Source organism: Leguminivora glycinivorella, chromosome 20 (genome assembly GCF_023078275.1).
Source record: "Leguminivora glycinivorella isolate SPB_JAAS2020 chromosome 20, LegGlyc_1.1, whole genome shotgun sequence".
Lineage (NCBI taxonomy): Eukaryota > Metazoa > Arthropoda > Insecta > Lepidoptera > Tortricidae > Leguminivora > Leguminivora glycinivorella.
The window spans coordinates 3,531,358-3,603,446 of NC_062990.1; the positions used below are offsets into that span (position 1 = coordinate 3,531,358).

The 72,089-nt window shown below is 36.7% G+C and overlaps 4 protein-coding genes across 8 annotated transcripts in view; 2 read left to right on the top strand and 2 right to left on the bottom strand.

Moving 5' to 3' along the window:
* Positions 1-16,550: 16,550 nt before the first annotated feature.
* Positions 16,551-29,598, bottom strand: LOC125237022. Of its 3 annotated transcripts, XM_048143944.1 has the most exons (3): positions 17,587-17,727; positions 17,301-17,379; positions 16,551-16,982 (listed from the first exon to the last, which is right to left on the bottom strand). In XM_048143944.1, the coding sequence occupies exons 2-3, from the start codon at positions 17,304-17,306 to the stop codon at positions 16,617-16,619; spliced, it is 372 nt and encodes a 123-aa protein (XP_047999901.1). In that variant the 5' UTR covers positions 17,307-17,379; positions 17,587-17,727; the 3' UTR covers positions 16,551-16,616. The 3 variants fall into 3 exon arrangements, with proteins under 3 accessions (XP_047999901.1, XP_047999902.1, XP_047999900.1); XM_048143945.1 differs by lacking the exons at positions 17,301-17,379; positions 17,587-17,727 and adding an exon at positions 29,445-29,598; XM_048143943.1 differs by lacking the exon at positions 17,587-17,727 and having other exon boundaries at positions 17,301-17,424.
* Positions 17,722-20,494, top strand: LOC125237024 (zinc finger protein 865-like). Of its 2 annotated transcripts, XR_007178273.1 has the most exons (4): positions 17,722-17,855; positions 18,224-18,373; positions 18,498-18,750; positions 19,512-20,494. XR_007178273.1 is itself a non-coding variant. In XM_048143946.1 (3 exons), coding segments are annotated over exons 1-3 (312 nt in total). In that variant the 5' UTR covers positions 17,722-17,853; the 3' UTR covers positions 18,658-19,470. The 2 variants fall into 2 exon arrangements, 1 of the variants encoding a protein (XP_047999903.1); XM_048143946.1 differs by lacking the exon at positions 19,512-20,494 and having other exon boundaries at positions 18,498-19,470.
* Positions 29,599-34,951: 5,353 nt separating the features above from the next.
* Positions 34,952-42,322, bottom strand: LOC125236991. The gene is made up of 5 exons (XM_048143903.1): positions 42,191-42,322; positions 40,823-40,885; positions 37,971-38,096; positions 37,345-37,371; positions 34,952-35,024 (listed from the first exon to the last, which is right to left on the bottom strand). The coding sequence occupies exons 1-5, from the start codon at positions 42,250-42,252 to the stop codon at positions 34,952-34,954; spliced, it is 351 nt and encodes a 116-aa protein (XP_047999860.1). The 5' UTR covers positions 42,253-42,322.
* A 28,724-nt stretch (positions 42,323-71,046) lies between these two features.
* LOC125237186 overlaps positions 71,047-72,089 on the top strand; it is a 4,959-nt gene continuing 3,916 nt past the window's right edge. The window contains exon 1 of one of the 2 annotated variants that reach the window (XM_048144178.1): positions 71,047-71,130. The gene's annotated coding sequence lies outside the window, so the exon portion shown is untranslated. Of the gene's footprint in view, positions 71,132-72,089 lie in introns of both variants that reach the window. The other variant, XM_048144177.1, reaches the window with a different exon arrangement.

Consider the following 72,089-nt stretch of genomic DNA (forward strand, 5'->3'; position numbering starts at 1 on the left):
TATGCAGTGCACGAAATAAAGCACCACATAAAATATGGACAGTAGTCATGTTTAAACATAATCATAGACTAAATATAAGATTATAACATACCATCCCATATATTAAAATGCGACCGCCTAAGAACGCGCACACTACACCACACATAGATGGCGCCACGAAAAAAATGTCTTATAGCTTTTGATTATACTTGTAAATGGCGTTGTGTCACTTTTGACATAGATTTATAGCTCGAAAGTGACACTTAATGCCAATCTACAAATAATCGATGGCAACAAGGCATTTTTATGGCGCCATCTATGTGTGGTGTAGTGTATGCGCGTTCTTAGGCGGTCGCATTTTAATGTATGGGATGGTATGATCTTCTTATATTTAATCTATGACATAATCTATATTTAATAAGTCACAGAGAAATATATAAAGTAAACGAATCGGGGTGGAAAAGGGGTGTAAGGGGTTCCATACAACATCTCACGGAACCCAAGCCAACCTCACCTGCCCGTGGTACACCCTGCCAAATAGCAAACGAGGCATAACTGGCGACCCACCAACCCGCACTGGACCAGCGTGGTGGGATTAAGGTCCAAACCTCATCGTCGCGCGTACTATTGTGAATCTTATTGACAAAATCCTAAGGTGGCTAAGTTAACTAAAATTGTTTTATACCTAGCAAAAAATGACGCAAAATTTATGAAAGCACATGTACCTACTTAAACGTTATTAGCTAGCTAAAAACGTAAAAAGTAAATAAAGCTGGCATTGCTTGTACACAATTGTAATTGTTGAATTACAAAAAGACGCGTTGTACTATAATATATTTAATTTAAGTTTTAGTTAAGTTATTTTTTTTAAAGCGAGTGTGCACTCGTTATACTTACTACCTAACATTTTATTTATGTTTTAGTTATATTTCTCTAAAGTGAAATGTATAATTTCTTTGAGAAAATAAAGATCTATAAACCTAAACCTCCCCATGACAGACAACTCCCCGAATAGGCCCCGAGTGCTCGGCGGCGCTGGGGATTCTAGCATCCCCAGAGCCAGGGGTGCTAAGAATCCCCGAGCGAGGACACCCATTTCAAACCAAACGACCCTGGCATGCAAAACGGATACGGAAACGCTTAACGTACTGACCTACAATGTTAGGACCCTTTTAAAGGACGAGCGATTGATAGAGCTAGAGAACGCTCTTGAAAGTATTAAATGGGATATTGTGGGCTTGTCAGAGGTTAGAAGGCCGGACGAAGAAACTGTAGAACGGAATAATTCTATATTCTACCACTTTGGAGATACTGGTGGACAACGTGGAGTCGGTTTTCTGGTAGCGAAAAAGTGGAAGAACCACATTTTAGAATTCTGCAGTTACTCTGACAGGATTGCGGTTCTCAAATTCAAATTAACGTCAACGAAAACCCTAACGGTGATCCAGGTCTACGCCCCTACTTCTTCGCGTAGTGACGAAGAAGTCGAAGTATTTTACGATCTTTTGAATAAAGCTTACGACGAGAAACGAGGATCTTGGAACATAGTTCTAGGGGATTTCAACGCGAAACTTGGCCCAAGGCAAGAGCTGGACAACACTGAAATATTAGGACCATACGGGTTAGGAGACCGAAATATTCGTGGCACTCGTCTAATTCAGTTCGCTTTTGGCCAAAGTTTAAAAATCTGTAACACGTTCTTCCCCAAAAAACCCCAACGACGATGGACCTGGGCATCACCGGGTGGCCAATTTAACAACGAAATAGATTATGCTCTCGCAAGCACAAATGACATAGTAAGTAACGTAGGTACTCTAAATAGAATCAAATTTAGTTCTGACCACAGACCCCTTCGGGCTAAACTAACATTCAATTTTAAGATACACCGCAAAATACAATTTTCGAAACAATTTAAAAAACTGGATAGAGTAGCATTAACTGCTAATCACGATGAATTTAATCTAGAACTTACAAACAGATTTAGCATTCTCAATTTAGACTCAGATGATACAGAGACCCAATATAACAACATCTTAGATGCGATACATTCAGCGAGTAACAAAATTAAAGTAAAACAAAGCAAACGCACCATTTTATCTAGTAAAACCCTACATCTTTTAGAAAAACGAACTCGAACAAAAATAAATACATTAGAGTATCGAACATTAGATAAAGAAACCAAAAGGAGCATCCGCTGTGATGTCCGAAACCACAACACAAATCTAGTAAAAGCAGCACTAACCAACAACAGGTCCCTCAGAACAGCTAAAAACGGAATAACAAAAGGCAAATCTTGGATCACAGCCCTTAAAGACACAAGTGGTAAGAAATACAACGACAGAACCAAAATAATAGATATATGTACACAATTTTACACGTCTTTATATTCAGACCCGCACAAATCATACACCACCGAGGAAGTGCTTCTCACCGACACCGTCTGTCCAATCACAACTGACGAGGTAACTAAAGCCTTATCTTCTCTTAAATTTGACAGAAGTCCTGGAGCAGATGGTGTTAGCTCAGAAGCACTCGTTTTTGGCAAGTCCAGTCTTCTCCTTCCCCTTACAAAACTATTCAATGCCATATTAAAAACAAGTAAGATTCCACCTAAGCTACTTCATTCTAACATAGTACTGTTACACAAAAAAGGCGATAAAGGCGACATCGGTAACTATAGACCTATTAGCCTAGTATCCCATGTCTATAAGACATTTATAAAAGTTATTGAGTGTCGTATCGCTGGACAACTTGATCGACACCAACCCCCAAACCAAGCTGGCTTCCGCCCAGGATTCTCCACCACCGACCACCTACAGACCCTCAACCAGATCATAGAGAAAGTTACAGAATACAAAATTCCCTTATACTTAGCATTTGTCGATTATTCCAAAGCTTTTGACAGTGTTACACATTCCGCCATAATAAATGCTCTCAAAAACCAAGGAATCAATTCAAACTATATAAATTTAATTAAATCCATATATAACAATAGTACAGCTGACGTTAAGTTGCAGTCATCCGGTCCATTGTTCAAAATACAGCGAGGTGTCAAGCAAGGTGACCCACTGTCTCCAAAACTATTTACAAGCACCCTAGAGGAGATCTTTAAGAGTCTGGCAGTTTCTTGGCAGGATAGAGGAGTGGTCGTCGACGACAGGAAGTTATCGAACCTCCGTTTCGCCGACGACATCGTTCTTTTTGCCCATTCCGCCTCAGAACTTCAGGTTATGCTCCAAGACCTGAGCAACGCGAGCCTTCAAGTTGGACTTCAAATGAATAGAACTAAAACCCAAGTGATGACCAACAGCAAGAAACGTAGTCCAGTTACAGTGGACGGGCAGCCCATACACTACGTTGACGAGTACATCTACCTGGGCCAGTTAGTCTCTTTCAGCAATAGGCAAGACAAAGAAATTGAGCGCCGTGTCGAAAATGCCTGGAAGAGCTACTGGTCCATGAAAGAACTAATGAAGGGTAACCTTCCATTGTCACTGAAGCGAAAACTCGTCGACACGTGTATCCTGCCCGTCCTGACTTACGGTGCTCAAACGTGGTCACTTACAGAGAGTCAGAAGTCCAAATTGAAGGTTTGCCAACGGGCTATTGAGCGTAGTATTCTAGGTGTGAAGAGGACCGATCGTATCCGGAACACCACGCTGCGTTCAAAAACCCGCATTGCCGACGTCGGCGAGAGGACTGCCAGGCTCAAATGGGACTGGGCTGGTCACGTCTGCCGCATGCATCCTCACAGATGGGCTAGTGTAGCCACCAAGTGGATGCCACAAATAGAGCGCGGACGCGGCAGGCCCAGAAGAAGATGGAGGGATGACCTAGACACCTTCCTTACCAACTGGCCGGAAGAGGCACTAAACCGGGAGTCATGGAGGTTAAGGGGAGAGGCCTTTGCCCAGCAGTGGGACACCATTATAGGCTAGATAAAAAAAAAAATTAAAGATAATTTTTCATACAAAATAAATATTAGCTTCAATGTACGCCATTATTGTTGTCATTGACGTTGTCTGTCACACTTTAGACTTAACAGAATTCGCAATACATTACCTCTTAGAAAAAACTTTCAAGGGTGATAAAAATCAAAATACAAGTTATTTTTAAAAGTCGCCGAACAATTGTTGATCAGTATAAGGAGAATAGCCTAGAGTTCAATTCTTCGCCTTTGTTACAGGCCCCACTCTGTACATACATACATTTACATAGCAAATTTTAAAATAAAAACACTGGTCTAGTTACCTAGCCTTGCGTGTTTCACGTTATTTTAGATACCGAATAACTATAATTATTAACGGAACTATTTTCACACTGCACTATTTTAGTCGCCAAAGCCTGAAATGAAACAAGACTCATTCTATAGCGACGGTCGTATTCAAACTATGATATAAAGATTTCACAGCGATACGGTCAATAATGTCAGTGAATATGACGTGTTTTTAACCCCCGACGCAAAAAATGACGGGGTGTTATAAGTTTGACGTGTCTGTTTGTCTGTCTGTCTGTCTGTCAGACTGTTTGTCTGCCTGTGTGTGTCTGTGTGTGGCATCGTAGCTCCCGAACGGATGAACCGATTATTTAGTTTTTTTTTGTCTAAAAGCTGAGATAGTCGGGAGTGTTCTTAGCCAGGTTTTATTAAACAAATACTTATAGTATCACAAATACCTCAGTATCACATTGTTTTATCATATTTTTAGTGTTATTCGATGCTTTATATATTATGTCAAATATATAACCGGCCAGTATCTTTAGATAGCTTCGGGTTTGTTAAGGAACTGATTATTTTAGGCCCCGGGGGCCCCGGCCCACTTGCGCCAACCACTTAACTCAGGGTTAGTGGACTGTCAGCTGCCAAATTCCATATAAAATGGTGGGTTAACCCTCCATTTTCGTTGGTGCAAGTGGCCCTTAGACACACATATCGGCATCGCTGTGAAATCTTAATAATATTGTTCGAATACGTCCGTGAAAGTAATTACAAGTTGTAGGAAAAGGTAAAAAAGAGCCAAGTCGTTCGTTCCTAGGTTTCAATGCGGTTTCAAATTGGGATGATTACTGTAATTTTGTTCTGGCGGGGGAAAGTTATTCCGTAAGTTGTAGATTTTGACAAATAAGTGAAGGTGACTAATTACACACTGTATACACTGAGATGAATACTGTCTACGCGTGTGGTGTCGCGTTAGGAATTTCACTGCCCGTTTCCTCCCGTGGGATTTGTAGAAGTCGACTGTGAGATATGAGGTTCATTGTCTGTCCTGTCAAAATTTAAATTATAATTATAAGAGTGGCACTGAAACATTAACAGTTTCATGTGCTATGCCTGTCCCTTTTGGGAAGGCGTGAGTTTAAAAGTACACCTTAAGATGATACAGGAGGGGTCCATTTTTCATACAAACCCTCTAGACTATTTCCTTTCTGGTTTTTGAATATAGAGCAATGATTTTTTCAACACAAATTATTATGTTTTTTATCTGTGTCGGACCGTTTTGTTTTTTTTTTATATTTTTATTTTTTAAGACGCTAGAGCCAACGAAAAACTTCCAAAAACGGTTTTTTCCATCATGGCGCAAAAAAAGGTGTGATACTCAAGATGGGTAACAATTAGCCAAAAAAACTAAACGGTCCAACACATACTATTTCATTGTTATTCAGATTCCCAAATTTCGTTCCGATTGATTAAGCTTTGAAGGAGGAAACAGTCGAGAGCGGAACCTCGATTTTAAAGATTTTTTTCGCAACATCTTTTAACTGACTTGTTCTTAATGGACATTTTTTTCGATAAATCTAGTTGATAACACTAGTATATTTAACTAAAAGTCCCAAATTGAAAAGCCTCCCCTTTCCATTTTAGAATTTTCGCTTCTGTATCGTCTTAAGGGCGTGCATCGAAAATAAAGGGGTTGAATCGTTGCAGTGGTTAGCCACGGAAACCAAAATTGAAAACGATGAACTACTGGGCTATGATATAAAAATGCGGACGCATATCTAATAAAACAATATCCAGTTTTATTACGTACTTTATTATTAACTATTCTTCTCCCCCGAAGATTTATCTCCGATATCCCAATATCGCAAATTGCGGCTAACACCTGACTCAATAAAAATCAGGGAAATTTCCACTACTGTGAGTTTTTAACGTTGTATATTCTGTACTTTTAGGTGTTAAAAAAGTTATTTTTTACAACATTCTGTATCAAAGAAAATATCATATTTGCGATGATGGAATTCATCGATCAGTCATTTTTCTTGTTTTGTTTCACAATTATATCGAACATTTATAACGTTTACACCCTTTTTATAAACATTCACTAAAGTTATCAAGCCGATAAAGTTCGTTTGTCCCTTTCCATCACACCAATACTTCAGAAAAGGACAAACTAATTTTATCGGCTTGATAAATTTAGTGAATGTTTATGAATAAGGGGGTAAATGTTTAAAAGTCAGCTGACAGTCAATCACTAGTTATTATTATTCTCTTTATTTCTATTAAGTCTTAGGCTAATATAAAAGTAAAATACAAAACCACTTACAAGACAATAAAAAAATATATAAACATATTATAAAAAACCTAACCTAGGGCTGCAGAGAGAGGAACCGTCGGACTATCCGCGCCGTGTCCAAAATCACCGCCTTCTGCATCCGACCCTTGATCCAGCCACCTAGCGAGAGTCTCGAGACTCTTCGCTATGAGACCGTTCGCTGAAACGACTATCGGGACAATGATCGTCGAATCAACATCATTATTATTATTGTTTGTTTGTCCGTTTCAAAACTCTCGGGTCTTTCGAGCCCGGACATTTATAAGGCGTGCGTGGGGATATAGATCCAACACGTAGAGGCCGTTTGGAGATATTTGATGTCATATTATTATTATTTATTAATAATAAACAAAACACTTAATACATTTTTTTTATACCACGTCGGTGGCAAACAGGTATACGGCCCGCCTGATGGAAAGCGGTCACCGTAACCTATGGACGCCTGCAAATCAAGGGGTGTCACGTGCGCGTTGTCGACCCATTTACAATTAATGCGCCAAACGAAACGGGAATAAGCCGTTTACTGGTTGATATGACCTATTACCAAAATGTAGACTATATTGTAGAAAACTTATTATATTTTGTATGAAGATAAAATGTATGAAACTCAAATGTAATTAGACTATCGGTCCGATATCGTAAAGATTACGATGCACTAGGAGAATACAGATTTCTTAATTTACTCGTAGTTCATCTTCATATCGCTCCTAAGCATATTTTTCAGTGACGATTTCGAGTAATATATTCGAGAACCATAGTAAAAGCTCGAACTCAATAAAAACGCGAGAAAATTACAGCCAAGTCCGTATAAATCATTTTCTATTAGATTCGATACCAGACGAACCCGTGTCAGCCGAACATATTACAATTTATCGCACGGCGAGGGAAACCTATTGGTTGCGTGTTTACATGTGTTTTTGAAACGATCTTTGTGTAGAGGATTATAACGATTTTTTAATACAGTTGCTCAAAAAGTGCCCGTTTTTTGGCTGTTTAGCGTGCGAGAAGTTGTATTTTACGCACTCGTGCGTAAAAAGTATGCGTTCCATTTTACGACTACATACGAAACTATAAACATACTATTAAGTGATTAATGTTTAAAACATTGATATTTCATATGTAATTGTTTACATTTAGTTATACTAAACATCATTTATAAAATGGTTTATACTTTGAAAAAGTGACTCATAATGAGTCGTGTAAACAGAACGTGAAATGGAACGAAACGCGTCGTCTGTCATTTTAAGTAGTGCCGTCTTACCAACTTAACGCAAGCACGTTCAAAAACCTTAATATGATACGCGATTTGTCATATTTTTTTTGCAATACTACAAGGCATAAATGGTCGATTAAATTAAAATGTAGGTATATATTAAACAGTCGTCCCAAATCGTAAATGTTTATGTTTTTATGGCACACAATGAAATAAATAAATTGTGTTGGATGGATAGCAAAATCGAAAATATGAACGCAAGTTTAAAAGCTTCAAAGATAGGTACGTCAATGTCTATGCGAAAATTGGGAGTTCGGATTGTTTATCGTTTTATTTCGTTGTAGTAGTGTTTTTTCGCAACTGTATTAATAAACTTCGTTCGTCACACGTGCGAGAATGTCATTGATAGTAATGACATACTTCTCGCACTTATAACGAAATGTACTATTTTGCAGTAAATGGGCCATTTTTTTAAAGTTGTCCATCCACTTTTTTTTTATTTGGAAATTTTTATGTGATTTCCACTCAGAATCGCGAGCTCTTTCAATTCTAATAGGAGAAAGTGTCCCAAAGTTTTTTCCCCATTCCGTAACCATTTTTTTTTATACATTTTGTATGGCGGTAACGGAATGGAAGGTCTGAAAAATGTATGGAATTTTTTTTCTCCTATCAGGATCGAAAGGGCTTGCGATTCTGAGTATGAATCGCGTAAAAATACCCATGTTGCAAAAAAGAGAGGTGGACAACTTTGAAAAAAATGGCCCAAATATTAGGACATTATTACACAGATTGAATGAGTCTTACATGGTCCTACGGTAAGATGAAGAAGTCTTGTGTTGTGGGTACTTAAACAACGATATACGTAATATAACATAAAACATCATATATTACGTATATCGTTGTTTAAGTACCCACGTAACATAAAACAACATACAATCACGCCTGTATCCCATGAAGGGGTAGGCAGAGCACATGAAACTACTCAAGTTTCAGTGCCACTCTTGGCAAATAAGGGGTTGAAAGAAAACGAAACTGTGACATTGTAGTGACAGGTTGCCAGCCTCTCGCCTACGCCACAATTTAACCCATATCCCACAGTCGCCTTCTACGACACCCACGGGAAGGGACGTAATATATACAAATACTTATATTCTTTTTAATCCTAGCGTTTTCCCGGCCTAGCGCCAGGGTCTGTTTTCCTGCTCAGTTTTCTCCACTTGGCCCGGTCATCATCATCCTCCTTGCGTTATTCCGGCATTTGCCACGGCTCATGGCAGTCTGGGGTCCGGTTCGACCACTAATCCCAAGAGGCCAAGGCCAAGGCCATCGGCTTCCTTAGGTGTGAGATACAAATACTTATACAACGTGTTTCCGGCATCACTCAAAACCTCAGACACCCCAACTGATTTTTATTTTTTTAAATTCATCTAGAGTATTCATCTTTTAATCTGATCGTTACTTTTTTTTTTATTGAATTTTTAATTTTCTGTACAGCTCTACTTGACTTTTAGCTCTATACTCAATAAAATAATTGCTAACTACCATCATAAACCATAAGACTATTTATTTGTGTACGTTACTGGAACGACATAAGGTTTACCAATAGACATGCAGCTAAGATGTCACTGTAAAACACTTTAAAGCTTTGTCACAGTAAACTTCAAATTGGACAGGTAATCGCAGTAAGCAAATTTAAACCCAATATTCAAAATGACAAGGTTGTAATTAGGTACGAGTTCAATTTGTTATGACTTATGATAAACATTAAGATTAAACTGACAAACAACGTCAAACTAGTAGCGGAAAAAATAATCGTCCAAGTAACCAGCCAGTATTAATACCCCTAAATACTGAAAAAGGTAAACAACCTCTAGCAATGAGATATACACAATGTTGTATTACGAGTACAATAGAATGGGCACGTAAAAAATAACTAATAATACTAATTTAAATAAAAATATTACCCCCATCAAGATATAGCTCAATCGATTCTACTCTCGATTCTGAACAAACTGTTTTCAGGTTTTTAGTCTTAAGTGAAACACGGTGTATAAACAGAAAATATTCATGACTCCGGAACATAATTATGCATATATATTGTGCTTGTCCCACAAATGAATACCCTTACCGGGATTCGAATACAGGACCATATTAAGCTTAGCAGACATAGTCACTTTTGTGTATTCATTCTTCTATATAAATCATAACATACTTATTAATGTTTACAATATTTTAATTGAATGACAAGCATGACAATTATGACATGACATGTACGTTTCTTTCTTTACCGGCCGTAGTGGTTTCATGGTACGAAATAGGTATAACTTGGGTATAACCACAACACACTTTTCACATTATCCGATCCGATATCGGATGTCGGAAAAAATTCAATGGAAAAAATCCAATATGGCACCTGTAATGTATGGCATATCGGTCCGACATCCGATATCGGATCGGATAATGTGAAAACGCACTAACAGTCACTAAACCACTAGGCGACCTGTCATATTTATCATAGGTACGTATTGTAAATCTGTATACGTAAAATACACGTGCGAAAATGTAAATTTTAACTTTTATTAGAAGAATATTGTCGATGAGTAAGATAAAAAATTCAACAGGTGTTGTATTAGGGAAATTAACCTCTGTAGTTGCATCCATAAGCAACAGTGACTGCTTACCGTATGCTTGTTTGTACCCACAAACTAGCTTTTACCCGCGGCTTCGCTCACTTTAGAAAGAGACGAAAAGTAGCCTATGTCACTCTCCGTCCCTTCAACTATCTCCACTTAAAAAATCACGTCAATTAATCGTTCCGTTTTGCCGTGAAAGACGGACAAACAAACAGACACACATACTTTCCCATTATAATATTAAGTATGGATTAGTATGGATGTATATGGATAAACACCGCTCAATTATATCTACACAAACTGTAACTAAACTGAAAGTAAACTACCTGGTGATTTGTAAAGTAATTAAACTTAGCAAAAGCCCCCGATTAAGGAGAAAAGAGACGACCTACCGAAATTGGTTTCATATACAAATAGGATTTCCGTTCCCTCTCAGGGTTTTGTAGTTTTTCATATGTGTCCATTTCATAAGTTTATGTGACAAGTTCAGATTACGGCTTTAAAACTGTCCTATATTTATTTTATACAATATTTGTTATGTAACATACTTATAATTATTTATTTTTCCCCTCACTAGCTCGGAAACACGTGTTTTGTCCTTTAATACCAGCGGGTAAAAACGCATTTTATCCACTTTAGTGGGTAAAGTAATTTGACCTTGAATAACGTCAAATTAACTGCTTTAAAATTGATAAAAGTAAATCTAGTAATAAAGATGATTTACCACCTGTGGAACTACTGGAAACAGTGATAAACGCATTTTTTGCGTTGTAGTTTCCGCGCTGTAGTGAGGGGAAAAGTTTTGTGTTACACTCGGGTGCAAATGTATTTTACTTCTCGTGTGTTAAAAAACTCGCAAGTTCAGGATTCTATTTTCGAACCACTCGCTTCGCTCGTGGTTCAACTATAGAATCCTTTTACTTGCTCGTTTTTCAATTCCACACTCGGCGTTAAAATACAACTTTGCCCCATTGTATAACAAATAACTAAAAAAACATGTTTACATGACCTTACAGTATAACCAACACTACTTGTGTACTTGTAACATACTTAACAATGAGTTTTTCGGAATTTATGTGCGAAATTTCATTTGATATTTGCCAGTCGATTTTCGGTGAAGGAAAACATCGTGAGGGAACCGGACTAATTCCAATAAGGTCTAGTTTACCCTTCGGATTGGAAGGTCAGATGGCAGTCGCTTTCGTAAAAACTAGTGCCTACGCCAAATCTTGGCATTAGTTGTCAAAGCGGACCCCAGGCTTCCATGAGCCGTGGCAAATGCCGGGATAATGCAAGGAGGATGAATAGGATGATGGTTTGTTGTGTAACATACTATTATTACACATGACTTATATTTAGGTATGTCTTACATGCTAGCAACGTCTATAGATGTCGCCACATACGCCACTACACCTTTAATGTTATGCCTCACTTGAAAGCGTTAATGCTAATTGATACCTCTTGTAATAATTTGCAATTTAAAAAAGATACATTTTTATTATAATTGACAACACTTCATATTTTTGAGTACTACTTTTTATTGTTTGGTTCGAAAGAACTCAATATTAAAAGATACACGTATTTTTTTTTCCAAAAAACTGCAATGTTAATGCGAAGATCACTTTATATTACTACTTCGAGCAGAAAGAGCGCAAGTTACAAACGTCAAGACTCAACTAGATGACGTCACATGTGTTGTTTCATACACCTAAGAAAACGACAAAATCAAAAAAAAAGTTTTAACAGTCAGCTTAAACAGTCCGATATGTCTGACTGTCAAGTGTCACTGTCAACCAATATTGAATAACTACGAGCCATAGACTAAGGCTTAGTCTAGCTTAGTCACTAAGCCATGAAATTTTAATATCTTTGCTACGAACGGTGATAAAGTGTCACTGTCAAACTCAAGTGTCATCCCAACTAGAAGATTTTTTGGTTATAGTGGCAGCTCTGAATCAGCTATGTGACGTCACTTCCTCTTTAAACTATTTTTTAAGAATTTTTACGAAAAATATGGCAAAAAAAATAAAATATATATTTTTGTGATCTACAGGCGTATAAATTATCTTGAAATGGTTTTCTATTTAGGGAGATTAAAAATTTTGAAACGTTGTCAATTATAATATTTAAAAACCGGTTATTATAATTATATTCTATTTTAATGTCCAACGAGGAAAATGAGGACGTTTGTATGAATAACCGGTTTTCCCCTACCCTCTTAAGCAAATACGTGTCGTGCCTTACCTAATGAATAAGTTTTAATTAGAAGGCAACAAAGAAAGTGTTTAGATACCTTTACGTTTGGCTGGATCGACTAAGGTGAGTTGGGGTTATTCGGATGTGTTATCAAAGGTGATGAAATAACATTCAGCGTTCGCCATATTTTTTTTAACCCCCGACGCAAAAACGGAGGGGTGTTATAAGTTTGACGTGTCTGTCTGTCTGTCTGTCTGTCTGTTTATTTGTCCGTCTGTGTGTGTGTGTCTGTCTGTGGCACCGTAGCTCCCGAACGGATGAACCGATTTAGATTTAGTTTTTTTCGTCTGAAAGCTGAGTTAGTCGGGAGTGTTCTTAGCCATGTTTAATGAAAATCGGTCAACTATGTCGCAGTCGGGGGTTTTTTCAAAATTTTAATTAAAACAAGGCTAAAGTCCCGGAAGAGTTTCGTCACAAATTCACGGGGAAGCTTGTCCCAATGCATGAAACTCAACGATACATTGCTACAAAATAACGCCAGAACACCAGCGGAATACCTGCCTCCTGGAAAAAAAAAATGGACAGACTCAGGACGGGAGTGGATCGATCAAAGGATAATCTCCATCTCTCTTCAATTGCTCAAAGGTTAACTGGAAGAGATCCCTTTAAGGGATAAGTTTGCCTAGATAAGCTCTTTTTCTTATGTGTTGTATTATTTTTAACCCCCGACGCAAAAACTAAGGGGTGTTATAAGTTTGACGTGTCTGTCTGTTTATCTGTCTGTCTGTGTGGATGAACCGATTTAGATTTAGTTTTTTTTTGTCTGAAAGCTGAGTTAGTCGGGAGTGTTCTTAGCCATGTTTCATGAAAATCGGTCTACTATGTCGCAGTCGGGGGTTTTTTGAAAATTTTAATTTTGTGTTTAGGTTATCTGGTACAATAAAGTGTTTTACTACTACTACAATACTACTACTACTACTACTACTACTACTACTACTACTACTACTACTACTACTACTACTACTACTTCTACTACTACTACTACTACTACTACTATAATCTCCAGAAATGGGGATTGGGCGACATGGGGACATACTCCGCAATTGTGGCGTCCCCCAAACAACAACACGTATAAGACAGTGTCCCCCGTGTTTAACAACGTGTACTGAAGAAGCTCTCTTAAGGGCTACCCCTCGAGGGTTTGGCAGTTGGCAATCAAAAATTTAGTTTTACTTGGGGAGACCCTTATTAAGCCTCTTCATGTATCGCTAAGTTGGTTTGAAGTCACGGAATTAACCTGTTTTACAAATAACCCTAACACACTTTCCTGACAGATAATTGGTTTAATAGTCCGGTCTTGTTTTCAAGTTTTAATCGGTTTAAACTTAGGTCTTTAATAGCAGTATTAAAGTGAGTAGCAGTGGCGGCTGGAGACTGCTAGGCAACATTGAGACAAATAAATAGAAACCTACTTTAACATTAGGTACTTTACTAGTAATCTATTTTAGGCAAGTTGGTGGGAATCCGCTCATATGGACCGCTGCTGGGAGGTGGGTAAATAATTAATAGTACATTGTGTATTAAGGGCGGAAAGTGAAGGATTACGAACGAGAGGCTGTTTGAAGCCCGACGCCGAAGCCGCCCGTGATATACAAAATGTTTTTCCCCTCACTAGCTCGGAAACACGTGTTTTGTCCTTTAATACCAGCGGGTAAAAACGCATTTTATCCACTAGTGGGTAAAGTAATTTGACCTTGAATAAAGTCAAATTAACTGCTTTAAAATTGATAAAAGTAGATGAATCTAGTAATAAAGATAATTTACCACCTGTGGAACTACTGGAAGCAGTGATAAACGCATTTTTTGCGTTGTAGTTTCCTCGCTATAGTGAGGGGAAAAATGTTTTTCGTCACACTCGCGAAGTAATAACTATAAACTAAAAGTATTGAAATACCTACGCTGACATTTCGAATAATCGTCCACCATCTTGTAACTTTTGACAGGTCGTGGAAGGCAAGGTATTCACTTTACAACAAAATATCTCATTACGTATCAGTCTGCAGGCAGGTAATAACACCATTTACGAGCGAGTGTGATAAAATAGTTATTTGTTATTGGGGCAAAGTTGTATTTTAACGCCGAGTGTGGAATTGAAAAACGAGCAAGTGAAAGGATTCTATAGTTGTACCACGAGCGAAGCGAGTTCGAGAATAAAATCCTGAACTTGCGAGTTTTTTAACACACGAGAAGTAAAATACATTTGCACCCGAGTGTAAAACAAAACTTTTCCCCTCACTATAGCGAGGAAACTAGAACACAATAATTTTTAAGAAAAAAAAAACCGTCGCCTTTCTGGTTCTGGTGAAAGCTACTTGCGAATGTTGGATTATGTAGAAATGTGTAGGTATTTTTTAAAACTGCTTTTAATGCTTTAATTATTAGATGGCAACACAAATGAATATACGTATAACGTTAAGGTTTGAGGAGTTTCCTCAATTCCTCATGAATCCGATTATAAAAAATCGAAGCTTAACAAACTTTGACTTGAAAACTCAATATGCATAACAAACATAACTAAATAAATGCCACTGTTCTGAACTTAAATGAATGCTTTTCTTACAAAAATACCAAAGTCACTATAAGCGTGCCGTTCAGATTAGAGGAGTTCGGTTCTGACTATCATCAGCAGTTCCACTGCACCAAATGTCACTGTTCTGGACGAAAGTGCATGCTGTTCTTATAAAAATACCAAAGTCACTATAAGCGTGCCGTTCAGATTTGAGGAGTTCGGTTCTGACCATCATCAGCAGTTCCGCTGCACCAAATGTCACTGTTCTGGACAAAAGTGCATGCTGTTCTTATAAAAATACCAAAGTCACTATAAGCGTGCCGTTCAGATTTGAGGAGTTCGGTTCTGACCATCATCAGCAGTTCCGCTGCACCAAATGTCACTGTTCTGGACAAAAGTGCATGCTGTTCTTATAAAAATACCAAAGTCACTATAAGCGTGCCGTTCAGATTTGAGGAGTACGGTTCTGACTATCATCAGCAGTTCCACTGCACCAAATGTCACTGTTCTGGACGTAAGTGCATGCTGTTCTTATAAAAATACCAAAGTCACTATAAGCGTGCCGTTCAGATTTGAAGAGTTCCATTCTGGCCATCATCAGTAGTTCCACTGCACCGAATGTTACTGTTCCGTACCTAAATGCATGCTAGTAGTGTAATATTGGTGCACCTGGATCAAAGAAGATCCAGGTGCCACCAATATTACACATTAGAATACTAATTTGAATCGATCGATCATTCAAATACTCATTTTGCATCCATTCAAGATGTCACGTATTCAAGTAGTGAGGTATTATAATGCTAGTAGGTACATCTAGCTACCACCAATATTACATATTATAATAGGTACTAATTCGAATCGATCGATCATTAAAAAATTTTTCGTTCACTTAAGAAGTCTCATATTCAAGAAGTGAGGTAGCAGAATACTTGTAGATTACGTAAATGTAACTGCAATAAATATTACACGTTCGAATACTTTTCAAAGCAATCCAAGAAATCATCATTCAAATATTAATTTCGTCTCCATTCAAGAAGTCATGTATTCAATGGAACTAGCGAGATAGGAGAATGCTTGTACTAGGTACATCTAGTTGACTCGTTTTACCTACCTATTCAAATATGTGCTAATTTTACATCAATTAAGGAAGTCATGTATTTAAGAGGGGGATATTTAGAATATTAGTAGGTAATTAACACGGTATAACTATAATCGAGTTTTTGTATACATTGAGGTATGTAATCTGAAATCTCTAAATAGAAATGTCTACCCGATATGAGTAATGATTTTGATTTCGTACTGATGAGTTAGGTACTGTTCTCTTAATAAGATATTATTTTATAGTTTTATGTACCTACTCTAGGTAATTAACATTGAGGTAAAAGTTGGATATAGTTAAATGAAATTACGTGTACTTTTATAATGTTTATTAACTTAAGAACTATGTTCATATTACACAATCACATTAAATTGTACCCTTATTCGATGGTGTACCCATGTGGCGTATCTGAGGACAAACCTTCGTCTATCTTGTCAATTACTCTACGCGTTAATTCGTAAACTTGGTCTAATAACGTATTTTTCACTACATATTGGGCACACAGCTCGGCATTACATTTACATATATGTTCAAAGTTCTCATTCAATTTGTTACTGTCGTAAATTTCTATTTTGATGACTTTTGTACCTCCATTCCGATGTGGTTTTTTGATAAACGAGTAAACGGGTGTTGCCTTCCTCTTGACCCCCAAGGACAGACGTCTCACCCCTGACTCCCGTTCACTCTGACTTTGAGTTTGGGATGATGCCAAAGGAACGAAGTTGAATAGGTGTTCTGATGTATCCTGTAATTAATAATTAAGTTATTAGTTTAATGTTAACTACGAGTATTAACTTTTAATTAAATGAAAACTTGAAATAAGTTACATTAATAATAAAATATTTTATTGCACACAAAAAAAAAACATAAGTTACAGAGAAATCCGATGAAATTAACGAAGTAGGTGACTACAGGTGGACTTAGCGCTAAGCAGACACATACATTAAAAATTGTATTTACTTAATTATTATTTTATATCAATTACGTATGAGTAATGTAACCATTATAATTTGAAATTATTTTATAATAATAATACAAACACTCACTCTAAAAAAATACTTACCGACATATTTTCCGTAGAACTAATCGCGTTGAATATATAAGAGTAAATAATATTTTCACTTATTTTCGGGGGTTTATATCTGAAATTATTGTGTTATTAGAGTTCAAAATCAAACGTTTAAAAAAAATGACATCACATTGTATTGAGATACGATTGGATTTACGATGTTAGCAATAATGCACTAAAGCAAATAAAATATACTAGCTCCGATCGCGACATTGTCTGTTTTTCTAAGATTAAAACCATAAAATGAATTTAATGAATAAAAAAAATATATGGTAAGTACCTTCACGTATTTGTTTTATATTATACACGGTGATCTGATTTTGCTGCGTTGTGGGATTTGCAATCGATGATTGTTTCCACCGACTAAGTGCTGAGTTGCGTTTTTCAATCACGTTGACAAATTTCATATAGGTATTGCGTTAGCTCCACGTGAATTTTCACTACTTAAGCTCCTCAGATCGATCCTCTTGATTCATTCCGCTACACAGGAAGCAAGGAAAACCCACTGTTCTCTCTACTGAAGCTACAAGGACATCATCATCATACAATGTAAGTGTGAATAAATGTATATTGTAATGTTGCTTATATAATTTTGACGACTTATCTGACCTACTGGTTAGTGACTAGCTACTAAGCCAGGGGCTTCTGGGTCGAATCTCAGTAAGGGTTTGTGTGATGAACACATATATTTGTTCCCGAGTCATGGTTGTTTTCTATGTGTTATTATGCGAGTACTCGCAACGCAAACTTACTGTAGGACTTAGTAAGAATATCCTATATTATTTATTTATTTATATTCGCAAAGTAACAAACGTAAAAATAATTAATCATTATTCAAATAAAACAACGTTAGAGTAATGGAGAATTATAATTATAAATGAATTATTTTAATAGCACATTATTTATTTTATTTCCAGGTCAAAACCCTCGTCCCACGCTGAAGATTTATATCTCTCATCCTCCACGGAGGAAGATTCGTCGGCACCGCCGCCGCCACCGCCGAAGGTTGACGTGATCGACAAAAAGAAAAAATCCAAGCCGCCAACATCGACGAGCTCGAGCAAGAGGTAGGTGTATACATAAATATTAGATAGTTGTGTGTTCTCAAAACCATAAAATAGCCTTTACGTAGTATTCTAACGCAGATTATAAATTAATAATATTTTAATAGTAACTTATTTTTATTTCCAGGTCAAAACGTTCGTCCCATACCGATTCGTATCTCTCATCCTCCACTGAGGAAGATTTGCCAGCACCGCCACCGCTACCACCGAAGGCTGACGCGGTCGAAAAAAGAAAAAATCCAAGCCATCGACATCGTCAGCAAGCTCGAGCAAGAGGGTCAGAATAGCTCCTGTGAAGCCGCGGCACGGCACTGCAGCGGAACTATTCGGTGCCGATAGCGATGACGAGGGATTAGAAGCGAACCAACCTGCAGGGGAGGGTAAATTATTATCGTACATTTCACGACGACTTGCGAACGGTTTTGCTCGTCAGACAAATCCTGATAAAAAGGGCACCCACTTTGTTGAGGTCAAAGTGTATAAATGCGATGATATTGAAAAGGTGACACCAGTAAATCGATGGCGTCATGCTGTAGTAAATATTAAAAACCGAACCGATGATAATACTGAAGCTTGGAGACACTTGGCTAATTTTATTCACGCAACGCGAAAGGAATACCGAACATGTGCGCCGTCATTTGTTAGCAATTATTATTGATCAATTTAAGCCCTCGTATATATCTCTTATTACCACACTTATTAGTGCATCTGTAATAAAATACGAGGATTATAAATAAATGACTAATAAATAACGAGCTGATATTTGTGGTATTCCTTTTACGTTCTGTGAATAATTTTAACTAAATGTTCAAACGTGTTAGAGTGAATTTATTTCTTTTTCGTACATAGAATTATTCCTTTTTGTAAAATATGGGACCAATTGCATAGATTGAACTATGCGTGGATCCAACTATCCTGAACACAACGTAAAAGTAATAGCACAGATGTGAGCCCTCATTTATTTGTTGACATCTATTAATAATGTTTTTTACCCATATTCATTTTGAATTACATTACCTATGTTATGAAATGGAATATAAGTATTATATAATACATACTTTAATTAATTATAAATGTATATCTATTGTAGTACTAATTTGGAATAAAATGATATCTATAAAGTGTGTTATTTTGTTTACAGTGGGATCACGTAACCGTCCGTTATCCAGAACTATTTTAATGAAATGTGACAAATGTCAAATTAAATTGCCTAAGAATGAATACAATGCCCATTTGAGAACTAATTTACATAAATCGAATTGCATATTGAAAACTGATTTGAATAATATTGAAATTATAGCAACAGCCTTTAAAAACAGAATAGTCACCTATCGTCTGAATGCAACACAAAATGAATACGTAACTCCTGAGACGTTTTTGTGTGATATCAAAAGTAACATTATGAAAGTTGTAGAAATGTCATTACGGGAACATAAAAGTATCAAAATAAACTATGAGCTTTTCGTTTACTTTACATTACCTCATTCAGGCAAACAACAGTTAAAGTCATTCAATACAAAATATGATGTTATTTATGAAAACACAAATATCAATGAACTGTTTGAAAATACGATTGAACATTTAAAAAATAAAGTTATAGAATTTGAGCACCGTGAATCAGGCTGGTCTTTTGTCGCAATAAGTCATTTAGAAGTTAACGTAAACAAGTATTGTCCGATGCGAGGAGGTACTTACATACCTTTACCCCCAAGTGTCAAAAATACTAAAAGCTGCATTAATATTCAAAACAACGATAATTGTTGCTTTTTATGGAGTATACTGGCTGGTCTATATCCTGCAAAGAATAATGTGTGTCGAACTAAATCATACCCGCACTATTCAGATGTTTTAAATATCGATGGAATGTCATTCCCATTATCAGTCAGCGATATACAGTTATTTGAAAAAAATAACCCTGATATAAGCATTTGTATATATGGATTGGATAATAAGTATGCAGTAACAGGTCCTCTATATAGATCCAAATCAAAGAAAAATAATCATTTTAATCTATTATATATTGAAGTCGTTGGTAAAGGACATTACTGTTTAATTAAAGACCTGGTACGATTAGTTAGAAGACAAGTAACTTTACATAGAGGCCACATGCATTTCTGTGACTCATGTTTGCAATTTTTAAAAGCGATAATAAATTTAAAACACACCATTGTTCCGAAATTGTAACAGTTTTACCTAATGAAAATACTGTCATTCAATTTAAGAACTTCGAACGTAAACAAAAAATCAATTTTATTATATACGCTGATTTTGAAAGTATGTTAATTAATTGTAATTCAGACAGTAGTAAAAATACGCAAAACCTAAAAAAGCATGTCCCGACATGTTTCGGTTATTACATATGCTGCTCGCACGATGCAAGTTTGAATAAATATGTTTCTTACAGAGGTGAAGATTGTGTAAAAGTTTTTGTTGAATGGTTAATAAACGATATTCATGAAATTCACAACATACTAATTAAAAATAATCCTATGAATCCATTAACATATAAAGAAAAGTGTAATTATGAGAATGCTACACACTGTCATATTTGTAAGCAGTTTTTATTTGGTGACAAAGTCCGTGATCACGATCACATTACATCAGAGTACAGAGGTGCAGCTCATTCACTTTGCAATTTGAAATACAGAATCTGTTCCTTTATACCAGTTGTCTTACATAATTTGACGGGGTATGATAGTCATTTATTTATAGAAGAACTTGCAAAGTACCCCGGGTCTATCAAAATAATGCCACAGTCCAAGGAAAAATATTCAAGCATAACAAAAACTATATATTCTACTAACAAATCGAGCGCCAAACCAATTGAAATAAAGTTTATCGATTCTTTTCAATTTCTTAGTTCCAGTTTATTTGAGTTAACCAAAAGTTTGAATAAAGAGGATTTTGTTAACTTGTCTAAAGAATTTACTGATACCCACCACTTTCAGTTATTAACACGTAAAGGTGTTTATCCCTATGATTACATTGATTCCTGGTTGAAATATGAAGACAATAAACTACCGACAAAAGAAATGTTTTATAATACTCTAAAATCTAAACACATCTCAGATATTGATTATAATCATGCCGAAACTGTGTGGTCAGCTTTTAATATAATGACTTTAGGGAATATACTGATTTATACTTAAAATGTGACGTCTTGTTGTTAAGCGATGTGTTTGAACATTTTAGAAATACAAGTTTGAAGCATTATAATCTAGACCCAGCCTATTATGTATCTGCACCTAATTTAAGTTGGGATGCTATGCTTTTGTTTACAGACGTAAAATTACAGTTAATACACGACTTAGAAGTATATCAGATGATAGAAAGAGGGATACGTGGTGGATTAGCCCAGTGTTCTCTTCGGAATTCAAAAGCAAACAATAAATACACCCCTGATTTTGATACTTCTAGACCCACCTCATATTTGATGTATCTGGATTGTAACAATCTCTATGGTTATGCTATGAGACAAAAATTACCTGTATCAGACTTTGAGTTTTTAACTTTAGATCGGGTTAGAAATTTTGACATACTGACTATACCAGAAAACGGTGAACATGGATACATTTTAGAAGTTGACATGAGTTATCCTGATCATTTACACGATCTGCATGCCGATTTGCCTTTTGCACCTGAAAGGTTTGTTCCCCCAGGTGGGAAGTCAGAAAAGTTAATTGCAAATTTATATGACAAATACAACTATATCATTCATTTCGTACATTTGAAGGAATGTTTAAAGAACGGGTTAGTGTTACAGAAAATACATCGCATTCTACGTTTTAGACAGTCTAACTTCTTACAAAAATATATTGATCTAAATACTCGATTACGACAAGAAGCTTCTACTTCATTTGAAAAAGACTTTTTTAAACTATTAAATAATGCTATATTTGGAAAAACAATTGAAAATAAGCGAAAACATTTACATGTTCAATTAGCAATAAAATGGAAAGACAATGACAATAAAACAAACAAACACTTAGGTGCAGAAAAAATATTATTAAAACCTAATGTAAAGAATGTATCCATATTTAATGAAAACTTTGTGGCTGTTCAATTAAGTCCTGAAAAAATTTGTTTAGACCGCCCGATTTATATTGGATTTACAGTTTTAGAATTGGCAAAAACACATTTATATCAATTTCATTATAATTTCATTAAAAAAACGTACAAAGAAAACGTGAAACTCTGTTATACTGATACTGATAGCCTTCTTTATAACATTATTACTGATGACTTTTACAATGATCTAAATAAAAACATATCAAAATATGATACTAGTAATTATGACCACAATAACCCTTATGGTATACCTAAACTAAATGCTAAAGTACCTGGTTTATTTAAAGATGAATTTGGTGGTACGGTAATTACTGAATTTATTGGATTAAGAGCAAAACTGTACTGTTTAAAAAATGTAAAGAAGACAATAACGAAAGCAAAAGGTGTCACAAAACCTATAACGAATAAATTAAGAATTAAACATTTTGACAAAGTTTTGCAAACAAAAAAAGTGTATACCCATAATATGAATATGATTCGATCAATCAAACATGTTTTATATTCACAGCAAGTTGATAAAGTAGTTTTAAACTGCAACGATGATAAAAGGCAGATATTGCCTGACAATATACAAACATTACCATGGGGGCACTGTAAGACTATATTTTAAATTATATAATAATGTGATACTAAAATTTGTTTTTGTTTGTTTTTTTTTGTACCTATCTGTAATAATCTCCAGAAATTTAATAAATTTATTTACTCTGTTAATCAATTGTTTTATTTATGTTAAGACATATCCTATAAAAAGCGTTGAGATATCATATTTTTTTCATAATAACAATGAAATTCATTAAGCATACCCAAACTCTGGAAGTAAATAATATAATCGTTGAAAATGACGTGCATAAAAATACAAGACATAGTACATTATTACCTAATACAATCCGCTGTATAATATGTGGACCTTCAAACTGTGGTAAAACTAATGTAATATTAAATTTATTATTACATGAAAATGGTCTAAAGTTTAAAAATATCTATTTGTATTCAAAGACCGCTTTTCAGCCAAAATATCGCTACCTCCAACTAATTATGGAGAAAATTCCAGATGCTAACTTTTTAATATTTAATGACAATAAAGACGTTATCCATCCAAATGATGCTATGACCAATTCAATCATGATTTTCGATGATGTTGTATGTGAAAATCAAGTGAACATTAGGAATTACTTTGCTATGGGAAGACATCGACAAATTGATTGTTTTTATTTATCGCAAACTTACTCCAAAATTCCGAAGCAACTGTTAAGAGACAATGTGAATCTCTTAATTGTTTTTAAACAAGATGATACTAACTTAAAACATATATACAATGAACATGTAAACACCGATATGGATTGGATAAAATTTAAAGAACTTTGTTCAATTATATGGGATGATTGTTTTAGCTTTTTATTAATTAATAAAGATTGTACACTAGATAAAGGACGATATACACAGGGGTTTGATACATTTATTTACTTTTAAATTTCCCATTATTTAATGTTTTAAATGTTGACGAAGGCTCACTTGAAACTGAGTGCTCGTATTAAAAGGTTGGTGTCAAGACTGCTGAAATGGATACACATTTAAAAGATCAATTTATCAAAGCAGTAGATAACATAAAAAACAAAATAAAGAAGATAAATAATGAAGAACATGAAAATAATATTAATTTAAAAAAAGTTTTTAAACCTATTACTGAACCATTAGAAAACCTCGTTATGCAAAGTTCTTTTGTTAAACCAGCTATTAACATGACTACAAGTACAGATACGAGTGACAAATCTCAGAATTTAAATGATTCTATAGGATACAAAAATTTCAAAGAGATAATTGCTCCTGATCAGCATTCAGAATATTATGAATACTCTAATGTTAGTAATAAAACTTCTCAAGAACAAAATAATGATACACTTCTATCTCTAAAAAAGAAGACATGATTGATTTATATGAGGACATCAATATACCATTCGGGATTCGTAGCACGAATAAAAAGTTGATGATGGGTAATTCTGATGTATACTTGTCTTTGGTAAATAAGACTTCCGATACTGAAAAACAATATGTTATTACTATAGACAACAAAAAATTTGAATTAACCGCAGGGTTGAAAGAACTATTGATGCGAAACAAACCCAATCTCAGTCTTGTTACTGAAAAAGATAAAACTGAATACAAAGAAATGTTAACCCGTACAAACGCACATAAACGAGATTTTGATCCAAACGGAAAATTAAAAGGAGACAAAGGTATAAAATATTGCAGTATTATCAAACCTCTCTTTTCACAATTACTTGACACTAACATTAAAACAGGTGGTAACTTACCTGCATTAAAACATTATAAAAGTAACACAGATTATATTTATTGGGATGATCCAAATGAATTAATTGAAAGGCTTAAACTTTTGATTGCATCCAAAGACGCTGGAAACACCAACCATGATAATGAAATTATATCAATTATTGAAGAATTAAAGGAAGCCGGTATTGTAAAGCAATAAAATAAATTGAAATATTATGTTAATGCTCAGTGAATAAATAAACGTGTCTTAGACATGACAAATAACAATGATATTTATAATTGTAAAGCAGAATTTAATAAAGTATTAAGTATAAAGGAGGAAAATATATTATCTAATACAATAAATACAGAAATAATAAACAAAATCGATGCCTGTATGAAAAAGGTGATGAATATAGATAAAAACATTTCGGTTTTAATGAATCGAGTAACAAAAGTTGAAAAGAATATTTCTAACAAAGAATTTGAATATAATATTAATAAACATTATGAGCAAAGCGGACGTCGTAAATGAAATTCATAAAAATGCAAGGGTGAATTTTCCTCGAAGAAGCGTCATTTTAAGAGATATTGATGACCTCTGGCAAGCAGATTTAATAGATATGCAGACTTTTTCAAAACTGAATGCTGGTTATAAGTACATATTAGTGATTATTGACTGTTTCTCAAAATACGCTTGGGCATTTCCACTCAAACGTAAGACTAAAGAAACCGTATCCAAAATGTTTGAAACATTATTATCAAGAGGACGTAAACCAATCAATTTACAAACAGACAGGGGTAATGAATTTTATAATAGTAATTTCAGAAAAGTTGTTCAAAAATATAATATTAATCATTACTCTACATTTTCCACCAAAAAGGCATCAATAGTTGAAAGACTTATAAGAACTCTTAAAGCTAAGCTGTATAAGGAGTTTAGTCTGAAGGGTAATTATAAATGGGTCGATGGAACTCTTGACCAGAAAGTTTCAGAATATAATCATACTTTTCATAGGACGGTGGGAAGAGCGCCGATCACGATCAATCGTAGTAATAAAGGAGTTGTATTACAAAGATACATTAAGAATTTACTAACAAAGAAAAACCCGGTTTGCAAAAGGTTTCGTATTGGAGATTTTGTAAGAGTTAGCAAGTATAAAGGATGTTTCGAGAAACGATTTACCCCTAATTGGTCAACAGAAATATTTAAGATAACTAATGTTCGAAATACTAACCCCACTACATATTATCTAGAAGACGCCAAGCGTAGGCCTATTTTAGGAGCATTCTATGCGCAAGAAATTCAGAAAACTTTGCATCCTCAAGTTTATCTTGTTGAAAGAGTGTTAAAACGTAAAGGAAATAAAGTATATGTTAAGTGGCTCGGCCTTCCACCGAGTGAAAATAGTTGGATTGATAAGACAAATCGTTTGTAATCGGGTTTAAATTTACTTTCACTGTTTTGTACACTCATTTGTATTTCAAACTCTACACTATAGAGACCAGTACAGACATATCCAACATTTAAATCTATTTCATAAAAAATGAAACGCACGAGAAATAATTCTGAAAACGAAAATAAGAAGAAACTTAGCAATCAGAAATTTGGAGCTGGCTTAAAGAAAACTTTTAATAATCTTGTTTCACACACTAAAAGACATATCAGTAATCTAAAGCCAAAATGTAAGAACATGCTAATGGAATTAGCGTATGCTGCTGCTCAAGAATTAGCATCGGACTTGCCTATACAATTACCCAGAGTGATACCAGTACCTAAAACTGGCGGATTTCTACCATTGATTCCAATTTTAGCAGGATTATCGGCTACAGGAAGTTTAGCAGGAGGTGTTGCGGGAATAAGAAAAGCTATTAACCATTATAAATCAGCAAAACGACAACTAGCTAAATTAAAGAGACATAATATGAAAATGGAGGGTAAATGTATTGGAAAAGGAGTGCATCTTAAACCCTACAAGGGTGGACTAGGAATTTATGTTACAAATAAAAAAAACTAGATGGCAGGCTACCCAATAGAGCATTGAGTAATATCGATATAATAAAACATTCGAAAAGTATTCCTTACTTTCGTGGTGTATTCATGAGAGATGAATTACCACCAAAACCATTACCGATGGAATGTGGTGTTATTAATTTAGATTCATCTGAAAATAACGGTACTCACTGGGTAGCCTATGGAAAAAATAAAAATTATATTGAATATTTTGATAGTTACGGAAATTTAAAACCTCCAAAGGAATTCATAAAATATATGGGAGCTAATATACGCTATAATTACGATAATATACAAAAAAATCATTTATTTAACTGTGGGTATTTATGTTTAAAATTTCTGAATTCATTCTGGCAGAAATATTATTAAATAAGTAAACTTATGTGTTTAATAAGACCAAAAACATAATACAACAATATTATAATAAACGATATCTTCTACCGTATCACATTCAACCTCGAACAGTGTCTAGAATCGGGTGTTAAGCATACGTTTACATAATTTTACCTTACAAAATCAAGTGATACATTATGTATGTTTTCAATAAAAGCGGAATTACAAGAATACCATCGAATATTCAACTCCCAGTCTTCAAAGGAGCAAGTCGATTAAATTCTAGCAAGAGAATTACTAAGAGCAATAAGTTATTTCTTCGTTCTCTTGGGTTTAAAATAAAATAAAATACTTATAATAAGATGTTGCATATCACAGATATTCCACAACAAGATAATTCAATTGAAAGCTATACCATCCATTCATACAATCCCTACAATCATAGCTTTAAGGAAAATGACGAAATCAGGATACCTATAAATCAACAAGATGTGTATGTATTACCATCTGCAAGCTCCATTTACATTGAAGGGTATGCAAGTGTATGGCGAGTAGATGCTGCTGGGAAAAAATAACAAAAGATGTAAATTTTACAAATAACCCCATATTATTTTTGTTCAAAGATATAAGTTACGAACTAAATGGGATTGAAATTGACCGGAATAAAAATTGCGGGATTACTACAACGATGAAATCTCTTATTTCAATGAATGAAGGAGAAAGTAAGAACGCTGCATTGTGGGGTTGGGATCTAAGCGGGAGTATTCTAAAGCAAGGTCATTTCTCCATTATAATACCTCTGAATAAAGTGCTTGGCTTCGCGGAAGATTATAATAAGATTTTAGTCAACTGTAGGCACGAACTTGTACTAAACAGAAGTAATTCAGTTTTAAATAGTGTTGTACTTGAAGAAAATGATCAAGTTCAAATTGATATCCATAAAATCCAATGGCGGGTACCACATGTTAGAGTTTCTGACCGTAATAGATTGCCACTACTAAAGTGCTTAGAGAAAGATCGATCTATACAACTAGCATTCCGGAATTGGGATTTGTATGAATATCCACTTTTACCTAAAACAACAAAACATGCATGGTCAGTAAAAACCGCTTCCCAGTTAGAAAAGCCTAGATATGTTATATTAGCATTACAGACTGATAGAAAACTAAACAAACTAAAAAATTCTACTATATTTGATCACTGCAATATAACTAACGTCAAATTATTTTTAAATTCACAGTACTTTCCATACGATCCTCTTAATTTAAAATTTAGCGAAGACAAATTTAGTATATTATACGAAATGTATGCCAACTTTCGTCAGTCGTATTATGGGGTCGGTGTCGATCCTCTGCTTAATCTGAACACATTAAAAAAAACTCCTTTATTTGTAATAGACTGCTCAAGGCAGAACGATTCATTAAAAACTGGCCCAGTTGACGTTCGAATAGAAATCGAGTCCTCAGAAGACATACCTGATAAAACGACAGCCTATTGTTTAATTATAAACGATCGGCTTGTCGAGTATAAACCTTTGAGTAATATAGTAAGGAAATTATCATGAATGTGATTTTGGATGTTCAAGGATTTAAAAATGAAAATAATCAATTTATACCAAAAGAAGTGGCGATTATTTCTCAAAAAAGTTTTCTTGTGTTTCTGATCAGCCCTCCCCATCCGTTCTATACCTTAACAAAGAAAGAACGTTCACAAGTCTCTTGGGTGGAAAAATACAAAGGAATATTATGGAATGAAGGCTATGTATCATATTTTAATTATAAGAATTTGATTGTTGATTACTGTAAAGATAAACACATTTATACAAAAGGTTATGAAAAAGTGCAGTGGGTGAAAGAAATAACAGACAGTGATAATGTTTATAATTTAGAACATTTTGACTGCCCAAATTTAAAGACTTTATGCGAAAAATATTCAAATAAATGTGATATTCAAAATTGTATATATCATGCTAATGTCTGCGCTTTTAAAAATGTATCATGCCTGAATAAGTGGTGTATAGAAAATAATGTTTTTTTTACAAAATAAAATATAATCATGAATACCTGTGTTATTATTTTAAAATTATGATGATCTATAAAACAAAATAATATAGGTAATAAGTAATTTTAGTACCATCATAAATATCAAACCTAAAGTCACTCGAACCAATTTGCAAATAAATAATCAATTAAAAATGGACAACAATGTGGAAGACATCGATGAAGTTCTTATTTATCAATGTCATATACCGACATGGACACCATATATTATACTGGTTTTCGAGTATTGGCATGAGTAATCAGAAAAGATAAATGGTTCGTATAGACTTGGTTACAAATTTGAATGTTTGAGTGTTACTTTTAGAATTGAATCTGATAAATCAGAACTTACTAACATCCTGCTACCTCGCTACTTGAAAAGGTGACTTCTTGAATGGACACAAAATGAGTAATTATTTGAATGATCGATCGATTAAAATTAGTATTCTAATGTGTAATATTGGTGGCACCTGGATCTTCTTTGATCCAGGTGCACCAATATTACACTACTCATGCTGTTCCTTTAAAAACACAAAAATCACCATATGTATGCCTTACAGATCCGAGGAGTTCCCTCGATTTCTCCAGGATCCCATCATCAGAACTGGGTTCTGAGAAAAATGGGACCAATCTGTATGCATATACATTCAATAAAAAAAAAATTTCAAAATCGGTCCAGTAACGACGGAGATATCGAGGAACAAACAAAAAAAAAAAACATACAGACGACTTGAGAACCGTCCTTCTTGAGAGATTTGAGGCGACGGTTAAAAAATGCATTTATCTCTGCTTCCAGTAGTTCCAAAAGTGGTAAATAATCTTTATTAATAGATTCACCTACTTTTATCAATTTTAAAGCAGTTAATTTGACTTTATTCAAGGTCAAATTACTTTACCCACTAGTGGATAAAATGCGTTTTTACCCGCTGGTATTCAAGGACAAAACACGTGTTTCCGAGCTAGTGAGGGGAAAATAATTAAAAATTATTCGGTGTCTTAGCATACAGTGTGTACCACACCAACTAGTAAAAGCTCTCTTTGCTATTCGCAAAATTGCATTTCGCTCACAAGAGTTCATAGTATTTTATACAATCGTGATATAATACAAAGCTTTTCAGTCGAGTACCATGTTTAGGCCACGAAGATCGCTGAGTGGCCTAATAGTACGGTACGAGAGTGAAAAGCTTAATTATATCACTATTGTATACAATACTTTTTCTACGAGTCATCTTCATCATCAATGGACGGAAATATCATCATTCATGCAAGTTAAAATTAATTTTAATAGAGTCGTTGTATCAACATCGAATTACCTAGCAACCAATTGTTTGTAATAACCGTGTCTGATTGGCCGATAACGCGACAGATAAAAAAAAATGTGTTTCAGATGCAGGAAAATTTGCCAGGTATCGCAAATTAGTAAAGAAATTGTATGAAGTTCTATTTTTGAAATTATAACAGTTAACTAAAGTAAACTATAATGAGCTTATTATAATTGAGTCGGAACTGCCATAGAGTATCCAACACTGAAAAGTTAGCACTTATAGTTTAGTTGTGGTGCCCTAATTGACAGATTACAGTCGGCAAGTAGAAAAAAGTAATTTCATACAAATTTTTACTTGATGTCTTAAGCTGGCTAGTAGATTTTACTCATAAAATAATGATTTTGATTCATAAATATTGAATAAATTGATAAATTTGATTTTGTTTGATGTTTTATAGTCAGTAATCAGTATTTAGTTTGTTTTGGTGTGGTGAAAAATGTTGTGTTTCACTCGGTGGCAAAGTTTGTTTAACCTCCGTGCTTTGAAACCCTCTCAACGCTCAAGATTCCACTTTTTGAACCACTCGCTACGCTCGTGTAACATATGACTATTGTTTTACAAGGGGGCAAAGTTGTTGTTTAACTGCACGTGCCAATATACCTGAGCAAGCGAAACATTCCAATATTGAACTGCGAGTGTAGCGAGTGGTTCAAAAAGTGGAATCTTGAGCGTTGCGAGGGTTTCAAGGCACGTAAGATCGTAAGTCAAACAAACTTTGCCACTGAGTGAAACACAACATTTTTCAACACACCAACACGAACAAAATACTAATGTTGAGTATTTATTGTTATGTTAGATTATGCTCCTTTAAAAAGGGTCCTCTTGCTAGTAAGACACTGTATAAGACGATCTTGATAGATAATTAATATCAAAACCGACCCCACATTTTATTTATAAGTTTTAAAACGATTTAAGTAAACCCTTATTCATTTTTAAATACCTATCCTATAATATATCACACGTTTAGTTTCTGCTCGTTTGCCTCCTATCCCAAAAAAAAATAGTATAACATATTTTTCTTACAACATAACTGTACTGGAGCATAATTCCAATAACCTCCAACATGAAAAGCAGATTCGAAAAACCCAGAGCTGTGTTGATTTTAACGAGGGACCCATTGTGAGAAGTTTCTAGAATTTCTAGATAATAATTATAGTTTCTTTACAGGTTCCTGTGAAGAAATGTTCAAAGTTTATTTACTACCTTACAAGTTACAATGCCTTAGCCTAATGATCTAGAGACTTGAAACTTGATAATAAAGAGAACATTTCGAAGTAATTTTCCATTGAAAAGTCAGTTTTCTCTTTAAACATAGATTAAATATAAGAAGATCACTAGAAGAGAAGCTTATGTCATAGATTAAATATAAGAAGATCATACCATCCCATACATTAAAAAAGCGACCTCCTAAGAACGCGCATACACTACACCACACATAGATGGCGCCACAAAAAAAATGTCTCGTAGCTTTCGATTATACTTGTAGATGGCGTAAGTGTCACTTTTGACATAGATTTATGGCTCGAAAGTGACACTTAACGCCAATTTACAAATAATTGATGGCAACAAGGTAGTTTTTGTGGCGCAATCTATGTGTGGTGTTGTATGCGCGTTCTTAGGCGGTCGCATTTTAATGTATGGGATGGTATGATCTTATATTTAATCTATGATATAAGCTTCTCATATATTATACAAATTGCGTTAATGTCAGCAAACACCATGGACCATGGATGTGAGTTTGTTCGCTCTTTTTTTAATAGACTTATATTTTGAAGATCAACTAAATCACACTCAAGTATGTAGGTGTCTACTTACATACACGTAAAGGCAGCATTTTCAATGTAAACTGGGCTTAAAGTAACAAAACTTTCCCCTCACTATTTCTAAGTAAATTCCTATCATCCCTGTTTACTGGAAAATTTCTTACCTAATTAGATACCTGCTTCTTTCGTAGCTATTCCAATCGCCAAAGTGCGTTTTCACATTATCCGATCAGGTATCAGATGTAGGAAGAATTTCAAAGGAAAAAATCAAAGAGAGATATCGGTCCGACATCCGACAACAGATAACGTCACAAATAGAGTTAAATTTGCTCTCTGAAAGTTGAGTTCTCAAAAGATTTTAGTCAGCTTATTTAGTAAATAAGGCTTCTTTATTTAACACTAAGTGTCTGGACTTTATAATAGTATTTTATGCAACAGGCGTTTAAAGGAGGTCAAAAAAGACGAGTGGCGTAGGTAAGAATTTGAGGCGAAGCCGAAAATTGTTATTAAGACGCCACGAGTATTTTTTGACTCAGTTAAACACCGTTGCATACAATACTTTTTCTACGACGACGACCACTTATATTACTTAGTTTTCTTGAATAACTTTCGTGAAATTCACTCTGTTTCCTGTATTTTCACGCAAAGGTTTGCTCAGCTGCCCAAAGCCTTTCCGCGCACGCGCGCAGTATCGTTATAACAATGCGTTGCCATGGTTACAGAGCCAAACAATGCGTTTTCAGTTTTTTCGACACTGCGCGCATGCGCGGAAAGCCGGCGGACGCTGACTTTGAGGAATAGACTTTTATGTAGGGTTTTAAAGATCTATGCACGGCCCTGTAAATGACGAATAACAGTTCGGGAGTAGAAAAAAGTTTTAAATGATACACAATCCTTTTATTTTATTCGAATTAGTGCACATTAACTTTACCTAACTTATTTGTGTTACTGTATAATTTGTGACAAAAAAAACGTTACTTCTGTTTTACACATTTATTAAAAAAGCTATTTGCAACATATTTATATCTAATGACGAAAATTTTCAACACAACGAAACAAAAGTTAAAAAACTAACAAAAATTTTACAGATATTATGATTATCATGAATATTCATGAATAAACTGTTGGAGGCCTGGACATCTGAAAAAGAATATATATTTAACACATTAATGCAAAATACCGAAGTTTCTAATGAGTATATCCCACATATCAAAGCCACACGACTCCGCTGGCTTGGCCACCTGGAAAGGATGGGAGAGGATCGTGGTGTGAGAAGAGCATATGTGGGACGCCCGGGTGGAAAACGTCCGCGTGGGCGTCCCAGATATCGCTGGTGCAAGGAAGCCCTGAAAGACCTGTCCGCGCTCGGTGTACCCAACTGGCGTGAAGTGGCGCAGGATAGGGCAGAGTGGCGATCTCTTGTGTCGGAGGCCAAGATCCTTTTTGGGTCGCTGAGCCAGTCAAGTAAGTAAGTATATCCCACATATCGAGGGTTTACTGGTGAAACCCGATAAATCTAGATAACTTGTCCTTGAAATAACAACATTGTGGAAATTGCACATACCTAGTTTGAATTACAAAAACCAGTTTGCTCAACTTATCGGGTTTCACCAGTAAACCCCCGATATATCAGATATATTTTTGAGACATTATTCTTCTTGATTTGTACCTACAGTTGTAAAAATATTTTGCGTTCTAGACTTTTCGATGTAGCCTAATAGTTGCGTTCTAAACCTGCCGAGATCGACCCCTTAAACTAGACATTAGCCCCCTTATTCATAACCGTTCACTAAAGTTATCAAGCCGATAAAGTTCGTTTGTCCCTTTCCGACGTGTGATAAAAAAAAAAATTATCTGTTTATTTCTAAGAAACGTACATGCATTTATAATATACTTAACTGCTAATCTTAAATTGAAAAGATTATTTGAGTTAAGGAAGGAGTCTAGTTACATATGAATTGTTATTTATTTAGAAAGAAAGGGACAAACAAACTTTATCGGCTTGATAACTTTAGTGAACGTTTATGAATAAGGGGGTTAATGTTTAAGCTTTACACCAATGTCGACAGACAGACAGTGTCGACACAAAACATTGTTTACCACGTAGACGTAGGGCATTTTCGCGAAAAAAGATTTTTTTTCTAAATAAAATAGGTAAATTTAATGTTTTTCCTACTCAGAATCACGAGCCCTTCCGATCCTACTAGGTAAAAAAAAGCGTCCCAAATTTAATGTTTCCATTCCGTTACTATATTTCAAACACTTTGTACAGCGGTTACAAAGTGGAAAATATGCAATAGTTATTTGTTATGCAAGGGGGCAAAGTTGTATTTTAACACACGAGAAGTAAAATACATTTGCACCCGAGTGTAACACAAAACTTTTCCCCTCACTATAGCGAGGAAACTACAACGCAGAAAATGCGTTTATCACTGCTTCCAGTAGTTCCACGGGTGGTAAATCATCTTTATCACTAGATTCACTCACTTTTATAATTTTTAAAGCAGAAAAATAGTATTGTCAAGGTCAAATTACTTTATCCACAAGTGGATAAAATGCGTTTTTAACCGCTTGTATTAAATGACAAAATACGTGTTTATGAGCTAGTGAGGGTAAATACATAAAATTTATAAGTACCTACCTTAGAAAAAATATTTTTGGTGATTGTTCTCGCGAAAATGCCCAATAGACAATAATGTCGACATTTGTGCCGTCGTGTGTCTATCTTTTTTTGATCGATCTAATTGTAATATTTTATGAAAACTTACTTGTTACTTATTGAAGGTGGTCGGCGGTGACCCGAAGTTGAGAGAGAAGTTGAACGAATGACCTTTCTTGTTTAAACTGCAAATAAAATAGTATTACATCATTGGGATAATAGTACATTTCGATACAAGTGCGTAAAAAAGGAAGTTCGAAACGAGTGGCGATAAATTAAAACACGACCGAAGGGAGTGTTTTAAATCGACACGAGTTACGAATTCCCTTTTCGCACGTGTATCGAACGACGTTTTTCAGTACAGATGAACCTCTGAAGTTTCGACCTGGCATATAATGAACCACTTCTCGAACTAGTGCGTAAAAAAACGACCATCTGTACTGAAATAGTACATTACGATACAAGTGCGTAAAAAAGGAAGTTCGAAACGAGTGGCGATAAATTAAAACACGACCGAAGGGAGGCTCATCTGTACTGAAAAATAATGTACTATTACAGCATATTTGGTGCTTTTTTTTTCTCAATAGTGTGCAATGTTCTTTGTACTTTATGTGCTATGCCCATAGATTAAATATAAGAAGATCATACCATCCCATACATTATTAAAATGCGACGCCTAAGAACGCGCATACACTACACCACACATAGATGGCGCCACAAAAAAATGTCTTGTAGCCATCAATTATTTGTAGATTGGCGTTGTCACTTTCGAGCCATAAATCTATGTCAAAAGTGACACTTAACTTGTCGATGGCGACAAGTATAATCAAAAGCTACAAGATTTTTTTTGTGGCGCCATCTATGTATGGTGTAGTGTATGCGCGTTCTTAAACGGTCGCATTTTAATGTATGGGATGGTATGACCTTCTTATGTTTAATCTATTCTATGCCGAAACTTCAAAGGGTCATAGAAAACTATGTAATGTAAACCGTCTTACGATACACGCGTACAGTGGGAATTCGTAACTCGTGTCGATTAATTCTAATGAACACAAGTTAAATTATAATCTATTGAAAATATTTCAACTTGTTCTGTCTTAAAGTAGTCACACTACTATGTATATAAATTAAAACCGAAATAAATCCAGCCTCAGGCACCAGAGGACTTGGTCACTTTTTCTTTCATATATGTAATTTATTTCGGTTTTAATTCGTGTCGATTAATAGTTATTTGTTATACAAGGGGGCAAAGTTGTATTTTAACGCCGAGTGTGGAATTGAAAAATGAGCAAGTGAAAGGATTCTATAGTTGAACCACGAGCGAAGCGAGTGGTTCGAGAATAGAATCCTGAACTTGCGAGTTTTTTAACACACGAGAAGTAAAATACATTTGCACCCGAGTGTAATACAAAACTTTTCCCCTCACTATAGCGAGGAAACTACAACGCAAAAAAATGCGTTTATCACTGCTTCCAGTAGTTCCACAGGTGGTAAATCATCTTAATTACTGGATTCACCTACATACTTTTATCAATTTTAAAGCAGTTAATTTGACTTTATTCAAGGTCAAATTACTTTACCCACTAGTGGATAAAATGTGTTTTTACCCGCTGGTATTAAAGGACAAAACACGTGTTTCCGAGCTAGTGAGGGGAAATAGTTATTTGTTATACAAGGGGGCAAAGTTGTATTTTAACGCCGAGTGTGGAATTGAAAAACGAGCAAGTGAAAGGATTCTATAGTTGAACCACGAGCGAAGCGAGTGGTTCGAGAATAGAATCCTGAACTTGCGAGTTTTTTAACACACGAGAAGTAAAATACATTTGCACCCGAGTGTAACACAAAACTTTTCCCCTCACTGTAGCGAGGAAACTACAACGCAAAAAATGCGTTTATCACTGCTTCCAACAGTTCCACAGGTGGTAAATCATCTTTATTACTAGTTTCACCTACTTTTAGTAATTTTAAAGCAGTTAATTTGACTTTATTCAAGGTCAAATTACTTTACCCACTAGTGGATAAAATGCGTTTTTCCACGCTGATATTGAAGGACAAAACACGTGTTTCTGAGCTAGTGAGGGGAAAAATCACTTTCCCTTTTGTTTTGTTTTAATTAATCACCATTTGTTTAGGCACTGGTCTCCCAGCGAGCTAATAAGCTATGAGCTATCGGTTATAAAAACGAACAAAAGATAAGCACTCCCGTGCAAATAAAAGAGACACGGTGATATTTTAATAGCTCACCGCTGGGCGAGTAACTATAAACATCGTCGTGTCTCTTTTACACGGGAGTGATTATCTTTTGTTCGTTTTTATAGCCGATAGCTCATAGTTTACTAGCTCGCGGTGGGACCAGTGCCTTACAAATTTCTCTTTTCTGCACATGTATCATAATAGATATTTCTAGAGCTAAAAGCTAAACCGTTCATGTAGATGGTCTTACCTGATATACAGGTTTCTCCATATCAGCAAAATTACAAAATGGTAATTGATGAAATTACTTACGATTTCGGTTTTTTATTCTTTTTGGTCCTGAAATGAAAATTTATTTGTAAAAATTAGGTATAATTTAGTTTATTTGTTTATAATTATAGTGAATATTCTTAAGTCTCTGTTACGTGTACCAACAAATATAAAATATATGATAAGCTATGTATTTAGAGATATTGCGTTGAGTCTCTCATAAAACATACACACATACATACATACATACAATCATGCCTATAAAGGTCGCAGAACACGTGAAACTAAAGTTTCATTTCCACTCTTGGAAATTAAGCCAAGGGGTTGAAAGAAAAAGTGACAGGTTGCCAGCCTCTCGCCTACGCCACAATTTAATCCATATCCTAGAGTCGCCTTCTACTACACCCACGGGAAGAAAGGGGGTGATGAAATTTTTAACCCGTCACCAAACGGGCTATTAAAACAACACACGCATCTAACACTCAGAGACCGCAAAAAGTCTGTGACAAAGCATAAGGCCTGATTTAGACGGCGTGCGAACTCGCATGCAATTCTAGTTACATTGCGGGCTGTTGAGGGTACATAAAATTTTACACAGCCATCAAATACCGCAATGTAATAAGACTGGTATGCGAGTTCTCGTACCGTCTAAATGGGCCCTTACTTACTTCTTTGGGTAATGTATGGTGACGCCTTTCGGCGTAACCCGTTGCCTGCAGGGCTCGAATTTACCGCAGTTGCACCCCTTATCCGGTACCAGGCCTTCGTGACAGCGGTTAGGTACCGCTTTTATTCTGAAATGGGAAAATTTTGGGAAACGGTAAGTAAGATTTTGGAGATGTTTTTAAAAATGTGTGTAAAGTCACCGTCAATAGAACTTGTGAACAATGTAAACAAACCTTGTAGTCAAAATGTCTTTAATTTCCATTCTAACTCATCAGATACTGGCTAAATCCATGTTTTATTTAATCAATTCATATCACATTATGATCCGCAACCTTTAAAATAATAAAATTGTGCTAGAATATTGATATTTTATAGAATGGTTTGTTTACATTGTTGACAATTTCTATTGACGGCGATTTTAGAGCAAAATAGTTATTTGTTATACAAGGGGGCAAAGTTGTATTTTAACGCCGAGTGTGGAATTGAAAAACGAGCAAGTGAAAGGATTCTATAGTTGAACCACGAGCGAAGCGAGTGGTTCGAGAATAGAATCCTGAACTTGCGAGTTTTTTAACACACGAGAAGTAAAATACATTTGCACCCGAGTGTAACACAAAACTTTTCCCCTCACTATAGCGAGGAAACTACAACGCAAAAAATGCGTTTATCACTGCTTCCACAGGTGGTAAATCATCTTTATTACTATATTCACCTACTTTTATCAATTTTAAAGCAGTTATTTTGACTTTATTAAAGGTCAAATCACTTTACCCACTAGTGGATAAAATGCGTTTTTACCCGCTGGTATTAAAGGACAAAACACGTGTTTCCGAGTTAGTGAGGGGAAAAAGGAATTACATGTTTAATAAGCAAACAATGTTTTTCGCATTTGTTACAGAGACTTGAGGTAACTGTTAAACAGCTGTAGTGCGAAAAGGGTATCCCTCGGATTTTTCCGGAAACGTTCGTATTTGTCATGTTAATTCAGTCAATGTCAGTACGTCTTGTACTGAGACTGACTGGAATAGTATGACACGTTCGTACGTTTCCGTAACAATACGAAGGCTAATCTTTTTGTACTACATCTGTACCAGGCCTACGTCACTCGCTCGCGTTAAATAGGCACTGGTCCCACCGCGAGCTAGTAAGCTATGAGCTATCGGCTACAAAAACGTAAAATAGATAATCACTCCCGTGCAAATAAAAGAGACACGGCGATATTGATAGCTCACCGCTGGGCGAGTAACTATAAACATCGCCGTGTCTCTTTTATTTGCACGGGAGTGATTATCTTTTGTTCGTTTTTATAGCCGATAGCTCATAGCTTACTAGCTCGCGGTGGGACCAGTGCCATACCTACACGCTAGCCGTTCATTCGAATGAACAAGTGGCCGAGGGGCGTCCCGCGCCCGCCTGTGTAGTCGCGTGGCACGTACTATTCTTCTGAGTTTCACATACATACATACATATAATCACGCCTGTATCCCATAAAGGGATAGGCAGAGCACATGAACTACTAAGTTTCAGTGCCACTCTTGGCAAAAAGAGTTGAAAGAAATCCGAATTGTGACATTGCAGTGACAGGTTGCCAGCCTCTCGCCTACGCCACAATTTAACCCATATCCCACAGTCGACTTCTACGACACCCACGGGAAGAAAGGGGGTGGTGAAATTCTTAACCCGTCACCACACGGACGGGTCTGAGTTTCACGTAGGAACTCATTAGTATTAGTTAAATAAAGCGGAGGTATTTGTCGTTTTGCGAGTGAAGGATCTGTTACGTTAGTAAATTGTTAATAATATGTGTCTGTACGCTAATAGTATCGCAGTGCGTGAATAATTAGACAGTTTATCTACGCGGCCAGAAAATATAGCTACAACCTAAAAGCGTAGGAGCGTAGCAGACGATGTACTACAGCGTCAACGTAGCATTCGGTGCGTAGCATGTTACTAATATTTGTTTGAAAACGCCATTTGCAATGATACGGGCTTCTCGTATCACTATAAGGTCTATAAGTCATCATCATCCTCCTTGCGTTATCCCGGCATTTGCCACGGCTCATGGGAGCCTGGGGCCCTACTACTACTCTGGGGTACTAGTTTTTACGAAAGCGACTGCCATCTGACCTTCCAACCCGAAGGGTAAACTAGACCTTATTGGAATTAGTCCGGTTTCCTCACGATGTTTTCCTTCACCGAAAAGCGACTGGCAATTGGCAAATATCAAACGACATTTCGCATATAAATTCCGAAAACCTTATTGATGCGAGCCGGGGTTCGAACCCGCGACCTCCGGAAAAAAAATCGCCCGTACTTACCGCTAGGCTATCACTATAAGTACCGTTCTGATTCAAAAGGTACCATAACGGCCCAGCCACGACATTGGTCTAAGTGCAACAGCGGTGAGCGGCAGCCATACGTGCGAATGAAAAATCCCATCGCTGTGTCTCGTTTAGACCAATGTCGTGGCTGAGCCGTAAGGGCGTCAGATCTATCACCATCTATCCGCATGTTGTCTGTAAGAAATCGCTCGTTTCGATAGTAGTAGCGGCGCGGTGCCTCGAACGCGAGTGTGGATTATTTCTACGCATCGAATCCACACTCGTGTTCGCGGTATCGCGCCGCGAACACATACATATCGTCGCTACTTAAAAAAATCTCGTATCTCACGCTGTTCCTCAAAGTTAAAACGCAGTAAGTCTATATGCATTCCATACATACTTACTACAATTTTCTTTTCATTGACAGACGAAGATACAATTTTTTTAAAAGTAGTGACGATATTTAGATCGGTTACTGCGTGTATCTTAAATATTACAGGCTAAAGTATACATGAATTGAAAATAAATCTCACTCTGTCTTTTTGAACACTTTCCATTTCGGCTTCTCAGTCACAATGTATCTCAAATCAGATAAGCTGAAAAGAAAAAAAAACTTAGACAAAAATATTAAAAGAAAATGTCTGAAGGCAGTCTGTTATTGATGAAAATTGCTGCTGCTTCAGACTATACTTTAAACAGTCGTCTGTTATTTGGCTATCAATATTCTGAAGAACTAAAATTTTGTTAGTTTTGTCTTGTGGCCAAAATATTGTAGCAGATTTTGTGCGTCAAATGCTTCGCAAGGACATCGTCGATAAGATTTGATTTCGTATGAGTGCACGCTCATATCGGGCGTGCAGCAAGCCACGGGTTAGTTTTGCTTGTGGCATTGCAGATTTTGGGAGCGTGCAGAACATCGGGGAGCGTGCGGCGTGCGGCGTGCAGCGGGGAGCGTGCGGCGTGCATGTCAAACAATGGAAGGTCATACAAGTGTCCTGAGTCGACGCACGCCACACCGAACGCTTCACACCGAGGCCTTCCACTAACAGCCATCTTGGTAAACATGTCCTAGCTAGCTATCCCTATCGTTCTTCGTGGCGCGAGGCGCGACAGAGCCAGCTGTTTTGATCGCCGCGTAGCGTCAGTGATTGTCGCTTCGACTAAGCGGCTTGAAATCATATAGCTTGCGTTGATGTGTAGCGTACGCCGCAATGGCGCTGCATACCGCCTCGAAATTGTGGCCGCGTTCAGATGTTTCGGAGGAGCAGGTCGTTCAGCTGCGTTCGTGGCCCACAAACTGGTCTCGCCGGAAGATCAGCGCTGACCCCCGGGTCAGCATCTATGCTGAGGCGGGACCATTTCGTGGTAAACCCGTCATACATTTTTTAATATTAATTGTAAAATTTATGTAATTACGGGTTAAGAATTTATGTAGATAATAAATATGTGTTGTCACTGCAATGTATGAATAAACTGAAATTGAATCTGAATCTGAATCAATGAATAAACTATTGAATCTGAATCTGAATCAATGTGGTCACCTCCATACCTCTGCCACTCGACGAGCGGCGTAGGCAGTAGCGAAGGAAGTAGTCAGAGGGATAGTGTGGCCTCGCTACGCGCTCGTCATGCTCCTCGTCATGCCCACCGCTCCCTATTTTGTCGGTCAATGGGTTAGTGTAATTGGCGCGAGTCAATGGGTCAGAGAGGGCAACATCGCAACAACCGAATAGTGTAATAATACGCGCGAGTAGGGCGACGGTGATGGTCGCGCAACGGCAATGCGGCAACATCGCAACAGTGCGATGAGCAGCGGCGACGGTCGAGCGATAGTGTGGCAAGACACGGCGTTACCTCGGATCGCAAAAACGCTAGTCATTATAAAATCTTAGGAACATTACCTAGTATTACTTGTAGAACAGTCCACTTTCCTCGCACATGCCTTACTGCCATTCGTACCCATTATGGCAGCGGCACCGACTCTTTAAAAAAGCTAAACCCGTTTTGCTAAAACATACACTAGAGGAATTTCCTTTTGTACATCTTGAAAATTTTAATGCTAATTTTTTTGAGTAAAACTCGGAGATATTTACATTATAATTTGACAAATGACACTTGACAGTGTATTTCTTTGTCTTCTTTATGACAGTAAAGAAAAAATACTAAATAGTTTGGATTACGTGCGGAATAGGTGGAGGTAAAGGTGCGACCACACCGCTGCTTAAAAAACGGCGACGGTACGGAACGGAATCGTAGTGACGCATCGTAACCGTACCGTTTTTACCGCATGCTCCCCAACCGCTACTAAAAATACGCAGACTATACGGATGCATAGTGACTTTCGTCGCACGTCGTGCGTTTCCGTACCGTCGCCGCTTTTTGAACAGTGGTGTGGGGCGCATGCGGTAATAACATAACCATAAAATTTAAATTTTGAAAAAACCCCGACCGCGACATAGTAGACCGATTTTCATGAAACATGGCGAAGAACACTCCCGACTAACTCAGCTTTCAGACAAAAAAAAACTAAATCAAAATCGGTTCACCCGTTCGAGAGCTACGATGCCACAGACATACACACACAGAGACAGACAGACAGACAGACAGACATACCTACACACAAACATACACGTCAAACTTATATCATCCCGTCGTTTTTGCGTCGGGGGTTAAAAACGGTACGGATACGATGCGTCACTGCGATTCCGTACCGTCGCCGTTTTTAGGGTTCCGTAGTCAACTAGGAACCCTTATAGTTTCGCCATGTCTGTCTGTCCGTCCGTCCGTCCGTCCGTCCATCCGTCCGTCCGTCCGTCCGTCCGCGGATAATCTCAGTAACCGTAAGCACTAGAAAGCTGAAACTTTGTACCAATATGTATATCAATCACGCCAACAAAGTGCAAAAAGAGTCGAGAGTCAAGAGTATTGTACGCCAAATTCTGGCAGATTGTGATGTTACAAAATACTAACCCTATCATCATTTATAACCACTCACATTCGAACAATAAATTGAATTGAATTGAAAATAAAAAATGAAAAAAATGTTTTATTAGGGTACCCCCCCTACATGTAAAGTGAGGGCTGATTTTTTTTTTCATTCCAACCCCAACGTGTGATATATTGTTGGATAGGTATTAAAAAATTAATAAGGGTTTACTAAGACCGTTTTTTGATAATATTAATATTTTCGGAAATAATCGCTCCTAAAGGAAAAAAAAGTGCGTCCCCCCCCCTCTAACTTTTGAACCATATGTTTAAAAAATATGAAAAAAATCACAAAAGTAGAACTTTATAAAAACTTTCTAGGAAAATTGTTTTGAACTTGATAGGTTAAGTAGTTTTTGAGAAAAATACGGAAAACTACGGAACCCTACACTGAGCGTGGCCCGACACGCTCTTGGCCGGTTTTTTTAAGCAGCGGTGTGGTCGCACCTAATTCAAAACAATTTTTGCGGTATTTGGAACAAGTAATTCTGATCGACGATTTAACAAGTAACTCATTGCGATTTTACCTGTGGTACTACATTTAAATCAGCAAAGTTACTGAACAATTACTTTATTATTTTTAACCCCCGACGCAAAAACGACGGGGTGTTATAAGTTGGACGTGTATCTGTCTGTCTGTCTGTCTGTTTATCTGTCTGTGGCATCGTAGCTCCCGAACGGATGAACCGATTTAGATTTAGTTTTGTTTGTCTGAAAGCTGAGTTAGTCGGGAGTGTTCTTAGCCATGTTTCATGAAAATCGGTCCACTATGTCGCGGTAGGGGTTTTTCAAAATTTTATTTTTATTTAAAAACACAAATTAAATGTACGAAAATCTCGCTCGCGCTTACGCTTTGTGAAAGTTAGCAAATGACACAAACTTACAGGGCCTTAAGGACATAATAGTGATTACAGAGTCCTAAACAAGTTTTAACTATGCGTGACTTCTAACTTTTACTATTTCACGGCCTATTTTACTATAAAATTCTAAAACATCTTATCAGTATATACGGTTCATATAGTAACATACAACCTTTTTAAACTGAAACGCTCTAAAAACATAAATGGTAAAAGGGTCATAGTTGTATCGAAACGTCTTATGTCCATGCAATTCCCATAGTCACGTACGCTCTTTTTGAATTAAGGCACTGAAAGTATAAGTGATACAAAGAGCGTTTGCTATTAAGAAATTCAAGGCGCTTTCGTCGTTCAACAAAAAACCATATAGCAATAAAGTCATAAGGTAGTATAAATTTCCTGGCGCTTAAGTTGTTTTTATCAATAATGAACCAACCCAAAATTAAGTAGTGAAAAGGAAATAAGTTAGCAGAAAGTTCTTGGCGCGTACGTCATTTTGTCAATAATGTAATAACAAAAATTGTTTTAGTAAAGGGCATAAGTGTATATAAAATGGTTGGCGCTTACGTCGCTTTCCAGATTATGTAATAAAGAGAAGTTTGACAATAGAAGTCGGTAATGAATGATAAACTTTGGTTGTTTCGTGAAATGTTTTATGGAAAATACTTGAGGTTTATGTGCGAAGGGTTGCAATTATCATTTTATATTGTCACGCATATCTCTGTCTCTTTCTTGGGATGAAAGGCAATCAGATTTTGTTGTAAGACATTATAAATGGTTGAGACAATACAATTTTGAATATGTAAGATGGCGGTAGATTTGACTTTTAAATGATTAGTTAGAAAAATAATGATTTAATACTGGACTGACAATGCCCACACAAAAAAGTGTACCCCTGAAACGTATGGGCCTTAAAACTAGATGGCGCTGTTTCACAGCCTGAAAGTGGCCAAAATCATATTTTCCAAATGACATACTTCTTTATTTTAAAATCATGATATCACGTCAATACACATTTTGAAAAAAAAATTGTGAAAAAAGTGTAGTTATGATAGTATTTAATAGGTGGCGCTAAAAAATTGAGGTAGGATTCTTAGTATGAAGTATAGATAGATAGATAGATAGATAGAATACTCTTTATTGGCACACCTCAGAGATACAGAAAAAAGATACAGCGGAGACAAAACAAATGATTATAAATAGAGGCAGACAACAGGCGGTCTTATCGCTAAAGAGCGATCTCTACCAGACAACCTTTGGGTAGCGGAAATAAAAAAAACATAATCAGAAAGAGTAGGTGCTTCGAAATATGTAAATCCTATATAAAAATTCCTTGGTTAGATTCATAAATGTTAAAAAAATATATATTAATTTGATGTACTTTGATGTTTTACATTTAATAATATATTTCCTTCGTGTTGGTGTAGCAAAAAATACGCGATGTCAAAATTTGTTTAACCTTAACGTGACTTGAAAATCTCTCAACGCTCAAGATTCCACATTCTGAACAACTCGATCGCTACGCTCGGGTATCAATATTTGGACACTGACAACCGCTTACTGTGTCCGGCTATTTGTTTTTGACGTAGAAAAACTTTCCACCTAATTATAGTAAAGAGGTTTAAGTTGACCTGAAAAGTCCGGCTTTCAGCTCTAGAACTTATTTACGGGTAGTATTGGCTTTCAATGAGCTTTCAAAAGTTCCAGCGTTTATTAGAGAGAACTTTGCGAGCTCGTGTGTGAAAACTGAGCTTTTACCTAATGCTCTAATTTTAAGTTTAGCTTGGAAAAGTTCATGTTGAACAAGGACATAAATATGGGACAGACAAAACCCATACAAAAAAGCGTACCCCTGTAATGTATCCTTTTAGGCTTAAAACTAGATGGCGCTGTTTTGCAGCCAGGAAGTGGCCAAAATCATATTTTCCCCAAATATTTTTGCGTGTTTTTATTTTACATAAGAACAAAAATGACAATACATGGTTTTTTATTTTAATATTGTGAAATCACGCCAATACACATTTTGTCATAGATTAAATATAAGATAATCCACTAAATCCATAATCTCTGACGATGGGGCCGATTTTTGAGTCTCACTGTCACTAAAATACCGGTTGAAAACGGTGAATTGCCTATTATTTTCAGTGACAATTTTCTGAATTCGAACGCCGTGAGACTCAAAAATCGGCCCCGAATCCAAGAAAAGCTTAAATCGAAAAATTTTAAACCGAAATAACTACGCAGAAACTAGGTATAGAAGTAGGCAGAAAAATATTAATAATTATTTTATATTAAGTAAATAAGCTACACATTATTTAGTTTAACTTTATATTTAATAATATTGGAATTTATCAAATAACAATATCGAACACCACATATTTGCGGCGTTTGCGATGGAAACCTTGGGACCATGGAGCGGTGATGCCCTTAACTTCTTCCGGGCCTTAAAAAGAAGACTCCGGGAGACTTCGGGAGATCCTAGGGCTGGCTCATTCCTTGGCCAAAGAATTGGCATTGCTATTCAGCGAAGGAATGTAGCCTCATGGGCACACTTCCACAGGGGACGGACTTGGGGGACCTCAGGTAGTTGCATATATGTATATTATGTATATATCTTTATAATTATTAAGTTGACTTAGTTTAATTTAGATTAGTTTTTAATTTAATTGTATTTTATTTGTCTTAAGTTAACTACTAATATGTACTTTTTATGTTAATTTTATTTCAATAAAATACTTTGTACTACAATATCGAATAGTGTAAAACTTATGATACAAAAATCCGTATCATTCCACTAACAATCGCTGCATTCCACAAATAACATTAAGAGTCGGGGCACATTATTAGGCCTCTTATCATAAATATCATAATATAGATCCCAACATTATTAAAGTATCGAATATCCGAATAATTCCATGTGGCAAAATGAGAAATATCTTTCTTTTCCCTTTTCTTAATCTTATAAAATATGAATATCTTGAAGTAAGGAATATTGGTCGCAAGAGAGAAGCTTATAGCGATTATCATAATAGTAATACCATTATACCAAAAACGATTTAATACTGGACTGACAAGGCCCATACAAAAGAGCGTACCTCTGAAATGTATTTATGGGCTTTTGAGGCTTACAATTAGATGGCGCTGTTTGCAGCCTGGAAGTGGCCAAAATCATATTTTCCCCAAATATTTGTGAGATGTTTTATAAGAACAAATGACATATTTCTTTATTTTAAAATCATGATATCACGTCAATACACATTTTGAAAAAAATAAATTTGTAGACATCATCAGTGTACTTATGATAGTATTCAATTTAAAAATAGGTGGCGCTAAAAAATCGAGGTACGATTCTTAGTATGAACTATGTAAATCCTATATAAATAATATTTGGTAATACTCTATTGCAAATAAAATACGCTAATTCACAAGAATTTCGTAGATCAACCTACCTGTTTCATTGTTGTTGTTCAACTTTTTAATGATTAACCGCCGATAGCATGAGTGAGAAAGTAATATAATTAATGCGCTACTGGCCGCTTTCGCCTTAGACCAATGTCGTGGCGGGGCCGTCAAGGTGTAAAAAACCGCTGTCTCCTGTGCCTTAATCCATAACAAAAGCACATACAGGGAAGTTTCATCAGTCACACGACGACAACGTATAATCCATATGGATATGGCCAAGTTGACACAAGTTGGCACGTGCAATGTCCTACCTTTTACGTATAAGAGATAAGTTTATCTATGTTCCAAATTCAACTTTTCTGTTGCTTTTTTTATAACTCGTGAATCGCTAATAATTATGATTGTTTCATTTCCTGACTCGACGAAGCCCCTAATGCGGGGCTCCAATTTCCAGAGAGTATGTCTTAGAGCGTATAAAGATTTCTAACCAGTGGATCGGAAAATCAATAAGATTGTTTTTATAGGAATAGGTATTATTAACTAATAGTATGTGAAGATCATTGTGTTGTTAATTGAGTAGACGAAGCCCCGCATAATTATGAGGGGCACCTATTACATTACCTGATATTTTGTATCTAGTTTCAGGGACGGCGTTGTTCCCGTGTCTCGGATGACTGGCTTGAAATGACATCAACACCTTCTGACAGCCGCGCGAGTTTTTCGAACTACCCGCACTTGGTTTTGGTTATCAACTTGAACTGTTTGCGCACTAGGGATGTTACTCTGTCGACACACAACACTGACGGTGTTCGATTTAACGGCTGTCAGTTTAATATGTAGTCATACGTCATACGTCATACGCGATTAAGTCCCGATTTTAAAAATTATTATGTGTAATAATGCTGATTACTTTCTCTGAGTGATATATTCTGAATTTATGGTAGACACACTGAATTGATATATACAAAAGTATTGGCAAAAAGTACCTTTTTGTACCTTTTGGCGTAGAAACTCTAGGTCCATGGCGTCCCAGCGCGAACAAGTTTTTAACAGAAATCGCGAAGCGTCTGGTTGAGGTAACTGGCTTCCTCGCACACTGTGGACAGCATTACAGCGAGGAAATGTCGCCAGTATCCTTGGTACAATGCCTCAAGAGCCTATTTTAGACATTAACTTGATTTTAAGTTTAGTCTTAGTTTCTTATATAATTATGTAAATATGCTCATGTGAATAAAGATATTTTTAATGCTGAATTAAATTGGCGTTCAAAAACTTAATACGACTCATTTTATTCCCCAGAGTCCTCCCCGTTATATTTGACTCTAAAAGACTAGGCTACGATTCCCTAGACTTCTCAGTAACCAGTTTTAATTAGGTCTACCCTAATTATAATGTGGGATGAGAAGTTATTTGTTACGTTAATTAGAATGAAATACAGCCATGTGACGTGTTTTATTACGAGATAGCATTTTTATTTATGGCTTAGCGGAATGTGCTGTAAATAAAATATATTTTCGACTTTTCGAACAAAGGCACATTCGTAATATTATGTTACTTCTTCAGTTTTTTGTCAAACTACAATATCATTAGTGCACATTTCTCCTCTCCAATTTGCCATTAGGACAGTACTTAATTCTTTTCGGTTCACTCCCTCAGACATATGATAGTTTTCTCTCTCTCCTCAGCTTTGATTTTGGGATCTGCTTTTCCTTTCTGAAATCCGAAAAAAAAAGCGCTGGTGGCCTAGCGGTGCGGCTTTCGATCCGGAGGTCGCGGGTTCGAAACCGGCTCGTACCAATGAGTTTTTCCGAACTTATGTGCGAAATGTCATTTAATATTTGCCAGTCGCTTGTCGGTGAAGGAAAACATCGTTAGGAAACCGGACTAATTCCAATAAGGACTAGTTACCCTTCAGGTTGGAAGGTCAAATGGCAGTCGCTTTCGTAAAAACTAGTGCCTACGCCAAATTTTGGAATGAGTTGTCAAAGTGGACCTCCTCAGGCTCCCATGAGATCAGTCACTTTTAAAACTCACAATTTTGTTAGAAAGTATAAAACTTTAGACACTGAAAATTACGAAAATATCAAAAAATTTAATTCAAATAGGTACTTAAGCCAAAACCCGTTTAAAATGGCGCTATTTACAACCCTAGTTCCCAGACACCCTTTATTTGTCATGTTTTCCGCCAAAAATTCAAATTAAGCGTCTAAAGTAAACTAACACTGACAGCTGAACTTTTTTAAAAAGAAACGCAGCGTATGTCAGTCAGTCTGACGATGCATTGTCCTATCACGGTCTTTGTCATACCAATACAAGCCATTTTATACTAAAAGTTTGAAGGAGTGAGGTCGAAAATGTATGCTTTCGTTGTGGAAACTTTAAAATGGCGTTGCGAGCGTAAAAATTGCAAATCAGCGTATAAAAGAATGATGCTTTAATTTTTGAATGTCACTACGTTGATACAGGGTTTTTCGTTATTTGGTTTTCGTCAGCTTTCAGTTGAATCGCGATATTTGTGTGAGTGTCACGAGTATATTTTCTGTTTTTATTAAAACGTGGTTTATTTTTGACGGTAAAAAAATATGATGAAAATTTTTATTTGAAAAACACTAGAGGCTTCAGAGAATTACCGCCCTTTGAAAGACTACCCTTAATACTTTTACTTATTTTTAACTCTTTTAACAGTACTTCTTTTTTTTTCAATAATTTTAGTACCTATTTTGTTTATTCTATTTTATTATTCCATGATATTTTCTTTCAGCTGTATTGTACTGATATGTAAAGTATGTAAGTGTTACGTGTTTTCTTCGTATTAGATTTGTTTTCATTTTACTGTTGAATTGTAACACAGCTCACAATCTCCTTTTTAGGGTTCCGTAGTCAACTAGGAACCCTTATAGTTTCGCCATGTCTGTCTGTCCGTCCGTCCGTCCGTCCGTCCGTCCGCGGATAATCTCAGTAACCGTTAGCACTAGAAAGCTGAAATTTGGTACCAATATGTACATCAATCACGCCAACAAAGTGCAAAAATAAAAAATGGAAAAAATTTTTTATTAGGGTACCCCCCCTACATGTAAAGTGGGGTCTGATATTTTTTTAAATTCCAACCCCAACGTGTGATATATTGTTGGATAGGTATTGAAAAATGAATAAGGGTTTACTAAGATCGTTTTTTGATGATATTAATATTTTCGGAAATAATCGCTCCTATAGGAAAAAAAAGTGCGTCCCCCCCCCTCTAACTTTTGAACCATATGTTTAAAAAATATGAAAAAAATCACAAAAGTAGAACTTTATAAAGACTTTCTAGGAAAATTGTTTTGAACTTGATGGGTTTAGTAGTTTTTGAGAAAAATACGAAAAACTACGGAACCCTACACTGAGCGTGGCCCGACACGCTCTTGGCCGGTTTTTTTTCTTTTGTGCAATAAAGATTAAGTAGTATTAGTGAGAACTCCGCATCCACTATCTCTCCTAGATCGCATCTGAAAATAAACAATGTATCTGATAGCAACTGGGACACAGACATCACTTGAGCCGCAAAGTGGTCTCAAGATCGCTTCGAGCATTGTCTACCGTTGACACAGAATATGTCTAAAGCGAACGGGCCCTCTTTGTAACAAAGTGCTATAATTATAAATATTAACAAAGTCTTTTTGGAGAGAATTTACTTTTTAAACTAGCCGCAAAGTGGTCTCAAGATTGCTTCGAGTACTGTGTATACCGCCGATATAGAAATGAATGTTTAAAGACTGGATGAGTAAAATGATTCATACTTGTAGCCTTAAAAGGTTTCTTATATAATTGAAATCCATACTAATCCATATCCATCCATACTTCCATCCATACTGTCTGTCTGTCTGTTACGCTTTCCCGCTTAAACCACGCAACCGATTTTGATGAAATTTGGAACAGACAATCTTTAGACCCTGAGACAGAACATAGGCTACTTTTTATTTCGAAAAAAAGGGATGAAGGGGTTGAAAAAGAGGTTGAAAGTTTGTATGGGATTTCTTAATTTTAAATGATAAAACCATGAAACTTTATATTTTAGCACTTGATTAGAAATCATTAAACATATATTTAAAGTCACATACAGGTCGAACGCGATTAATTAACATTATTTTTACCTTTAAAATAAACATGGTGGGAAATAAACATTAACTAAAAGCGGGTAGATTATATTTCTTTGTCTACCCCGAACATTTATATAAATTAATATCGGGTAGTTTTGTGTTGTTTACATCTCCGGTGACATTTTTCTGGGACGTCAGTCTTCCGCGACCACGGCCAGTGCAACCTGGCCGAAACGTTGGGAAAAAAGGTAAAAATAATGTTAATTAATCGCGTTCGACCTGTATTTGACTTTAAATATGTGTACAAAGCGCGAGAACTTAAAGTGTTATATCATTAAACATCTTGATAAGGGATAGGGATAGGGATAGCGATAGGGATAGCGATAGGGAAAGCGATAGGGATAGCGATAGGGATAGCGATAGGGATAGCGATAGGTATAGCGATAGGGATAGCGATAGGGATAGCGATAGCGATAGCGATAGCGATAGCGATAGCGATAGCGATAGCGATAGCGATAGCGATAGCGATAGCGATAGCGATAGCGATAGCGATAGCGATAGCGATAGCGATACGGATACGGATACGGATACGGATACGGATACGGATACGGATACGGATACGGATACGGACACGGACACGGACACGGATACGGATACGGATACGGATACGGATACGGATACGGATACGGATACGGATACGGATACGGATACGGATACGGATACGGGTAATATGGGTATTGTTAGCGGGATACGGATAATCGGTCGGCGGTCTCTTACAATCAATGTGCTCTAAGACGATCGTTGTTTGCTTGCTTGAAGATTACGTTTGAGATAGACATAGACATAGACATAGAATGGCTTTATTTAATATCACAAATTTCACAAATGTTAAAATTAAAATAATTAGGTCAAACATGGATATTAAAAAGGGGCGCGACTCAGCATAATGTTGCAGTAATTTTTTACTGCAACGCTGGTTTTCAGTCGGACCCTAAGTACTTCACTAAACCTAAACTAATTAACCTAAACTAGTTTGTGTGTGTGTGTGTGTGTGTGTGTGTGTGTGTGTGTGTGTGTGTGTGTGTGTGTGTGTGTGTGTGTGTGTGTGTGTGTGTGTGTGTGTGTGTGTGTGTGTGTGTGTGTGTGTGTGTGTGTGTGTGTGTGTGTGTGTGTGTGTGTGTGTGTGTGTGTGTGTGTGTGTGTGTGTGTGTGCGCGTGTGTTTGTGTGGGCGCGCGTGTGAACCTATTGCGTATGATTGCGCGTATAAAAGCGCTATAATAGGGAACTGTAGTCAAAACAAAATAATTTATACCATGCACGAAATAAAGCATCAGATAATTATAAGAAAAACATGGACAGAAGTTATTTTTAAATCCAATTTCTATTTAATAAGTCACGTAGAAATATATAAATTAACTGAGTTGACCGTGACGTCACCCAATTCGACATCATACAAACTCCATATTAGTAAGTTGTTCAAATTCGCCTTGACAGTTCTTACAAAGAAGCCGATTTCACTAAGAAGCAAGTAGCCTATATGTGTATACAAGTATACATTATACATATTCAACGTTTATAAACAAAAGGCAACTGTTGTATGCGTACAATATTAATATTAAGACGGCCGGTCTGGCTCAGTCGATAGTGACCCTGCCTGCTAAGCCGCGGTCCTGGGTTCGAATCCCGGTAAGGGCATTTATTTGTGTGATGAGCACAGATATTTGTTCCTGAGTCATGGGTGTTTTCTATGTATGTATGTATTTATCTATGTATGTATTTATCTATTTAAGTATGTATATCGTCGCTTAGCATCCATAGTACAAGCTTTGCTTAGATAAGTATAAGCAAAATGTAAAAAATTGTAAGGGATAATAGAAAAAAGTACTTTTTACCCACCGATCATAGTCTCGAAATACGGGCTATGTGGGATGTTTATAAAGGTTTCCCCAGCGTATATAGAATTACCTACGCTGTGGTCGATGTGTAATATTCTAATATTTCTACAATCATTGCAAGCAAAAGTATTATGTGCAATCGAAATAATCGCAGATAAATATACCTACAGAGAAACCTACGGTCCCTACGGATCCAAATGAAAATCTTAATGAATACTTTTATTACGCGGGCGAAGCCGCGGGTAAAAGCTAGTGTCTAATAAATGTCTAATTATTTGTCTACCTTACGGTTTACCATAAGTTTGGGCGGGACATGTTGCTGGGCAGAGTGATGGCAGGTGGATGACAATGTTAACAGAATGGTGGCCGCTTACAGATGTAAGAAGCGCTTGGCATCCGTTGTCTCGTTGGGTGGACATCCGGAAAATAGCGGATCATGTCGGGATGAGAATAGTTTAGGACCGGGCCAATGGCGTACTATAAGAGAGGAAATTCACACGAAAGACGACTCAGATCTAGAACGAAGAGGCCAGATACCGGTGTATACATTGGTCAAAGCTTTTCACCATCCAAATGTCATGAAGAGTCTTAAACCACTGAGCACACTATACAGCGCTGCCCTCTGCATGCTTTCTCAGGCCCTCCGGAAGACCTGTTTAAATTAACACAATCTCAATTGACGCAATCTCGGACCCTGAATGTGGACTTATAATTCTAGCTACATATTGTTTTACAGTTTATGTAAATGCGCCATACGAACAAGTAAGAGAGGCCGATGCTCAGCAGTCGATAAAGGGTTGATATGATGATGATGATGAGTGAAATATACCTAATAGAAACTGTGTCACAGACACCTCTTCAGCCACAAAGTGGTCTCAAAGACCACTTCAAGTTCTACCTACCGCCGACACAATATATTTAAAGTGTTGCCTTTGTCTTATCTTTCCGATCAAAAAGGCTGGAACTGGGTCAAGATGCTGGGCTTATAACGTACATTTCATTTTGAGGGGTTTTTATCAAGCTTCCAAAGGGTAGAAATTGAAAAGTCGACAAGTGGTCCACCTGGAAAATTTACTTCTGAATAAGTTCGAGATGATAATATTTAAGGAAGATTATTTTTTGAAGTATTTATTTTATTGCTCGTGCTTATTTATAATTTGTTTTTTTCATTAGATTCCGCGGGTTTTTTTTTGCAATTAGTATTCTCGCCTAACTAAACCTACCTACCATAAATTGTAGTTTTTTTTTGCTACCTATTAGATGTCAAATCTATCATTAAACTTTCAACGGTCAATACTTAATAAGAAATAAAACTATGAAAACGGATTAAGTCGCGTATAATGAATTATCCCATCCCATAGCTTAATTAACAGTGTGTGAAGCTGCCTTAGTTTTATTTCATGAGTAACTGTCGGGGTAACCGAAGACAATATTATGGTGAAGACTTAAATTATATCGGGAATCAATCCACATCGCAATAATGTTCTAAAATTCGGTAAGTACCTATAAGAAAAACAAGATGTTACAGAATATTTTTCAGAGTCTTTTGTGGAACACCCTATAAAAAGTTAAAAGCTACATAATCTACCTAAAATCTTGGTTAATTAATTTATTTTACATGAATGTATATTTCCTTATAAATTACTTTGAGGATTTGTATTGTATATGAACAATGTATGATATCACAACTTAAGCGGCTTAACCTAACAATTTCTCTCAACTAAGTTGATAGCTAGCGGGGTTGTGGACTGTTATTATTGACGTGAAATGATGAAAACATGTAATAAAAGCACTAATTTTAATTATTGGTAAACAAACACAAGCTTATTTACAGTTTCGTGACAGAAGGCAGACTGAAGACTGATCAATCATATTTCAAACAATGAGAACAGTTTTCGAAAGTGACATTATTTTAAACTAATACTTACTATAAAGAGGTCGCGCACCAGCCAGTCGCCAACATAAGTTTTACAAAATTTATGAATCATTCTCAACTTTAACACAAGAGAAATACAATTCAATTTGTTAAACGCAATATTAGAACGTTTCAATATTAGCAGTTGGCATTACTGTTTATTATTGAACCTTATTAAATGAGTAGTTTTAGTAGTATCAGTAGTATGAGGTAGCTAGTAAATTGAAACCACAAATTAGAACGTTGCGTATAGCGAGTTAGGAATATTGAAGTTTCAGTGAAAAAATATCTGTAGTAATTAACAAAGAGGATCGAGTATTATAGAGAGTTACTGTCAAAGTAAAACGTGTAATCACAGTGCAAAGACGGCCCTCTCTCGATACAATCTTAAAACTTTTGAACATCAGTTTTGACAATTTGGCCCATATTATTACCTACCTAGAGATGTGTTAAAATGTCAAATATTAATATTAGCGCCATCTAGCCGAGCGTTCCCCAAAGGTGTAACGCCATCTAGGCCACCATACCTTTTTCTCTATGGCTTTGAGGTACGTTTTTTTTTAGAATTTATCCGTCTATACAATATACGGAGTCACATATATCTTTATTTATTTATTTATTTATTTATTGTTCAGAACACATACAGTCATAATTATATCAAATAACATAGGTAGCAAACATGTATAAGGTATAAAAGACCTGGAGGTTCATAAATGTTTTAAAAAGTAGGGTATACATCAAAAACATGCAAATGCGTCTTTGCGAAGAGAAAAACATATGATAAATTTACTTTAACAACAAAAGTTTAGATCTAATATGTCCTTTTAAAGCTGGAAGTGAATGCATAAATGGATCGATGTCATAGAAATACTCATTGTAATTTTTAGATACACGTTTGAAGAAAGTATCTTTAGTAATTAATAAATAAATAAATTTTGGGGACATCTTATTACGCAGATAAACTTAGCCCCAAACCACAGTATAATAGAGTACTATCGTACAGTATGGTCACTCCCGCTCCCCGCTGAAAGTGCCGTCCACCCCCTCCCGGTTACCTCACAGTTACCGCCTGTCAAAAACGCGAACAGTCGACCTGTCATATTTCACTTATACAAGCATAGTACGCGTTCACCTACACGAGCTTAGACTGTGTGCTTAGGAACGCGCCTCTTTCATAATATTGGAACGCTAGTGTCCGAGGTGTGCCCAAACTAAGCAAAGCTAGTACTATGGGTCATATGGGTGCTAAGCGAAATAGATAAATACATACTTATACATGTATATGTCGCAGTAAGATAGATAAAACCGTTATATAGTTATAACCCTAGGAATATAATTATACGTCGTAACATAGTTAAACGAAAGCGATTAATTGCTATCTTACTAGGAATATAACTATAATACGTTACTAGTTTAGTCAAATAGTTATATGACTGGATTCAGTCTAGTGAAATGATTGTAGGCAGGAGTGCGGCGGTGCGGCAGAGGTATAGTTATAACCCTAGGGATATAATTATATGCCGTAACATAGCTAAACAAAAGCGATTCTTAACCATCTTACTTAGGAATATAATTATAATACGGTAGGTACTCGTTTAGTTACATAATTATATCACTGGATTAAACTTAGTCTAGGGATATAATTATAATACGTCTCTAAGTGGTACTGGAACCGGGAGTCCCGGTTCTTTATAGTTCTATACCAAAAAAAATCAAAAGGAACCCTTATGTCGCGACTCTGTCCGTCCGTCTGTGTGTTTAGAGAGAATAAGCAAATTAGATTGGAAATAATTAACAAATTCTTGCCCTAAACAATTCTTCACTGTGGTTTGTTTGTTTAACGCATATAATTATATCCCTAGGGTTATAACTATACCTCCGCCGCACCGCCACACTCCTGTCTACAATCATTTCACTAAACTGAATCCAGTCATATAACTATTTGACTAAACTAGTAACGTATTATAGTTATATTCCTAGTAAGATAGCAATAAATCGCTTTCGTTTAACTATGTTACGACATATAATTATATCCCTAGGGTTATAACTATATGACGGCTTTATCTATCTTACTGCGACATATACATAGAAAACATCCATGACTCAGGAACAAATATCTGTGCTCATAACACAAATAAAATATAGCGCGATATGTAAAGTACAATTTACACTTCTTTCTTTCCCATATTTTTATATCTTTGTAGTGGAAGTAAACTACACGTCTCTTTACCGAATGCTGTTTGAACCGTCTCCCGTAATCTCCACTTACGTTTTAAAATGTTTCTTTATTCTAGAACGTTCCGTTTTCTTTGTGGGGTTAAATATGATTTAAATTTTTAGTTCAGGCTTTGCTCGCTATCTTTTTAGGGTTCCGTAGTCAACTAGGAACCCTTATAGTTTCCCGTGTCTGTCCGTTCGTCCGTCCGTCCGTCTCAGTGACCGTTAGCACTAGAAAGCTGAAATTTGGTACCAATATATATGTATATTAATCACGCCGACAAAGTGCAACAATAAAAAGGAATAAAAAATTGTTTTATTAGGTACCCCCCCTACACACGTAAAGTAGGGAGTGATTTTTTTCCTTCCAAGCCTAACGTGTAATATATTGTTGGATAGGTATTTAAAAACCGGCCAAGAGCGTGTCGGGCCACGCTCAGTGTAGGGTTCCGTAGTTTTCCGTATTTTACTCAAAAACTACTGAACCTATCAAGTTCAAAACAATTTTCCTAGAAAGTCCTTATAAAGTTCTACTTTTGGGATTTTTTTCATATTTTTTAAACATATGGTTCAAAAGTTAGAGGGGGGGGGGACGCACTTTTTTTTCCTTTTGGAGCGATTATTTCCGAAAATATTAATATTATCAAAAAACGATCTTGGTAAACCCTTATTCATTTTTAAATACCTATCCAACAATATATCATACGTTGGGGTTGAAATGAAAAAAAATATCAGCCCCCACTTTACATGTAGGGGGGGTACCCTAATAAAACATTTTTTTCTATTTTTTATTTCTGCACTTTGTTGGCGTGATTGATATACATATTGGTACCTAATTTCAGCTTTCTAGTGATAACGGTTACTGAGATTATCCGCGGACGGACGGACGGACGGACGGACGGACGGACAGACAGACATGGCGAAACTATAAGGGTTCCTAGTTGACTACGGAACCCTAAAAATGAATACGGGGTTCCGACAATAATTTTTTGATATTGTCAATATTTTCGGAAATAAACGCTCCAAAAGTTTTAAAAAATGTGTCCCCTCCCTCCCTCTAACTAGTGCCTACGCCAAATCTTGGGATTCGTTATCAATGCGGAACCCAGGCACCCAGCTCCCATGAACTGTCAACAAACAAATGCCGGGATAACGCAAGGAGGGTGACTCATCAACTTTACTGAAGCACTATGTATTAGAATATTGTAAATCAACACCGAAAACCTACATAACGACTCCTTAGCCACAAGGGAATACTATGTTTCGGAATCCCGGAAACTCTATTTACTGAGTTTTTAAAGTTTTTCATTAAATTATGATTTCGAAGCTGAATATTCAGCAGGTTTACGGAGTTCCTAACTGCATTTGGGATATTGAGTTCGTGTTTTGCTTAAATATTTACAATTTCGTTACTTTTACGTGTATTTAGAAAAATTATATGGGATAGGAGGCAAACGAGGAGACAGGTCGCCTGATGGTAAGCGCCCCCTATTGCTCCAACAGTTTAATTCGTCATTTTCATTACCAACTTATCTGAAAGAGATCGCTGTTTAGCAATAACCCCGCATGTTACCTACTATTTGATATATTTTCTGGATTTTTATGTTTTTATGTAGGGTTGAATATAGCAATTTATGTTTTTATTGACGGAACAATGGTTTTCCGGACATTTGAGAAGCGTGTGAAGCCGTAGCCAACATCTAGAGTCCCTTTTGGATATGAAATATCTTATACTATTAAACGAGCAATTCTTGTATATTTATTTATTTATTTATTTATTTATTTACATCTTATACTATTAAACGAGCAATTCTTGTATATTTATTTATTTATTTATTTATTTATTTATATATACCGACGATCTCGGAAACCGCTCTAACGATTTCGCTGAAATTTGTTTTGTGGGGGTTTTCGGGGGTGAAAAATCGATCTAGCGTAGCCTTAGATCCCGGAAAACGCGAATTTTCGAGTTTTCATGAGTTTTTCTTTCGCATTTGTAAACGTAAAATATGGTCCTTAATTTCGCCGCGCGCGCATCGATTCCGCTTAGCTCAGTCGCACGAGGTCGGTCTAATGTACGCAGATAGATCGTAGGTGTCAGGGTTTCGAATCCCGGTCAGAAATTACGTTTTTGTTTTTTGTCTTTTTTTTTTTGTTTTTGTATTTATAAGAGTTTTTTTTTTATCTAAAGACGTGATATATTAAAATAGAACCGAGCGAAGCTCGGTCGCCCAGATATTTAGGATTAAACCGAGCAATTGCTGCCCGTCAAAAGCTTTTCATTATTAAGTAGGTACGTATACGAACGGGTTCTTCATAGTTTTAGCAAAGATTATGGATTGGTTTGTGGTTTTACTTGCAAAATAAGTATGATCTACACACAAAAATCAAACAACTTAAAGTTTTCTTAATTAAACTTGGAATGATAATCAAAACAAAAGGTAAAAGCTGACGTTATGAAAGTGTGTGAAGCGAAAGTGATTTGTCAGGATCGTAGTAAATGGAAATCCGTGATCTCTGCCTACCCCTCTGGGAAACAGGCGTGATTGTATGTATGTATGTAAAAGCTTACTTTGCTATTCAAAAACAGATAGCAAAATTGCATTTTATTCTGATTTTATCCACAAGAGTGCAAAGTAATTTCATACAACTTTTAACTTGAAGTCTTAAGCTGGCTGGTAGAATTTACCAATAAATGACGATTTTGAATCATAAATATTGAATAAATTGATAGATTTGATTTAATTTGATGTTTATAGTCAGTATTTTGTTCGTGTTGGTGTGGTGAAAAATTTTGTGTTTCACTCGGTGGCAAAGTTTGTTTAACCTTCGTGCCTTGAAATCCTCGCAACGTTCAAGATTCCACTTTTTGAACCACTCGCTACGCGGTTCAATATTGGAATCTTTCACGTGCTCGAGTATCAATATTGGCACGTGCGGTTAAACAACAACTTTGCCCCCTTGTAAAACCAATAACTATATCAATATTTTCATGAACGAATATCATGAATTTAATTTATGATTGTGTTTAGCAGTTTTTCTTAAAAAAATAAGCTTATATTTATAAATATGTACAAAAAATGTCTTCCACAAAACAAACTTGTCAAACACCACCCCAAAACTGTAGGGTAAAAGACCCGACCGTCGTCCCATAAATCTTTTGACGTCGAGATCAAAATGAACAGTTATCTGTTATCTCGCGAGATCTCTGTAGTGGGAAGACAAATGGCAGGCAGTCGTCGACTTGATTTGTGTTCTGTTTATTATATATTGGGTCGTCCTATAGGTATATTTACCCTATGCAGTTGCGACATATACAATCTAAATAGTGTGTATTTTCTTTTGCATTGGGTGAAAACAATTTCATGGCAAAGTAATCAAACCTAACTAAATCTATCGCATTTTTAATTTAAAAGAAAAATGGAAAAATTCACAGGCAGGATTTGATTTGAACCTGCGACCAACGCCTTTGCCGGAGCCTTCGCTAAGACCAACTTAGCCACGGAGGCCTGCTGGATGCGTGCGATTTTTCCATGCCTACCCTCAACTTCCAAACACCTTAGGGTACATATCTACCTGTAAGAATGTATCTTGGTAAGCACTAGCGTTTTTACGCTACTTGCCTCCTATACTTGTACTAATATGTATTCTGTGCCTCCTAGTCAAATCAGCTTCTTTTTAAGAACTGTCAAAACGAATTTGAACGACTTTGTAATTTGGAATTACCTAATATGAAATCGAGTTGAGTGACGTCACGGTCAACTCAGTTACTTTATATTTCTACCGGACTTATTAAATAGAAATTGGATTTAAAAATGACTTCTGTTCATGTTTTTCTTATAATTATCTGATGCTTGATTTCGTGCATAGTATGAAAGATTTTACTTTAAGTACAGTCAAGTTCACTATTATCGACTCATCAAATGCTACAGAAATTGATCATCTTTGCCAATAAATGTGCGAAAAACAATACCTTCTTCTCTTCGTTACATTACTAAACACAATAATTCTTGTTCTTACACAAATTTGTTTTCCCGCACATTGTTAATTTATATTTATTTGTTTTGCGTTTAAATTATACGCACGGGCGCATATACGTGTGCAGATAATGGTTTATTTATGCAAAGCTTTTGTTTAGAGTATAAAACAGTCACGTAGGGTGTAAATTAAATCACCTGCAATAATTTACGGGGTGAATATGTAAGATTTACATATAAGTAGATCGAACTGAGCTACTTTTATTATGGTGAAAACTCTGAAATAGCAAAAAAACTGGTACAACTGGTACTGGTAAAACTGGTACTGATACCTACATTTTGATTGATCGTATGAGCAACTTGTGCGGAAGAGTTAGATTTTGCGTAATTTGGTGAAAATTGTTCAGTATTGCCATACACAGAATAAAAAAAAACGGCCAAGAGCATGTGGTCTACTTTTGTGATTTTTTTCATAAACGCTGTAAAGTGTTCGAAACGTCGGGATGAATTGTAAATTCATTATACGCGATTTAATCAGTTTCCATAGTTTTATCTAACTTTGACATCTTAATACCGGTATTTAATAGAGATGCAACGAATAGTTGTTTGGTCGGATACCGGATACCGAATATTCGGCCCAACCATCAGCCGAATATTCGGTATTCGGCCGCCGAATATTCGGACAGTAGAATTTTAATTACTATACCGACATAAGCAGGGAGCGGGCGCGTCGTGCAGGTATTGACTTGTTTCGTAGTGAACTTGGCGCGGACTCCGTTTTTGTCTCAATGTTTATTTTTTTAATAATAAAGGGTTATAAGTATTATAACCGTAACTGTTTTTTTTTACATTTAATTGGTTTACCCCAAAATCATTCAATCAAAAATAGCACATCCGTTATCCGGCCGGATAGTACGTCACTATTCGGTATCCGGCCGAATATTAAAAAAAGGGCCGAATAGGCCGGATACCGAATAGTAACCGAATATTCCGTGTATCTCTAGTATTTAATCATTCAAAGTTATCTAAAAACCTGTAAATAAACAAGAATCTGCATAAAATTATACTTATACAAAATGTCCCTATGGCTCCAAGGAAAACTCGAAAACTCTTACAAGTTTCTTCCGTCAGTTGACTGATAGGACCCTGGGGATGCATCCGGATATCTGATTTGAATATAAAATGGATGACTTCAGTAGAAAGGAAATAAAATAAAAAACATAATCTTACTGAGTATTTAGTGATTTTTGAAGGGGCTAATATAGTCTGGAATAGACGTGCATTTATTTCCACAAGTGGCAGGAAGAGCATAATGAAACTGGTGAGCAGTTTCAGCGTCACTCTTTGAAATTAAAGGGGTTGAAAGAAAACGAAATCGTGATATTGCAGTGACAAGTTGCCAGCCTCTCGCTTACGTAACAATTCAACCCATATCCCACAGTCGACTTAATCGACACCCAAGGGAAAAAAGGGGTGGTAAAATTCTTAACCCGCCACAAAATACATATTTATGTACAAATGGCAGACTTATTGACAAAAATTAAAAGAAGTGCCAAACACTAATAAGTCATTAAATTCAAATTACATTAGCAATTTATTGTTAATAATTACAGGATATTTATATTGAAAATTAATAAAATTAATTAATTGGATTAAAATATACTTATTTGAATTCAACGTAAAATTTAATATGAATGATAAAATAAGAAATCGCCATCAAAATATTGCCATAAACAAACAGGTAAAAATCTTCAAAAAAATAAAGAACCTTTCAACGTACTCCCACAGTTATATTTTTGCGAACAAAAACTTTACACACTCATAAATTATCGAAAGAAAGTAGGTATTATCCTATGTAAATAAATACCATATTTCTTCATGAGAATCATGGCGGCACTCAAAATGGCTTTTTACTTTGCGCCCGAAGGTAATGTTTTAGAAATTGATGTTTGTGAGCGGATGTCGCAGTAAAATAATGTTGAGTATTTTATCTTAACTTAGGGTTGTATGAGGCCTCTCCCCCTCTTGGGCCTCGACCGAGTCATCAAACCCAATGCGACGCTGACAGAAAAATGCCCCAACCTGTTTTTCTCTGTGTGACACATAATTACATATCCCCAGATTGAGTGATTGATATAGAAAAGTTGTGGCCCAGTAGGTTGAGTCTGAACCTCCTAAGGCCCGGGCCCGGCTACATAAATTTAAAAAAGAATATTTGTCCCAGAAACAAAATTTATTTTGCAAAGTTGCAAAATATCGCAACTTTCGTCTTAACTAACATGATTTGAATTTAATCCCACCTTTTGTAAGTTCCACCTAATATTATGTAATGTGATATGCAATAAAAATTTGATTTGATTTGATTTGATTTAATCATACTGACATACACTTGTATGGAGTAAAATAGAACCATGGGCCTTGCGCTGTTAAATTAAAACACACAAATGGAGATGGACGGCTTCATCACATTGCGAATGCGGAAATGAAGAACAAACCACCGAACACATTTTTCAACACTGCCCATGCCCACCCCACGCAAGTCTGGCTGAAGATCTGTTGTTGTTGTTTTTGTAGTCCTAAGGCACCCCAGAGGTGCAAAGGGCTTTCACGAGCTCGCGCCACGCCTTCTTATCTTCAGCTACGCTTGTGCCTCGCTCCAGCTCAAACCGGCTACTCGTGACTCAAAAGATCTGATGGTAACACCAAACTTGACTGGCGTAGCTTGCTGCAGCAACCTCAAGACTACACTCTGATTACTCTTAATGTATTTGCGTACGTTTACATCATTAGATAAGTATGCAATTACTTTTAAAGCCTCACCTTTGTTGAATAAACGTCATGACTTCATCGAAGTTTCATGTTTAAAATAACATTTACACCACCAAACAAACAGCAAGCAGCAGCAAATTGTGAAAAATCACAATCGTTCAATCAACACGTCCCACGGCTAAAATACAAATAGTCAATGTACTGTTTCAACATAAGCTGTGTACTTTTTGCATGTCTTACTTTATAAAGCTTTTAGAAGTCCTCAGAGAATAAAGGTTTTTTTGTCATCGATAGGTTATTACCGACCTTTTTGGAGATTCCGAATAAATAATGCAGGGTCATAAGGGTTCGACCTTCTGACACTTTCTGACAATTTGGTTAAAATGTTCTTACTTTTTCCTGCCACGTGGATATAATATTATATTATGCAGGCCGATTTCTTTTATCATAATTATTATCTTATTTTGATAAAAGCGAGAATTAATAAAATATCCCGTTTTGGGGAAAATCATACATTATAGGTAAGTACTGCCAAAAATGTCGTGGAAAAAACGTGCATTGTAAGCGGACAGCGCCCCCAAATTGTGACTAAAACCAAAAATAAATCCTTTACTTAAGAGCCAACAACTAGGTTTATACATTAATTACGACGGGCACGCGACGAAATCAAACCTTCGATTCGACCTCTATGGCAGTGTCTTAGGTAGGCGACCTAGATGAATTAGGTACAGATGATGGGCGCGATCATCATCCACGCAACCACGGCGTACAAAGAGTGACTGAGACCCACGGTAAACTCAAGACGGCTTGTGTTAGGCTGGTTTTAGTGGCACGCGGACCGTCCGCGCGACCAATATGTATGAAGTTGATGTTGTCGTACGCGCGGACCCGTCCGTGCCGCTCTCGCCGTGGCTTGCGTGGGCAACGGTCGCGCAATGGTCGCGCGACGGCGATGCGACGCACACGAAATCAAACCTTATCGATATGGAAGTAGACGATGCGATGAGACGCGACGGCGACGGTCGCGCAGACACGGCGTAAAACACTCCCTGAAGTTAACACATAATATTAGCCCGGTGCGGATCGCTCCGCGCGGTCTGTCCGCATGACATTTAAACCGGCCTTAGAGGTATAACTACTCAGACGACCAAACTATAAAATAGTTATTTGAAGGTTGTTGTTCAACCACACACGTGCCAATATTGATACCCGAGCAAGCGAAAGATATATTGGTTCAAAAAAAGGAATCTTGAGCGTTGCGAGGGTTTCAAGGCACGAAGGTTAAACAAACTTCGCTACCGAGTGAAACACAAAATTGTTCAACACACCAATATGACCAAATATTGACTATAAAACGTCAAACTAAATGAAATCCATAAATTTATTCAATATTTTTGATTAAAAATCATCCTTTACAGGTAAAATCTACCAGCCAGCTTAAGGGCATCAAGTTAAAATTTGTATGAAAATTACGTAAAACATAAAATATATAATAAATAAAATAGATAAAATGCAATTTTGCTATATGTTTTCAAACATCAAAGAGAGGCATTACCAGTTGGTATAGTGAAAACTACTTTACTACCAAGTATAGAAAAACGTAAAAATCTCATGGTAGACTTAGGAAAGCTTGAATATTCAAGAACATGCACTATATACAGATGCTTCGAGAATATAATCAGATCATAATAGCACTTAGACTAGCATTAGAGCAAATTGTATGGGAAACACGACGAGAGTACTTACCTCTAGGAAGCAGAGTTTCTGTATGTGTACACTGCTACCTTTTGTAGTACAAGAAGCGGTACGTATGTTTAGCCATACACGGCATACACTACACCACACAATAGATGGCGCCGCAAAAAATATTGCCATCGATTATTTGTAGATTGGCATTGTGTCACTTACGAACCACAAATCTATGTCAGAAAGTGACACTTAACGCCATCTACAAGTATAATCGAAAGCTATAAGACATTTTTGTGGCGCCATCTGTGTGGTGTAGTGTATGCGCGTTCTTAGGCGGTCGCATTTTCATGTATGGGATAGTATGATCTTATATTTTAATCTATGGTTTAGCGCTGACCGTTATTGCACAGTAGGCCTAGCACATGATGGCCGCGGGAGTATGTCGCCGCGAGATAGACTACCCGTCCTTATGTCATTAATACAGTTAGAAGAAGACGTGGCATCTATCTCGCGGCGACATACTCCCGCGGCCATCATGTGCTAGGCCTACAGAAGTGAATATAAATAACCTAACCACAAAATTAAAATTTGTAAAAACCCCCGACCGCAACATAGTAGACCGATTTTCATGAAACATGGCTAAGAACACTCCCGATTAAGTCAGCTTTCAGAGAAAAAAAAACTAAATCTAAATCGGTTCATCCGTTCGGGAGCTACGATGCCACAGACAGACACACACACCCACAGACAGACTGACAAACAGACAGACAGACAGACACACACACACAGACAGACACGTCAAACTTATAACACCCCGTCGTTTTTGCGTCGGGGGTTAATAAAAAAAACCGGCCAAGAGCGTGTCGGGCCACGCTCAGTGTAGGGTTCCGTAGTTTTCCCTATTTTTCTCAAAAACTACTGAACCTATCAAGTTCAAAACAATTTTCCTAGAAAGTCTTTATAAAGTTCTACTTTTGTGATTTTTTTCATATTTTTTAAACATATGGTTCAAAAGTTAGAGGGGGGGGGCGGGCGCACACAGACAGACAGACACACACACACACACACACACATAGACAGACACGTCAAACTTATAACACCCCGTCGTTTTCGCGTCGGGGGTTAAAAAACAGGTATCTCAGGTGACTATTTGCATGAACAATATGCGTATCAGCAATACCCTTCACATTTCACTCAGCGATAAACTTACGATAAAAACCGACCAAGAGCGTGTCGGGCCACGCTCAGTGTAGGGTTCCGTAGTTTTCCGTATTTTTCTCGAAAACTACTGAACCTATCAAGTTCAAAATAATTTTTCTAGAAATTGTTTATAAAGTTCTACTTTTGTGATTTTAAAAGTTAGAAGGGGAAGACACACTTTTTTTTCCTTTAGCAGCGATTATTTCCGAAAATATTAATATTATCAAAAAACGATTTTAGTAAACCCTTATTCATTTTTAAATACCTATCCAACAATATATTGTTGTTGTGATATATCACACGTTGGGGTTGGAATAAAAAAAAATCAGACCCCACTTTACATGTAGGGGGGTACTTCTAACAAAGTATTTTTTTCCACTTTTTATTTTACCACTTTGTCGGCGTGATTGATATACATATTGGTACCAAATTTCAGCTTTCTAGTGCTAACGGTCACTGAGATTATCCGCGGACGGACGGACGGACTGACAGACATGGCGAAACTATAAGGGTTCCTAGTTGACTACGGAACCCTAAAAAACCCTATTTGTTGCCATTACTTTCGAGTTTCCTATTTTCAACACTTGTATCGTAATATATATTCAACAACTCTGCAGTGTGCGCTATTTGCATTAAACTAAGTTTACCGCTTTAGTTTGCACCACAGACCAACCCCTATAGACATCTATTACAAGACGACTCGCGGTCGCCAGCCTTCCTAGTATTTGCACTGATATAAGCGCGGGCGCTCGCCGTGCCCGATCAGTATCGACCAAGTAACAGACCCGAAAGCAGCGCGTGTTTTTCGCACAAAAAAATTGGAAAAGGGTATTTTGATGCCTTAAAGATGTCCACCTGTAGTGTGAAATGGTGTGGAAAGGTAACAAGAAGCTCAAATTTAAAAACAGACGGCATTACATTCCACAAATAAGTCATATTTATAATTTATTCAGAGCCGGCATAGGTCAACTTACATTGGCCACTTACGCGTCAGTAGAGGGACAGTCACGGCCCAGCCACGACATTGGTCTAAGCGCGACAGCGGTGAGCTGCAGCCATACGTGCTAATGAAAAGCCCCATCACTGTGTCTCGCTCAAATGTATGGCCGCCGCTCACCGCTGTCGCGCTTAGACCAATATCGTGGCAAAGCCGTCATACTTCTGTCCCTTTTCATCTGGCGCGACTGCCCTCCGTCCTTGAAACGGCCAATCACAGCGCGCTTAACACATTCCCCGCCCGCTCCTCGCACCCCAAACACTGGTGACTCGTATCGCGAACCAAATATTGCCACACTGCACTGCAACTTACAAACATGAATCAAACACTATTGGATTAGTTTTTATTGACATTACAGATTATTGGTTAGTGTACTATAAACCGTGAGTTTTTAACGCAGCCACGACATTGGTCACCGTGAGTTTTTGACACAGCGATGGGACTTTTCATTTGGTATGGCTGCCGCTTCGCCTTAAAACGTTAGGGTTCCCCTTTCCCAAAACAGAAACTAACTATTTTGGCTCAGTGATCCAAAGTCTCAGATCATTAATATATCTGTGTGCAAAGTGAATCTTGGCCTCTGAAACGAGAGATTTCCACCTGTTCCGATCCTGCGCAGTCTCTTGCAAGTCACTGGCTTGAAGCTGACGTAGATCCGTCGCCACACTGTCTTCCCAGTGATACCTGGGTCAGCTCGTTGGACGGTCGCCAGTTGGTCGACCCAAGAACGCTCTTTTGACTGCCTGATAGATTCCCGAGGTGGAATCGTCGCTAGCTTACCTAAAATGTTTTAATCGTAAGTTTATCGCTGAGTGAAATGTGAAGGGGATTGCTATTGTTCATGCAAATAGTCACCTGAGATACCTGGCCCCGTAGCCGAATGGCATTTCTCCGACGCCAAACGAAAGCGATACGCCGCTGGCTCTGTCGCGCCAATACGCAAGCGCGATAGAGATAGATATCTACTAGCGCTTCGTTTCGTGAGCGTTTGTGCCATTCGGCTAGCCACCCTGTTTTTTAACCCCCGACGACGCGAAAACGACGGGCTGTTACGCCGTGGCTTGCGTGGGCGACGGTCGCGCGACGGCGATGCGACGCATACGAAATCAAACCTTATCGATATGGAAGTATGAGACGCGACGGCGACGGTCGCGCGATGGTCGCGCGACCATCGCCCATGCAAGACACGGCGTTAGTATGAAGTCGCTTAATGCGTCATCACCGCTGAACGCAACCGTATGGACACCATGCAGAACCGGTCCGATCCAAGAATTTCATTTCCCGGTTCTAAGTGGGACTGGAACCGGGAGTCCCGGTTCTTTAAATTAAATAAATAAATAAATATTATAGGTAGGACATTCTTACACAGATTGACTGAGGCCCACGGTAAGCTCAAGAAGGCTTGTGTTGTGGGTACTCAGACAACGATATATATAATATATAAATACTTATATACATAGAAAACATCCATGACTCAGGAACAAATTTCTGTGCTCATCACACAAATAAATGCCCTGACCGGGATTCGAACCCGGGACCGCGGCGCAGCAGGCAGGACCACTACCGACTGCCTTTCCCGGTTCTTAGTATTTTTAGGGTTCCATAGCAAAAAGATTAAAAAACAACCCATGGCGCGATTCTCTCCATCTGTCTGTGTGTTTTGAGAGAATTAGCACATTGGATTGGAAATAATTAACAAGTTGTTGCCCTATACCTTCCTGTGGTTTGTTTACGTTATACATTGCAATCAATGTTGCAAATTGCATTATTTGCAATAATTATCATGTTTATCTTGTCAGATTAAACTTTACTAATGATTTACAAATATTAAAAATGTATTTGCACAAATACAAATGCAGAATGCAATTTTAAAAAATCGGATATTTTGAAAAGAACCGGGAGCACCGGTTCCTAATTTTTAGTCCCGGTTCTTTCGCCATCATAAAATTACCGGGATTTCCCGGGAAATCGAGAACCGGGAAATACCGGGAGCATGCCCTACTATGGACAGTGCGCATGATCATAGTGACGAGCGATTTTTGGCCGGCGAAAGTCGAATCGGCGTCAATATATTTGGAGAGACCCTTAGAATACATTATTCGTACTTCGTAAGTGTATCGTATCGTTTATTTGATAGAGACTTCGTAAGTAGCTAGCTGTCCTTGTCGCTCTTCTGTTGTGGCGTGACAGAACCAGACTTTGTTTCGATCGCTACTAAACCGACTGGTTACTCCGAAGAAAGTTATCAATATTAAATTCATACTAACATTATTGCCTAATAAACTAATACACAACATCATAAAAACATTCCCACTACCTTCCTAGCATACCATCCGGAACTCTCCCTACCGGAATTTTATTCCCTTTCGGAGCAAAATATTATTAAAACTAAAACAACTTATCAATATAAAAACCTACGCGCGCTTACGCCATTTCAAGTCGGCCATTTTGAAAACCGTTCCACGCTACACGCGTTCGAAAATCAACATTGAGTCATGGGGCTAAGGTCGAGTTATAATTGATAGAACGCGCTCTGAATTCGCCCTCCGAACGGGTCGGATTCCATTCTGTGCTATCAAACTACAGTAACAAAACGTCGTATAATCATACAAAAATAAGAGCACTTAAGACTTTTTGAAATAAGTATAGTCGCAGCAACGCGATAAGGCGCGTGTTTGAATGTAGATTTTAATACGTTGGTTAAAGTCGTGTTGATTTATAAGTATTCTTCCGTCTCGGTCCGATTTTACGCATGCCAGTTAGCCCCAGCTGTCATTGAGTGAAGACGTGTTATTATTCGTTTTAAAACGTCATTTTGTAATAATATTTTTGCAATTTGAAGAGAAAAATAGTAATAATAGGTGCGTGTGGTGTGTTTATCGCTTTTTGCGTTGTGTTTTTATTTTGTAGTGATATTTTGTTAACGTAAATTGTTTGTTGTAAATAAGTACCTAACCCTTTGTTACTTACTCCTAAATATGTTATGCTACATTTGCAAAAAGCGGATAATCTTTAAAAGTGATTTTATTTCTAGTATTGTGTTACGGTGATCCGGAATTCTTTGTCTGTTATTTTTGCTTGTAAATTCCGTTCCGTGGTATTTTCCGTTAGAACGTTCGCGATGGCGTTCAAGGTCAGACTTACCTACTGTCATGTTGTGCCTCGCTCGCACTTTAAGGGAAGACTAGGATGGCAATACATAATATTGTTATTATTGAGTATGTTTAGATTTCATTATTATCATAATGTAGATATTTTGTGAAATCAATGTGGTCGACGGATGCAAATGGTGATTTGAATACAAACGTGCATTTCGCTTCAAATGATAATTGCCATGACAGTTTATACAAGGGAGTGTAGAGTGTACCTACTCACTTAACATTTTGTAGACATTTTTGATAGGTCTATGAGTTATTTAAAACTTAAATAATTTACTTGGAAGTGAAACATTTTAGTAGCTTAGTAACATAGCCATACTATAACTACCTACTTACTTTTTTTATTCAATTATTTGTTAAAATAAATTTATTTAATGATGCACACTAAAACGGCATGGTTCTTTGTAAAAGTGGATACCTACGTATGACCCTATGACCTATGAAACTCATGAAAAGAGCGGATTTATAAGGCCGGCAAACGCACCTCCAACATTTCTGGTGTTTCGGGTGTCCGTAGGGGCAGTGATCGCTTACCATCAGGCGACCAGCCATCGTACTGTGCTTCCAATTTTATCACTTCCACGTGGATAAGACACCTGTCACTCTCACACTGACATACTTGCCAAAGCGTGACGGATACTTTATCTACATCAAAGAGGATC

Coding starts and splice junctions, on each gene's coding strand:
- LOC125237024 (XM_048143946.1), top strand. Junction 18,374..18,497: donor TCGACGAGCTCGAGCAAGAG/GTAGGTGTATAC, acceptor TTTTATTTCCAG/GTCAAAACGTTCGTCCCATA.
- LOC125236991 (XM_048143903.1), bottom strand. CDS start 42,252: ATGGGTACGAATGGCAGTAAGGCATGTGCGAGGAAAGTGGACTGTTCT. Junction 40,886..42,190: donor TGTTCTACAAGTAATACTAG/GTAATGTTCCTA, acceptor TTTTCTTTTCAG/CTTATCTGATTTGAGATACA. Junction 35,025..37,344: donor AAGAATAAAAAACCGAAATC/GTAAGTAATTTC, acceptor TTTTATTTGCAG/TTTAAACAAGAAAGGTCATT.